The 72,089-nt window shown below is 37.0% G+C and overlaps 3 protein-coding genes and 1 long non-coding RNA gene across 13 annotated transcripts; 2 read left to right on the top strand and 2 right to left on the bottom strand.

Annotated features, from left to right (window-relative positions):
- Window positions 1–20,834: 20,834 nt before the first annotated feature.
- On the bottom strand, window positions 20,835–21,536 carry LOC114827447 (protein DOWNY MILDEW RESISTANCE 6-like). Its single transcript, XM_029109255.1, has 3 exons — window positions 21,330–21,536; window positions 20,970–21,220; window positions 20,835–20,859 (listed from the first exon to the last, which is right to left on the bottom strand). Exons 1-3 carry the CDS (start codon window positions 21,534–21,536, stop codon window positions 20,835–20,837), a joined length of 483 nt encoding a protein of 160 aa, XP_028965088.1.
- A 3,797-nt stretch (window positions 21,537–25,333) lies between these two features.
- LOC103445726 (F-box/kelch-repeat protein OR23) lies at window positions 25,334–37,905 on the bottom strand. The gene is given in 6 exon segments (XM_008384750.4): window positions 25,334–25,634; window positions 25,803–25,880; window positions 37,290–37,464; window positions 37,467–37,580; window positions 37,583–37,757; window positions 37,759–37,905. Coding segments are annotated over 6 exon segments (906 nt in total). The 3' UTR covers window positions 25,334–25,417.
- Window positions 37,906–41,057: 3,152 nt separating this feature from the next.
- On the top strand, window positions 41,058–46,188 carry LOC103445689 (uncharacterized). Of its 10 annotated transcripts, none has more exons than XR_011571892.1 (9): window positions 41,058–41,242; window positions 41,406–41,446; window positions 42,059–42,224; window positions 42,684–42,746; window positions 43,330–43,411; window positions 43,646–43,735; window positions 43,880–44,008; window positions 44,153–44,239; window positions 45,664–46,188. It is a non-coding gene; the product is annotated as an uncharacterized lncRNA (long non-coding RNA). The 10 variants fall into 10 exon arrangements; XR_001791039.3 differs by having other exon boundaries at window positions 45,674–45,866; XR_011571898.1 differs by having other exon boundaries at window positions 41,406–41,451; window positions 42,105–42,224; window positions 45,674–45,866.
- A 12,099-nt stretch (window positions 46,189–58,287) lies between these two features.
- Window positions 58,288–60,351, top strand: LOC139188992 (uncharacterized). Its single transcript, XM_070807181.1, has 5 exons — window positions 58,288–58,323; window positions 58,837–58,884; window positions 59,590–59,651; window positions 59,817–59,888; window positions 60,093–60,351. The coding sequence occupies exons 2-5, from the start codon at window positions 58,860–58,862 to the stop codon at window positions 60,279–60,281; spliced, it is 348 nt and encodes a 115-aa protein (XP_070663282.1). The 5' UTR covers window positions 58,288–58,323; window positions 58,837–58,859; the 3' UTR covers window positions 60,282–60,351.
- The last annotated feature ends 11,738 nt before the right edge of the window (window positions 60,352–72,089 follow it).

Here is a 72,089-nt window from a genome sequence, read left to right as displayed (position 1 = left end):
TTTAGCCTTATATGCTGCGAACTGCTCTATGTTTCCATTATTTTGTTGATGTTGTGCAGTTCTTCTTTTTGTCAAGTTATTCCAGTATTGTTCATCCTTGACTTCTAGCTTTGCTTCTTTTTCACTATATTCTTTTATTTTGTAGTATGCTTTTGCAATTTTTTCTTGGAAATTTTGGGGCTTGATGTATGATATTTATTTTTCTATAAGTATACATTTCTTTATCTTCTGCTACTAATAATATATCATGCTTGAAATCTTCAAATTCATATAAAACTAACATGTGGGCTCCTCAATATCTCAGAACATTTTGTTGTGTGGGAGAATCTTCGTCCATATAACTTTTGTGCGATTGTTGTAAAGCATTGCGCAATTGTTCAGACGCGCGACGAATTTTAAGTGTTCGTTGCGCAATGTCTTTTTTCATGACCTTTGCGTGACAAAATCCGCGCTATGATTTTTTGGTCGCCATAGTTTTTGTACGACCTAAGAATGCTTTGCGCGACAAAATATCCCTCGTCGCGCAAATTGTTTAATTTAGTAGTGATGCAGACAACTGAAAGAACTCCTTGAACAAAATTTTCTGATATTCCAGGGTTTGATTACCCTGCGTCATGTAATATTAGTTAACTTTTTTTAGAAAAAATTACAGGATAGTTCGAAACAACTACAATAATTTAAGGAATGAAAAAGTTTCTAAATCGATTGAGACTCGTGGATGAATAGTCAACACTCTGTCCACTAGGATATTAGATTACATGTATATAGTATTAGTTAACTAGAGATGACACAAAACATAGTAATTGAAAGTTGGAAGTCTATAATGTAACCTGAAAAAAACAAAAAACAAAAAAATTCCTCACAAACCTTGAGTATTTGCTCAATTATATAGGGTATATAACAGGGTCCAATAATACATGGTTTAGGGTTTATGGTTATAACATGCATGCAGAAGTTATGCAACTAAAGACCTTTTTTTTAAGACTGCGCTGCAGTATCACATTTCGGGTACAAAGATATCAAAATAAAACCTTGTGCCTGTCGATCATCCAAATATTAAAAACTTGATTGGTATCGGCTGTTAGTTAGTTGCAGTCCTTGGAGATTTTACGTTGTGACTGTCACACTGTTATGTCTTATTATTAATTCACTTGTGTTAACATGCGTGCATTTATTTATAAATATTATACCTTAGTGTATGATATGTCAACTATGATGTCCACTCTGTTATACACGTTTCACGTGTGACCGTTAATTATACTAAAAAATTGCTTACTACTGCATCCTGAGCTTAATATGTTTCTATGAGAAATCTCCTAAACCCTCATACATAAATGAAGATATAAAGTAGTAATTAAAGAATGGTGTTCATAAAAAGTGGGAGTATTTAACCTAATTAAGACAGAATCATTCTACACATCATGCATGATATATATATATATATTCCAGTCAAAATGGGACTTTCAGTCGTATACCATGAAATTCAATATTTTTTTTTCTTTTCAGAGTAATCCATGTCGTGTAAAAGGTTAGCACACATCCAAATTCCAATACTACAAACGTTCAGACTTTCAAGGTCGTAGTTAATGCTTCCCCGTCAAGCCTTACTTCTCAGTTCTCAGTTTGCGAAGCAAGCAAATGAATTGATCAATTCTCAACTTTATCACTCGGTTAATTTAATTAATATTACCTTATTCCATATAATATTGCGAGATATTCCATGTATATATTGTTAAATAAAATGTATAATAACGATCGAAATGACATGGAATTTTCTGAGGTGATTTTACATATATATATATATATAATTTTTTTTTTTTGAAACCCAGTTTCTTCTCGTAATTGTATGACTCATTCAATATCTTACCTTTTGACACAATAGTCAAAATAAAGAATAGCTTCATAAAATATTATTGGAAAATTCAACTCATAATACAAGTTGGTCCATATATATATAGAGAACTATAATTCATTCATTCGTTATCCATCTCCTTGTTTGCATTGCATACAGAGAAAGAAAGAAGAAAGAAAAAAGAAAAATTATTAATTGCCAAACGAGGAACAACATGAAGTTTTTGAATATGGTTTTGGTGGCCATGGTAGTGGTGTTTCTTGTAAAACATGCACTCACACGAGGCATGCAGAGTTTTGCAGGGGAAAGAGAAACTCATGATGATTCTTAAGAAAGAAGATCAGAACCACAGAAGAAAGAAGAAAGAAGAAATATAGAGAATGTAGAAGAAGACCTGGAAATAAAACTAGAAAGAATATGAAAAGTTTTGTATTGATAGAATGGTTATTTCTTACAAACATTAGACTGCAATCGGCCTTTTATATCCCTCTAGTAGTCTAACTACCTTGCTTACTGTGTAAGCTACACATAACCCTCCTAACTAACTTTTAACAGAAATATTGATGACATGGCAAATTATGTGGCATTCACTTGAGTCAATATCAGTCAACATCCCCCCTCAATCTCAACTAGGGAAACCAAGTTTGAGATTGAAACAATGACGAGTGAACGGCGGACTATGTAATCCTTTAGTAAGAATATCAGCGGTCTATTCATCAGTTGGTAGATATTCAACCAACAAATCACCATGATGCACCCTTTCACGGACAAAATGATAATCCGTATCAAGGTGTTTGATTCTCGAATGATACACTGGATTAGCACTGAGTGCTATTGCAGATTTATTATCACAAAATATAGTTGGTTGAAAAGGTAATGCAACGCCCAAATCTTTCAAAATGAGCCGAATCCAAGCCACATCTGCTGCAGTATGAGCAAGTGCCTTGTACTCCGCCTCGGTAGAACTTCGAGAGACGGAGGATTGCTTCTTTGACTGCCACGAGATCGGATTCCCACCAAGATAAACCACATAACCAGTCACAGATCGTCTTGTGTTCAAATCAACAGCCCAATCAGCATCAGAGAATGCTGTCAAATGTATGTCAGTATCAGCTGCATATGTAATGCCACACTCTGCAGTGCCTTGAAGATATCGAAGAATTCGTTTGACAGAAATGAGATGTAAATCTGTCGGAGCAGTCATAAATTGACACACTGAATTCATAGCATACGCTATATCAGGACGTGTAAATGTGAGATATTGCAGGGAACCAACCAAACTTCTGTACAATGTAGAGTCCTGCAATGGTATTCCCTCATGCAAGAACATTTGATTGTGAGGTTTGCATGGTGTATTGGCAGGTTTACAAGATTCCATTCCAGCTTTATGAATAAGATCTTTAACATACTTTGATTGATTGACAAATATGTCTCCATTCTCCTTGTAGTGAATCTGAAGTCCCAGGAAGTAAGTAAGTCTGCCCATATCCTTTAAGTCAAAAACACCTGCCAAATCATCAATAACTTGCTGAACTTTGCTAGGATTGGATCCTGTCAAAATGATGTCATCTACATATAGTAAAAGAATCACCACATCCTTGTCATCATTCTTCACAAATAAACTTGTATCCGATGAAGATGGTACAAATCCCAAAGCTGGTAAATAGGTCGTGAACTTTGAATTCCATGCCCGAGGGGCTTGCTTCAACCCATACAACGATTTAATCAACTTACAGACATAATGGGGTTTAGTTTGATCAACAAACCCTTGAGGCTGTTTCATATACACCTCTTCTTGCAAGTCACCATGCAGAAATGCATTTTTGATATCTAACTGCCTCAATTCCCATTTATTGATAGCTGCTAAGGACAAAATGAGTCTTACAGTAGTGTGTCGGACTACGGGACTAAAAGTTTCTGAGTAGTCAATGCCTGGTTCTTGGGAAAAACCTTGAGCCACGAGTCTGGCTTTATACCTCGATACACTGCCATCAGGATTCTTCTTAACCTTATATACCCACTTACTGCCAATAATGGTTCTATTTGGTGGAAAAGGAACCAATTGCCAAGTTCCTTGAGCTTTGAGGGCATTAAACTCTTCTTGCATTGCACTTTGCCAATGTGGACATGTAGAAGCTTTGCGGAATGTTGAGGGTTCCTCCAAATCCTGTATTACAGCAATAAATGAAAACCCCCCAGTAAAGTCACACTCATTATCCATCTGGAGAGTTTGTAATTCTGGAAATGAACCAATATAACCTGTGTAAGATCTTCGGGAAATGGCACCTGACTTCAACCTGGTGACCATATTGTGAGCTGATTCTTCATTAGTTTCAACCACAGAAGAAGAGATTGGTAGGATTACCTCTAACTGAGAAGGACTATGGACAGGCAACAATGATATTGTACTTGGAGGTGATGTTGAGAAAGTAGGAGAGCTATGAGTATGAGCATTGAGATCCTGAGAAACTTGACTTGATGAGCTTGGAACCTGTAAGCTATCCATTGGTTGATCTTCCATAATATCTGGATTGGCAGATGACCCGGCAAGGGTTGGGGAGGATATGGGATCAGGAGCAAAACATGGTATTTGAACCATGATTGGAAACATTGTTGTACTCTAGACCTTATTGAACTTCCCAGAAGACAACTGCAGTCTTGATTTAAATGGAAATGTAGTCTCATCATGCACCACATGTCTTGACAATACTAGTTTAGTACTACTCAAATCATAACAGACTACACCTTTATATCCAGCCACAAAACCAAGAAAAACACATTGCTTTGACCTAGGTTGCAATTTATGTTTAGTATACGGCCTTAAGAATGGATAAACTGTAGATCCAAATATCTTCAATGTATGCAACACATGGTCTTGTTTAAACAGAAGCTGATATGGAGACTTCATCCCCAAAACCTTACACGGCATTCTGTTGATCAGAAATGCAGCATGAGTACAAGCATAATTCCAGAACTGTAATGGAACTTCAGCCTCGGTTAAAAGTGTGATAGCAGTCTCTACGATGTGCCTATGTTTCCTCTCAGCAAGACCATTCTGCTGAGGTGTGTAAGGACATGATATGGAATGTGCAGTTCCTTTGAGTGCCAAAAAAGACTGAAATCTGTTACTCATATATTCAGAACCACCATCTGTCTGTAAGCACTTAATTATAGAATTGAACTGAGTTGTAACAAATGCAAAAAACTTAACAAAGACTTGGAAAACCTCAGATTTATTGATAATAGGGAAGATCCATACAAATCTTGAGAACTCATCCACAAAACTTACATAGTATCTAAACCCTTATAGAGACTTAACTGGAGCAGGCCCCCAAATATCAGAATGTACTTTTTCAAACATAGAACTAGCCCTAGTTTCTCTGACAGGAAAGGGTTGTCTACACATTTTTCCAGAAAGACATGAAGAACAAACAGAAGGTGATGAATCTACACTAACAGGTTGTCCAACATTTCGAAGCATAACATCAAGCACTTCGGCAGAAGGATGCCCAAGCCTCTTATGCCAAACAGAAGTCTTTACAGCTTTCCCAAGTAATGCAACAGCTTTATTTTGACCAGCAACCAATCTTCTTGAAAACACAGTCACAGGGATCTCATATAGCTATCCCCTACTCTTGCCGTGGTACACCATCATTCCTGTTGCCTTGTCCTGTATAAAAAAGACACTCTCATCACATATAAACCAGCAATGATTATCTTCACATAATTTCTTAACAGATAAGAGATTAACAGTAATGGTTGGAACATGTAAGACATTCTTGAGAAACAGTAAATGTTGTGGAGTTGAAAGGGTTGTAGAACCAATATGAGTAACAGCCAAACCTTCCCCATTACCAATAGTGATTTTCTCATCACCATTATACTGCACAGGTTGATTGAGATTCCCAAGATTAGATGTCATATGGTGTGAAGCACCAGTGTCCAACACCCATGTATCAGCTGCAGAGAAATGTTGAACATTCTGACCATATTCTGCAGCAGTCATGTGAGATGGAGCTTGAGCAGAAAATGCAGTAAGAGAAGGAGGTGGAGGTGCCCCCTGATAGGAATAGTTATTCCTATGTCTACAATCCAGAGCATGATGACCTTTCTTTCCACAAATTTGGCAGATTAGAACCTGATAACCATCACTCCTATTCGAACAAGTTGCAGCAGTATGACCTCTGCGAGAACAAATCTGACATTCAACTATCGGACCTGTTTTGAAGGTAGTATTACCACTCCAAGAAGACCTATTCCCAGTAGGAGAATTATTATAGTTGTTTCCCCATCTCTGTCTATTCCCATTGTAATAAGGCCTTGAATTATTGAAAGACCCATAACCACTTCTGTTATAGTTCTGATAAGTATTAGACCCCTGAGAATTATTAAACCCATTTCTGTTTTGAAACCTGTTGTTCCCTTGATAGCCTTGAGTATCACCAGTTTGTGAACCAGCATTTGAACTCTCTCCTTGTGAATACCCGGAATTCTGATGACCACCTGTAACTCTATCTCCTTGAACATACATTGCAGCCATGCCACTGGCCAGAGTAGTGACTCTTGCTTCCATAGCAGATTCAACACCAATCAACTGCGCCCTGAAATCTTTCAGTGGAATAGAAGTCTCCCTTGCTAAAACTACAGCCTTGACAATATCAAACTCCGATGGTAATCCAGATAAAGCAGTAATAACAACATCATTATCAGTAATCTTCTCCCCTGTAGACACAAGCTGATCACGAATGGCTTTCAACCGAAGCAAATACTTGTCAATAGAATCACTGCCTTTTTGAATTGTATGAAACTCAATTTTGAGTTGATTAATCCTAGCCCTTGACACGGACGCATATCGGTCTTGTAAGTTTACCCAAGCTTCATGAGACGTTTTACACCCTATGACATATTCCATAGCATCATCCGACAAAGTAGCAATTAACAGACTCAATAGTGCCATATCTTTCTGAACCCAAGATTTATAAGCTGCTGTGATTTCTGTAGTCACTCCACTCTCAGTGTTAATCACAAACTTTGGTGGACAAGGAGACTCACCAGTAAAAAATTCAAAGAAATCATACCCTCGTAAAACAGACTGAAACTGATAATTCCACTTAACAAAATTGTCATCTTGCAACTTCACAGTTAACATACCAAGCAAACTTTCAATGCGTACTGATTTATCAGACATCTTTATCACGTATTACTGACAAGCAAACAATCTCAATCACAAATTTGTTTAACTCCAAACTACAACAATGATCACCACTTCAAGATATTTGCACTACTTCTTGGCATCGGCCTTCTATATGTATATACTTCAAAAGCTAAAATTTCAGCAATGTCACAAATGAACAACTTCAACCATATCACACCACAAATATAAATCTGCTATTGTCTGGCATCAGCCTTAATCGAATCCAACAAAGAACCCATATATGAAAAACCACAAGAAACAACCCAAATCGCCATATATCTTCACTGAAGCAAAAACGCAAACACTTGATGTGCAAAGAATAAAGAAAGAAACCAACAACCTGATTGAAAGACCCTCGACCCAAAATTCATCAAGCCAGCACCAATCCTCCAAGAACTCCAACAACGCCTTCAACGATCAATCTCCAAGACTTACTCAGCGGAAGAAAATCCCAAAAAAAAATCAACCTTGGCTCGATACCATCTTAACAAAGAAGATCAGAACCACAGAAGAAAGAAGAAAGAAGAAATATAGAGAATGTAGAAGAAGACCTGGAAATAAAACTAGAAAGAATATGAAAAGTTTTGTATTGATAGAATGGTTATTTCTTACAAACATTAGACTGCAATCGGCCTTTTATATCCCTCTAGTAGTCTAACTACCTTGCTTACTGTGTAAGCTACACATAACCCTCCTAACTAACTTTTAACAGAAATATTGATGACATGGCAAATTATGTGGCATTCACTTGAGTCAATATCAGTCAACAATGATTAATGCACTCACACGAGGCCTGCAGAGTTTTGCAGGGGAAAGAGAAACTCATGATGATTAAGGGGGATGTTCTGCAAATTAGGGATAGGGGTCCTACAGAAGGGTTCTGCCCCACCCGGTGGTTCAAATCCGACCAACCCTTGAAGTTGTAACAAATTAGTAAGACTCCACAAAGGCAGGATTCTTGCCTGTCATGGCCAGATGACGAGTACAATACTCGCTTGAAAAATGATGTCGACGAGTTTATCCTGCAAAGAGGGCCACATCGATCCATATATCAAATTTTAACCATCAACCAAAGATTCTTTTTTTTTTTTTTTTTTTTGGCAAATGATATGCAAATAATCTTATATTCTTTCTAATGAATAATTAAGGAAAGACCTAACTGTTGGTTTTCGTTTTAGCTTAATAAGCTGTAAAAAAATTGTGTATTAACTTATCAATGTATATGAGTTTGACAGAATATAATATAAATGACTGAAGAAATTCTTTATTTGATAATGTATTTCATTTTTACACATTTTTTGTATGTGATACGATGCAATTTATACTATATATGTTTGTAAACATTGTATTAGCTTATCAGTGTTTTATTATTGGGTTTTGGTTTTGTTGTACCCCCCGCGTTATCCGACTTAACTTTGCCTTAAGGGAGGTTGGCTCCCTTTCTTTCTAGGATGAAGCTATATTTCTTTTATGGTTTGAAAAGCTTTAAATGTGCTTAGCCTATATTTAGGATTTCATTTGTTTTTGAGAAAGGAAACAAGCCTATGACAAACAGTATAAATCTAGGGCTTAGTATTCTCAACACATCAACGTATAATTTCCTTGAGTACTTGGCTTTAGGCTTCTTCCATTGGCCCTTGTGTTTGTACGTTGCAAAGTAGTGTACGCTTTAACTTATTTCAGTGATCAAGATGTCTGAAGAAAGTGCAACAACCCCAACAACTAAAGGAAGTAGATTAATTCGACCGGAAGATGTCCCATGCCCACTAGCACTGCAAAAGTACCAACCTTGTAATAATGGGAGTTGATCCTAAGAAAGCTCCAAAGCGTGATTTGAATAAAAGCTTCAATGAAGAAGCAAATTGAGTAAAGAAGGAATATTAGGCTACCAAGAGGAGGATGGAGTTCGAGTTAAGCGTAATTAGGAGTTGAGAGTTTAATTTTTTGTATTTTCTTTGTTTGGTTATCCTATTATTATGTTACTTTTTAAGACATAATTTATAATAGTTATGGTAGTTCCAAGGAGCTGACAGTTATGAATAAAAATTTACTTATGGCCTAAACCTGTAACTGCAATATGTATACACTGTGATAGTTTAGCTGCACAATATTGAGCTAAAAATAGTGTATACAATGGGAAGTCTAGACAAATTAGACGAAGGCATAATACAATAAAGCAATGGCTCTCTAGTAGTGTAATTTCTATTGACTATGTCAAGTCAAAAGATAATATTGTGGATCCGCTTACTAAGGGTTTATCTAGAGAGCAAGTTAAGCATACATCGAGGGGAATGGGTTTAAAGCCAATAGAGTAAAATGAAACTGCCAAATGGACACCTAACCTAGTTGATTGGAGATCCCATGGTCTAAGTTCAATAGGCAAACTGGTTTGGCTGGATTCAAAGAAGAAACACACTTACATACCCATTCCTATGATGGAAAAAGTGTGGTGACTGCTAATGAGTGTAGGATACATTAGTTTAATGATATTGATACTTGTAAATCAAGTAGAATAGTAGTAGCCTCAATATCACCTATTAGAGAGTAAATGTGGGGTCGCATTTATGAGAATTGCATGGCTACATTCTCTAAAGCTCTCATGAATCCATGATTTGTTTAGGACCAAAAAGAACACAAACGTATGAATTTTTGATGTGTTGGTGTGGCATGTTTTGCTTATTGTCTTGGTTTACTGCGGAGATGAACAATTCAAGATTTTATATTCACTGCATCATCTAGTAAATCCGATAACTATATACTAAGGTAGGTTCACGTCCAAAAGACACCTCTCCTGATGTATGTCACATCTATTGTTTACTCTCGTATCTTAGTTTCTCTAGGACCACATAGTCATCTCAAAATGTGGGGTATTGTTGGAGTTTTGAGACTCTTAGTGTCCCATATCGGGGAACTAAAAAGTTCACATTGCCATTTATATAGGTCTAGTCCTTTGTTCTAGTAATTAGAATTTGGACCATTTGGAAATGGATTGAAGGTTTGGGCCTTATGGTTGTGTCGATTAAGTTTGTATAATATAGCCTAATACAATTAATATTAATTAATCAAGATATTAATATTAATTTCGGTTTAATTTTATATAGGTCTAGTCCAAGTTCATTAATTTGAATTTCGAATTAAGTTTTTTAATTAACATATTAATCAAGAAACGTTTGATTAAGAGACACAACTCTTAGAAAGAGTTGTGTGTTTTCAAATACGCTCAACAAGTATTTGAAAGGGTGTGAAACAACCTATATATTTGCAATCATAGTTTCCAAATAGAATAATCATTTTCTTCCTCTTTCTCTTCCGTACAAAATTTCCAGAGAGTAAACACACAAAACAATTCGCTAGAATTCTATAATCTAGTGCGGGTTATAGAATTAGGTAGTTGTATCATGGTCGAGCAGACGTTGTAGAACCACAAGCACAAGAGTGGGACTGAAATACTATTCGAAGGACATAGCTTTTGCGTTAGCCTCTACCTGTGGTTAATCAAGTTAATACCAATTTAATTCCTGTATTTATTTCTGTTATTTCATTCTGTATGGCAAGTATTTTTCGTCAATAAAATATTTCAAGTTCTGTTATTTATGTTGTTCTTATTTATTTCTAAATTATTCTCCAATATAAAGTAATATTTCTTTTTGGTTGCTTATTATGGGTATGCACGTAAGAGGAATTGATAACTGTTTTGAATAAAGATTTACTTGTTGTTTTATATGATGGGTTTGACATATCTATACATGTAAGAGAAACTCTAGAGTTGATTAAAATTATTTTTGCATATTATATATGTTGGAATTCAATTATTTGTCGTGGTAATGTTTGGTACCATGTCATGGAATTGCCTGGCGCCTCTTACTTACCAATATCTAATTTGTAGAGACCTATTTGGTAATCGTGTTCTTCTGCATGCAAACAACTGAAAGAACTCCTTGAACAAAATTTTCTACTATTCCAAGGTTCGTTTACCTTGCTTCATGTAATACTAGTTAACTTTTTTTAGAAAAAAGTTAGAGGAGAGTTTTAAACTATTACATTAATTTAAGGGAGGAAAAAGTTTCTAAATCGATTGAGACGTGTTGGTGAATAGTCAACACTTTATCCACTAAGATATTAGATTACATGTAAATATTATTAGTTAACTAGAGATGACACAAAACATAGTAATTGAAAGTTGAAAGTCTATAAATGTAACTTGGAAAAAAAAATTCCTCACAAACCTTGAGTATTTGCTCAATTATATAGGGTATATAACAGGTTCCAATAATACATGGTTTAGGGTTTATGGTTATAACATGCATGCAGAAGTTTTGCACTACAGACTTTTTTTTTAAGACTGCGTTGCAGTATCACATTTCGGGTACAAAGATATCAAAACCAAACCTTGTGCCTGTGAATCATCCAAATACTAAAAACTTAATTGGTATCGGCCATTACTTGCAGTTCTCGGAGATTTTACATTGTGACTGTCACACTGTTATGTCTTGTTATTAATTCACTTGTGTTAACATGCGTGTATTTATTTATAAATATTATACCCTAGTGTATGATATATCAATTATGATGTCCACTCTGTTATACACGTGTCACGTGTGATCGTTAACTATACTAAAAAATTGCTTACAACTGCATCCTGAGCTTAATATGTTTCAATGAGAAATCTCCTAAACCCTCATACATAAATGAAGATATAAAGTAGTAATTAAAGAATGGTGTTCATAAAAAGTGGGAGTATTTAACCTAATTAGGACAGAATCATTCTACACATCATGCATTATATATATATATATTCCAGTCAAAATGGGACTTTCAGTCGTATACCATGAAATTCAATTTTTTTTTCTTTTCAGAGTAATCCATGTCGTGTAAAAGGTTAGCACACATCCAATAAACGTTCAAACTTTCAAGGTCGTAGTTAATGCTTCCCCGTCAAGCCTTACTTCTCAGTTCTCAGTTTGCGAAGCAAGCAAATGAATTGATCAATTCTCAACTTTATCACTCGGTTAATTTTATTAATATTACCTTATTACATATAATACAATGTATATATAGTTTGCGAGATATTCCATGTATATATAGTTAAATACAATGTATAATAACGATCGAAATGACATGGAATTTTCTGAGGTGATTTTACAGATATATATATATATATATATATATATATATCTATATATATATTGGTGAAACCCAGTTTCTTCTCGTAATATTTGTACGACTCATTCAATATCTTACCTTTTGACACAATAGTCAAAACAAAGAATAGCTTCATAAAATATTATTGGAAAATTCAACTCATAATATAAGTTGGTCCATATATATAGAGAGCTCTATAGTCCTCTATAATTCATTCATTCGTTCTCCATCTCTTGTTTGCATTGCATACAGAGAAAGAAGAAAGAAAAAAGAAAAATTATCAATTGCCAAACAAGGAACAACATGAAGTTTTTTAATATGCTTTTGGTGGCCATTGTAGTGGTGTTTCTTGTGAACATGCACTCACACGAGGCCTGTAGAGTTTTGCAGGGGAAAAAGAAACTCATGATGATGGAGGATGTTCTGCAAATTAGGGATAGGGGTACTACTGTCAAATACAACTTCCCTATGAATTTCATTATCAACCAAGTACTGCAGAAGGGTTCTGCCCCACCCGGTGGCTCAAATCCGACCAACCCTTGAAGTTGTAACAAATTAATAAGACTCGACAATGGTGGGATTCTTGCATGTCATGGCCAGATGACGAGTACAATACTCACATGAAAAATGATGTCGACGATTTTATCCTACAAAGAGGGCCACATCGATCCACATATCAAATTTTAACCATCAACCAAAGATTCTTTTTTTTTTTTTTTTTTTTTTTTTTTGCAAATAATATCAAATAATTCTATATTCTTTCTAATGAATAATTAAGGAAAGACCTAACTATTGGTTCTTTGTTTTATCTTAATAAGTTGTGTAAGCTGTAAAAAAACTGTGGCTATCAATGTATATGAGTTTGACAGAATATAATATAAATGACTGAAGAAATTCTTTATTTGATAATGTATTTCATTTTTACAAATTTTTTGTATGTGATACGATGCAATTTATACTATATATGTTTGTAAACATTGTATTAACTTATCAGTGTTTTATTATTGGGTTTTGGTTTTGTTGTACCCCCCGCGTTATCCGACTTAACTTTGCCTTAAGGGAGGTTGGCTCCCTTTCTTTCTAGGATGAAGCTATATTCCTTTTATGGTTTGAAAAGCTTTAAATGTGCTTAGCCTATTTAGGATTTCATTTGTTTTCAGGAAAGGAAACAAGCCTATGACAAACAGTATAAATCTAGGGCTTAGTATTTTCGACACATCAACGTATAATTTCCTTGAGTACTTGGCTTTAGGCTTCTTCCATTGGCCTTGTGTGTGTTTGTTGCAAAGTAGTGTACGCTTTAACTTATTTCAGTGATCAAGATGTTTGAAGTAAGTGCACCAACCCCAACAACTAAAGGATGTAGATTAATGCAACCGGAAGATGTCTCATGCCCACTAGCACCGAAAAAGTACCGACCTCGTAATAATGGAGTTGATCCTAAGAAAGCTCCAAAGCATGATTTGAATAAAAGCTTCAATGAAGAAGCAAATTGAGTAAAGAAGGAATATTAGGCTACCAAGAGAAGGATGGAGTTCGAGTTAAGCGTAATTAGGAGTTGAGAGTTTTATTTGTTGTATTTTCTTTGTTTGGTTATCCTATTATTATGTTACTTTTTAAGACATAATTTTTCTGTTATGGTAGTTATAAGGAGTTGATAGTTATGAATAAAAATTTACTTGTTATGTAATCGATTTCATGTATCCATACATGATATGCAGTTAATTAAGATTTTGACATAATGTTGGAATTCAACACATATACAACAGATGCTAGCCTTTTTCTCTGCCTGCAATCCCAGAAAACTCCCCAACTAGAATTATTGTGATCAAACTTTCCAATAAAAAGTACTGCACTTGGCAATTATTTTACAATATTTATGAACCAACACCGAAATAAATTTGAACCAGTTGTTCTAGTTTGACCACCCACATAGAGCAATGAGAAAGCAAGTTATTCAAATGAAAACAATACAAAACTAAAATCCTTGCATGATGATCAACTAAGCTTGGAGCTTTAACGTTCTAGTAAACTTCGGTTTTACCCTGCTTCATAACATAGTTGATAAAGAACTCTTTATATTGAAAGGGTTTATAGTGTTGTGGATTGCTTGCACTAATAAGAGCTTCCGCAGGTTCTACAATGCAATCGTCTGAAGGCGCGATGAAAAATGCAGTAGATGTCCTGGAATGGCTTGAACTCGTCACCGCCCGATGTTCAGCACTTTTCAGCTTCCCATTACTGATAATCTACATCTCATGTCAATCAAAGAGAAAAGGGTTTTCATATGGTAATTAAGAAGGGTGACTACATATGTGGGGAAATATACTCAGGCCCTCATATCGACATGATATTGACAGCTATGTATTAACGTACCATTACTACCAACTATATCAACAAAAACATGATGATATTGACAGCTTTGAAAACTATATATAATCTTCCCCGTAAAGAAGGGTACATATGAATCTACTGATGTACCTGTAGCTGATGGCCAATGTTAACCACCAATGCTTGTGAAATAGGCTCCACACTGATCCTTTCCCCGTCTTTGAAAACTTGAAGTCCATTTACATGACCTTCTTGAAGTAAAATGGTTATGAGGTTTGGATCACAATGTTTAGGCATACCTAATGTCAAACTTGGGTCCAAGCAAGGCAAGTAATGATTAACTGTGAGTGTCACATTATGGCAAAGTTCATCCCTAAAATATGCAGTTCCAAGCCCAAGTCCTTCACTTATTAGCTCCAAAACTTTCATAGCTACTTTTCTTACTTGTGCAGAACATGTCCCAACTATTAACCATATAGATTTGGATTAGAATGAGTTTGTTACATTTGGATTAGATTGAGTTTGTTGAAAAACAGTTAAAGTTAGAATTTGTTGAAAGGGTAAAAGTGTAAATCTGCTCAGTATAGTTTCTATATAAGCCTTGTGTAGAGACTTAGAGTAGTATCATGTAATCATAAAGCTTTCTACTATTCATTGAAAACAGAAACGTCTATCTCTCTCTTTCTTTCTACTTGTTCTTCGTTTTCTTTAGTCTCAAGATTTCATTGATTCCTTAAGAGTTAATATGGTATCATCGCCGGCATTGGCTCACTGCCGTTGTCGATCCTAGGTTTTCCGCTGCTGCAATTCACAATCGAAGCGTTGCTGAGGATTTTGCCGTGAAGTGAAGTTCTGAAGATTTGGGGTGTTCTTCATCACAAGCGTCGATTCAGGTGATATTGTGTCTGTTTTTCTACTGGGTGATTGGGTTTCAGTCCTGATTAGCTGTTCAAAGATTTCCGAATGTTGTGTGTTTGTTTCTGCATTCTTGTGTTTGCCTACTACGGGAGTTTCATTCTCTCTTGATTCATAAGAAAGTTTCAGTCTTTCTTGATTACTACGGGAGTTTCATTCTCTCTTGATTCCTAAGAAAGTTTCAGTCTTTCTTGATTACTGCGGGAGTTTCAGTCTCTCATTTTCTTTCTTTCCGGAGCAAAGTTGGGTGTGTTTGTAGTTTGTTGAACGGTTCTGTTTTCTTGCATTGAGAAGTCATGACTAATCCTAGTGTGAAAGTTGAAAATCTGTTGGGCATGATAACTATCAAATTGAAGGAAGATAATTTTGCAAAGTGGGCATTTCAGTTTAAGTCTGTTTTGAAAGGGTATAAATTGTTTGGGCATTTTGATGGGACTCTTGTATGTCCACCCAAATTTGTCATTCATCCTGAGAGAGGTGTTACTTCTGCCCTTACTGATGCGTATGTTGACTGGGAATCCACAGATATGGCATTGTTGAGTCTTTTATTAGCTACTTTGTCTGATGAGGCTATTGAATATGTTCTTGGGTGTGTCACTGCATGTGAAGCTTGGTCAAATCTTGTGGATCGATTTGCTTCAGTGTCTAAATCTAGAGTCAATCATCTAAAGACTGAACTGCATACAATTCAGAAAGGGGGTGATTCGATTGATAGATATCTGTTAAGGTTGAAAAATATAAGGGAACAATTAACTGCTGCTGGAGAACTCATTTCTGATAATGATGTGATAATTGCTGGGTTAGCTGGATTACCAAAAGAATTTGCCATCATCCGAACAGTCATATTAGCTAGAGAGTCTTCTATTTCTTTGAAAGAATTTAGGGCTTTGTTGCTTGGGGCAGAAAAAGAGATTGAAGGTGAATCTAGTGGTGTGTCTAACAATCTTTCTGCATTATATGTTCAAGGGTCTCAGTCTACTCCAGGTGCTTCATCAGCTTCGGGTTCTAATCCTGCAGGGCATAGTCATTTACCAGAAACAACAGGAGGTGTTCTTACCTCTTGTCCATACCCTTATTCTGCTGATCCCTATATGCACCAATATTCATCCCCATTTGTCCTCCCACAGCAATATCCACAACCATTAATTCCTCAACAGTTTCATCCTCCAGTTCATTCTTCTATTCCTTATGGTTTTGGTTATATGGGTAATGCTCCAAATTCTGGTCCCAAACCTCCATTTATGCAGAAGCCAAATTATAAGGGTAATTCTGGTTATAAGTCTAACACTGGTTTTAAAGGTAAGGGTTACAATACCAGTTCTTCTTCTGGATATTCTTCTGGTGTTTCCAGACAATATGGTTCGAGTGGGTGGCATGGGAATACTGAGAACAGGTCTACTACAGTGATTGAATGTCAGATTTGTAACAAAAGAGGACATACTGCGGTTAATTGTTTTCACAGAAATGGTCAGGGTCCAAGTACTGGTTTTCACATGGAGTGTCAAATTTGTGGGAGACGTGGTCACTCTGCACTTGACTGTTATCACAGGGGCAATTATGTTTTCCAAGGACAACAACCTTCTTCCAATTTAACAGCAATGGCAGCACAGCAAACTGAACAACATATATCTCAAGATGCTTGGATTGTTGATACTGGTGCATCTCACCATATCACTGCTGATGTCAACACACTGAGTCAAGTCACACCATTTCAAGGTTCTGATACAATTACAATTGGCAATGGGACAGGTTTATCTATTGCAAATACTGGTGCAACTACAATTAAAACCAATTCTCATAATCTTGTTCTTAACAATGTTTTACATGTGCCAAAGATAGCCCGAAGTTTACTCTCTGTTCAACAATTATGTGTTGACAATCATAGTTGGTTTATCTGTGATGAGAATCAATTTTTTGTGCAGGACAAGAAGACAAGGGCCATCCTGCACCGAGGAAAGAGTAGAGCCGGCCAATTGTTTCAAATCCCTGTTGTCAAGCATTCAAGAGGAGCACAATCTGTGGTTCAGGAACCTTCTGTTTTTCTTGGGCAGTTAGTCAAATCCAACTTGTGGCATCAACGGTTTGGTCATCCGACTAATGAAATAATGTCAATCATGTTAAGACAGTCAAACATATTAGTTGATTTAGATGCAAGTCATAGTATATGTACTCATTGTATTCAAGGAAAGATGTGTAGACTACCTTTTTCTCCTAGCAGTGATCGGTATTGTTTTCCATTTGAAAAGGTGCATTCAGATGTATGGGGTCCTGCTCCAGTCAAAACAGTAGAAGGGTATAGATACTATGTAACTTTTGTTGATCAATATACCAAATATACTTGGATTTTTCCAATGTATAACAAATCAGATGTGTATAGCATTTTTCTGAAATTCTATAATCTTGTTCTTACACAGTTTGGTATTGTCATTAAGTGTCTACAAACTGATGGGGGGGGAGAGTACACAGGTCATTCTTTTAAAGCCTTTCTTGATGCAAAAGGTGTTGAACACTTGATTTCCTGCCCATACACTCCTCAACAGAATGGAGTTGTTGAAAGAAAACATAGACATATAGTAGAAACTGCCATAACTCTTCTTGTTCAGGCTGCATTGCCAATTGAGTTTTGGTACTATGCTTGTGCACATGCTGTATTCTTGATCAATAGAATGCCATGTAAAGGATTGTCTATGGAGTCACCTTATAAGAAATTGTTTGCCAAGATCCCAGAGTTAAAAAGTTTGAAGGTGTTTGGGTCAGCAGTATATCCTTGGTTAAGACCCTACTCTGTTCATAAGTTACAACCTCGATCTGCCCAATGTGTGTTCTTAGGATATTCTATTGGCTATAAAGGTGTGATTTGTTATCATGTTTAGACTAAGAAATGTTTCATCTCCAGACATGTTGTTTCTGATGAAAGTGTCTTTCCTTATGCATTGTTAAAATCCTCGGTTCAAGATAATGTTCCAGTTCATTCTCAGTTTAGCAGAGTAGTGGTCCCAATTCCAGTAGTTCCGAGATCTTCAAATCATGGGACTTCAAGTTCTCAACATGGTCAGGAAGCATCTTCTTCATCATCTCCTGCAGTTCATCATGATATACCGACTTCTTCAACCACAAGTAGTCCTACCACACGGGGATTTGAAACACAGGCAGTTTCACAAACTCTTTCCTCATCTCCATATGCAGGTCCCTTGCTTCCTGTCCTTGATCCTGCTCAGCTTCAGGTAATTCTTTCTTTGCCTCCACCACATACACATTCTCAATCACCGTCCTAGGACAATGTTATTCAAACTCGACTTAAGACTGGTGCTATTGTGCGGAGAGATTACACATCATTTCTGGCTTCATTACCTCAACTAGAATCTCTTCAGTTTCTGGATAGTAATCCTGGGGAGTCCAATTGCTCTTTATCATGTGGTTTTTCATTCTTGGCTGACATACATGAAGTAGAGGAACCTCAGAACTTTAAAGCTGCATCCACAGTCCCTCAATGGCAAAAGGCTATGCAGGAGGAGTATGATGCGCTCAAATCTCAGGGTACGTGGAACCTTGTTCTTCCTCCAAGTGATAGAACAGTGATAGGGTGTAAGTGGGTATATAAGGTAAAAAGGAATCCTGATGGGACAGTGTCAAGATACAAAGCTCGATTGGTGGCTCAAGGTTTTAGTCAAGAGCATGGGGTAGATTATTCAGAAACATTTAGCCCTGTGGTTCAACATTCAACTGTACGACTTATCTTGGCATTGGCAGCACAATTTCACTGGAGTTTAAGGCAGTTAGATATTAAAAATGCCTTTTTACATGGCGAACTTGAAGAAGAAGTGTATATGAAACAACCTCAAGGGTTTGTGGATCCAAACTGTCCAAATCATGTGTGCAGATTAGTCAAGTCTTTATATGGCTTGAAACAAGCTCCAAGAGCTTGGAAGTCCAAGTTTACTAGTTTTTTACCTGCTCTCGGATTCAAAACTTCGATGTCTGATACAAGTTTGTTTGTGAAAGCTGATGGGAGTGATGTTATTTTGCTCCTGTTATATGTTGATGACATAATTCTGACCGGATCCAATCCTGTGAAGATTCAAGCTGTGATTCACAATCTTGCAGATGTGTTTGATTTAAAAGATATGGGTCAGTTGACATATTTTCTGGGCCTTCAGATTCACTATAATGCAGATGGTTCTTTGTTTGTGAATCAGTCAAAGTATACGAAGGAATTAGTGAAAAGGGCTGGAATGGAGCATTGTAAGCCAACCTCAACACCTTCAAAACCACACTCTCAATTACTTACAATAGAAGGGATTCCATTGTCTGATCCTACACACTATAGAAGCTTGGTTGGAGCCCTACAATATCTGACTTTCACTAGGCCTGATATAGCACACTCTGTCAATGTCGTATGCCAATATATGACTAATCCTACTGAGTTACATCTGCATCTGGTCAAACGAATCATACGGTATCTGCAGGGTACAGCAACCTGTGGTATCCGATACACTCACTCTTCTGATTTTCAGATACATGCATACTCTGATTCTGACTGGGCAGCAGATATTAATACAAGACGATCCATTACAGGCTATGTGGTTTACTTAGGTTCTAATCCGGTTTCATGGCAGTCAAAGAAACAGGCAACGGTCTCTCGAAGTTCCACAGAGGCAGAGTACAAAGCCTTGGCACATTGTGCTGCTGATGTATTCTGGATTCGCTCTATTCTGAAGGATGTCTATCAAGTTCTTACACTACCTCCTACTCTACATTGTGATAATCTTTCTGCTCTAGCTTTATGTTCTAATCCAGTGTTTCATTCGAAGATTAAACATCTTGATACGGACTATCACTTTGTCCGAGAGAAAGTACAAAAAGGAGATCTTGCTGTTCAGTACATATCAACAAATGAGCAGGTCGCCGATGTGTTTACTAAAGGTTTGCATAGTCCAGTGTTTCTTCACCACTGTGCCAATCTTCATATTGGCGTGCCTGAAACTAATCCACAATGTTCTCAACTATTGCAAGTGCCGACAGTAGCAGATCAAGATCCTATCCATGTCAACTCCTCCTCATTGTCATGATCATCTATTTCTTCAATGCTACAAACACAATTCGGGAGATCCCAATTCTGTTTGAGGGGGGAGTATTAACCATATAGATTTGGATTAGAATGAGTTTGTTACATTTGGATTAGATTGAGTTTGTTGAAAAACAGTTAAAGTTAGAATTTGTTGAAAGGGTAAAAGTGTAAATCTGCTCAGTATAGTTTCTATATAAGCCTTGTGTAGAGACTTAGAGCAGTATCATGTAATCATAAAGCTTTCTACTATTCATTGAAAACAGAAACGTCTATCTCTCTCTTTCTTTCTACTTGTTCTTCGTTTTCTTTAGTCTCAAGATTTCATTGATTCCTTAAGAGTTAATACCAACAAGATATCTGGAATCCATATCATCAAGAATTAGTCTTTGTAGATATAAAAATTTATATGTCACATATAAGCATAAAAAAAAAGGTTTTCAGAACATGAATCTATATATCTTTGGTACCTGTATCTACTTGGCTGTTGGGGCCCCTGCTGCAAACATTCCTTTAGAGGATGGCAAGGGAGTCGTAGGTAATCACGCCAAAAACGAACATCTTCCAAATCAAAATATCCACTGCTGGTTGAGAACCTGCAGTTTTTTTTCGGGTCGTCAAAGTAGAAGTTTGCCTTCTCTTCTTCAGGCAAGTCAAATAACTCCCTAAACACACCCATCGTGTCGTTCAACAAACTTTCTAATATGCCATGGTTGACAACCTGCTTTCTAAGTAACATTAATTGGATGACGCATAACATAGTAATAGAAAATCTGAAGCAGTGGTTACTCGTTGATCAAGGAAGAGTATTTGAAGTCTCAAAAAGTTACCTGCAAAAACCCAAATTCCTGGCTAGGCTTGAGTATTTTCTGAATTTTATAGGTTTGATCACCGCCTTCTGCTCCACCTAGGTCAATCATTGGAATGTTGTCTCGCGAATGAGCGGTAGTAAGATTCCCATGTCTTGCATCCGGTGGGAATATGTAAGTCTCAAGCAAGGTTTGACCGTTGTACCAGCTTGAAATAAGCTTCTTCATTCCCTCAATGTGTATCTAGCCTTGAAGGGAAGAACTAGTGCGCATATAAAGCTGAGAAATTGCTTTCAAACTTACCTATGATATACAGTCAACCATCCATATACTCCAAATTTTTTATATCAATTTGGAATAAAGATAATGTTTTATCTGTATCAATTGACTTAATAAAGGCTCACATAATGCAGACAATCTTGTAATTAAATAGAAGACATAAACAATACGTTGATTGTGATCCAAGGCTGGCAAAGCGATGCTCGACATTGTTGAGAAAAGATCAATTGATGGGAGAAGAGAACCTTCCATGGGCTTATAAGAGGTTAGGCTACTATTCATATTACCAATTGGTTTTATGAACCCCAACTATTTTCATGGTATCAAAGCAGATTGTCTTACGTGTGAAGCTCAACAGCCACAATGTTGTCACTGCATTCTATATTTGCACAAACATTTTCCTTTTCACAACAAACTTTAAATGAGTATTGAGAATCTTGTTATTTGCCTATGGAGGATGCCGGGAGGTTAAATGGTTGTGATGGACTCCCTCGGATTTCAGTGGGATGCAGATGGGAGGGCGGCAAAGCATTACGTGTTTTATGATGCGATGGTTATTTGGCACACTGCGTTACATGTTTTTTTTTTTTTTTTTTGGTATATTTCTTTGTTCTGCCCCATGATAGTGTTCGGGCAGCGCATCTTTTGATGACGTTTTTGTTATTATAATGCTTATGTGTGACTTTCAAATGAAGCATTTTAAACTGTTCTTTGTATCATCTTATGTTGCTTGAATAAAACGTCTTATTACATTCTATTCGTCTCAACTCTCGTACTGCATAAAGAAGAAAATAAGATCTTTATAAGAGAATTCATCTATTTTCTTTTTCACGTAGAGTGTGCTGCAAGCAATACAAAGACAACTAGGGTTTTTCCCCTCTACTTATTCTGCACAGTAAACACTATATTATATCACATTATATAGGTTTTTTTCCCTTTACTTATTCTGCACAATTAACACTATATTATATCACATAATTTGATGTATCTTATTAGGTTGGAATTTCTGTTGTTATTGTTAATCATTCAAATAAATGATTAACGATCTGTAGCCACGCCGAGTAGTGATCTAGCCACGACATTATTAGGGTATGCATCGTGTGGAGGAGGTGGAGTAGTAGTAGTGTGGCCTGCAAAGTTCCTTTGGTTGATGGTTGTATCGGCAAGATCAGCAGACCTTGGGATCTTCCCATGAGGTCCACCGGGGGGAGGATCACCCTTCTGCTTCGAATCCATCAACACGATGTTTTTCTTCACCGTCGTTATCGTCTTCAAGTTTTCTTTCTCGTCATGCAACATCCTGCCTACACTAGCCACATGCAGGTCCATACTCATGAGAAATACAACTGTTACAACTGCGAATAAACAATTAAGAAACCTCATGGTGATCTATTAATCTTGTACTTATAGATATTAAACAAAGGTAGCTAGCTTAATTATGAAGGATGTGTTATGTGGAGGTTAGATACGTGTGTATTTATATGCACCAATCTGCATGACTTTCAACTTTTTAGTAAAACTTTCAAATTTCTTAAGTTGGCATCTCTTCCTACGTGTATTAGCACGAGTCTTGTAAAGAAAGTTCTGTATTTAGTTGGCATGCATTTTGGGTCACAAAGAAATCAAAACCAAACCCACAATATATGTTTCTTTGCACTTACTATGGACTTCACAATACCTTCACTTCGAGACCTACAACCGAGATTAGACCAGGCAATTTCTTACACGACACATAAATGATACGAAAATAACGGGTTTCGGGTCAACACGATAATTAATCGGGTCACACGATAATAACCCGTTAATAACGGGTCCTTAACAAGTTTACATGAGAGTGACACGTGGGTAACCTATTTCCACACGATAAGAAAAAAGTTATTTTGATGATTCTAATTTTTTAAACTACTAAAAAAAACTTACTATAAAATACAATAGATATAATGAATATGTATATATTGTTTATTAATTATCATTCTATATAAATTTTAAAATTTAAGTTTTATTTATTAATTTATTTTTATAGGATATTATAGGCAAAGATTGAGATTAAAAATCATAAAACACATTAAAAATAAAAATATCAAGTAATTTAAAATTACCAAACACATTAAAAACATTATAATAATTAATTTACATGTGCAAAAAATATGAAAAAAAATATGCAAAAGCTCGTATTCGCATCCTCTACGCTTTGAGGATGGGTATATGATCATTTGAATTTTTAAAACCTTACAAACTCTCATGAATAGTAATTTTAAGGGAGTTCAAAATAAACAAAATTCATAATCATTAATGTATAAGTCTGAAATATGTGAAAGCATAATAAAAGTTCATAATTGCATCCTCAACGCTTATACGATAGTTACATGGTCATTTAGATTTTTAAAACCCTCCATATCTCATGAATAGTGTTTTTTATTTTAGTGCAAAATGAATAAAATGAATAATAATTATTGTAGAAGTGTAAAAAATGTAATCACTTGTAATGAAAAACTTTACAACTTTCATGAAGGGGTCAATTCCGAAATTTAGTATGTATATAATAATTTAGTATTATGTTTTACATTTTTTTGGGTCAAATTATGTTTCTCATTTTAATTTTTATTGATTGAAAATATATTTTTCTTAACGGGTAACGGGTCGAGTCATATTACCTGATAATATTAACGGGTTGATTTCAGATCGGGTCATATTACCTGTTTACTTTAACGGGTATTACACGACGCGACTCGTTAAGCTATCGGGTATGACACGAACACGAGAAACACGACACGAATGCCAGGTCTAACCGAGATAGTGTCGCAGAAATATATATCTTCTTATATTTACAGGTTACTTGATGAGTGTTGTAGATACATTGATATTTATCTCCAATGACAAAGCAGATTCCCTCATTTTCCGTCCGAATGTTTGACCAAAATGTTAATGAAAACTTTTGGGTTGACTTGCTAATTGTATATATATTAGGACTTGAATTTCGTTTGACCAAAATGTTAATGAAAACTTTTGGGTTGACTTGCTGATTGTATATTAGGACTTGAATTTCGTATATCCCAAGTTTGAAGTCGTTGATGTATGAAAGCGAAACTTGTGGTTTGAGTTTTGACTTGTACCCCATTCTTCACGGCCAGCCAGTTTCTGCTTTAGCCGTACTAATTGCTTTGTCATGTATAGAAAATGTTGGAACTCACCAAACCGGGTGGAAAACTGAATCTTTACTTGGGAATGTCTGCATTTTGGTCTCAATTTTTGCCCATGCTACGAATTTACACTACATTCTTTTCGTTGGTTGGAAGTTTTGAAAAGACTTCACTTGTTGGGATAACGACTCGTGTTTCTAACACGAGCCGTTTTATTGTTCTCAACATGGCACGAGATGGGAGCAAAGGAGAGAGTCCGACTCTGTCCTTAGATGCAAAGTATCATTATCATACGTATAGAGGAATAAATACTCAGTGACGCTACAAACCCGGGAACCGGACTTGAAAATCATAATAAACAAATCAACTTAAAACGTAAAATTACACGGGTAAAGATTGATTAGTGCACAAGCAACAAAGCTATATAACACATCTTTACATGTATATTTGTATATAATACAAATCTATGCATGTTCTCTGGAAAAACAAATGATACAAATATATGTAACTCATGAGTTCAACCTCAACTACTTACCACTTTACTCACAGGTAAGGTATTTATCTCGGCATGCTTTACAATAGGACTAAACAAATATGCTAGCAGCAATGACCCCGAAGAACCAATATAGACAGCGCTGCACGTCAATCGGTACAATTATCAACACAGGTACAAGCAATAAGAATCGAGATTCACAAGCAAATGGTGCTCATAACTGCAGTATTGAAATCCAAGCTGTAATGGAAAGGTGACTTTGTTATGATAGATCTCCATGTCTTCTTCTTAGGATGGTATATTTGGACGTACAGTGTGCCAGCTCTCGTATGCGATCGCGGCCTGCGGATTTCTGCTGGCTCGACTGCCTTCAAAAGGGTTATTACATGCAACTCTCCATCCAAAACAACAAATCTAACTCCTGAGTTGCATGGGAGAAATTTTTAGTTGTGACGAGAACACGGATGGTACACCACATGTTTTTATACAAGTGGTGGAAAATTTTAATTTTTAAGTTATTAACCTTTTAGCACACATAATCCACCAGTTATATAAGGACACATGGTGTACCACCTCATTCACACTAAAAATCTCTCGTTGCATGGGGCCTGTCTTGGTATACGTGACTCCTTACACCAACGGTTTGAAGCCATGTCATATCTGCAGTACATATCATGTGGAGGCAACATAAGCAAAAACTTCCATAAAATTGTCACTCAAAGATCAAATTAATAACGACGAGGAAGAAATTGAAAGGACATAAATTAGATGCAGATGCATACGTCCAAAGAGACATCAATAAGAATACACAAAAGTGAATTTAAAAGTATGTGATCCCATATAATAGTATTATTTGTACTAAACTACCGACAGTCCCATAAAACCATGCATCTCAACATTTTTGATTTTGCATAAGAAAGATAAACAAGAATTTCCATCGTGTAAACCGCAATAAATCTAATAGAAAAGTAATCTAAAACATTGAAGCGTTATGTGTCAGTAGAACCTGTGTCATTTACATCATAAATTTAAATTAGTATAACCATCCAAATTAAGTCATCGCATATCCCTCAAAGGATGAAACTTTGGAACTTTTCTGTAAACTGAACATTAAGTTTTTCTTAGGGTTGTTTGTCTGTAATGGGAATGAAAAGAAAGGGAATGGGTTCCCTTCATGACTTCCCCACGTCTACTTGCATGTAATCAGTAATGGATTATCTAAAATACGTAATGAAACAACCCAATTTCAGCAATTTGAGTGTTAATCCAATTCCTTTTCCTTATTTGAGTGTTAATCCATGAACACCGGAAGATTTCAAGCTCAGCCTTCAGCATTCTCCTTATGGTGCAAAGTATAAGTACTAACAAAATCATGCTAAATCAGAGTTAGTTCAAGACATTCCCCTCTCTTAGTTGTTTCATTCCAAGCACAATATTCATATATCATATACGATATACGACCAAAGCCACCTAACAACTTCCACCAATCCAAAAAGCTCAGATATTCTTACAAAAATCATCAAGAGCTGCTATTAGCACATTAGGATTCAAAATCAAAGCAATTTTGGATACTTTCAGCCAGATCACTCTTTCTCACACTAGCGCGCGCGCACACACACAACACATGTTTTGCCCATGGTGCAAGGAAACAATGGCCACCTCAATCCAATTTCTTATACCCTAATTATTGTGTGGAAGCCCACAACAACGGGTTGCCAACAGGTCCCACACACACAAGTCAGTATTGCCGATACTCCCCTCACTTTAGCCACTTGGAAGCAACGGGTATGAGATTTTACCAAAAGGCCTAGACAATATGTGTGTGTGGTACCATTGTTTATAAAGCACTATACGACTCTTCCTCTAGCCAATGTGGGACACAAATGTGGCTCTAATCTAAGCCACCAAACTCCAACAATCTCCACCTTGACGTGATTCGAGCCATCTCCAAATTGATGTCTCACAATCCAAACGCAAAGAGAGCTCCACCTTGACCACATGCACCAAATTCCAAATGAGCTATTCAACTTCAAATATTGTGAACGCCACCAATCCCCTGGGTCTGATACCAATTGTTGTGCGGAAGCCCACAACAATGGGTTGCCAATGGACTAGTCACCAATGGGTCCCATGTTAGAATATGAGTATAAAAACATGATTGTGGAGTAGCTGTTATATTGGATGAATTTTGAATGGAAAAGTCTTGATAAAGTATTTGTGTAAATCCTATTTCTTGTAGGATTATGATTGTTTTTAGTGTTCCTTTGGGAAAAGGTTTTGGATCCTTCTCGGATTGATCTTGTACACTCATTGTGTAAAATGGTTTTTGTTTTAGAGTCCAACACTAATTCTAATAGGAGAATATGTTGGATTAATGCTGTATATAACCACAATCACTGCTCTTGCAAAGATACGGCTCATCTTGTATTGAATACCTATTGTTCAAAGAGCTCTCTAGTTTTGCTAAAGAGGAGAAGATTGTCTGGTGGTGAAGCTGTTATGGCTTCTTCGTGTTCAAGTTCTGCAGGTATGTTTTGACTAGTTTTATGCTGAGGTTTATGGTTATGTTGTTCACATTGTTTGTTGGTAGTATTGGTGATTTATTGGCATATCTATGATCCGTGACAAGGTTCCAACATGTGGTATCAGAGCCTAGGAAAGATTATTGCCATTAAGTTCGAAATTTTTGTACAACAATCTGGACAAGAAACTATAATGGTCAAACCCAGAAAACGCATAACCTGTTTTTGAACAGAACAGTTAAAAACGACACTGTTTAAAAAAAAAAGGGTTTTTTTAATTTATACCGTTATGTTCGCCGAGTTTACGTCTTTTGCTTTGCCTTGCATCTTTTCTTTTCATGGTCTCTGGGTATATGGCGATTCAATGAATAATTCATCTTCATGATTTTCTCTGATTCTTCTCGTGTCAATTTCATTCATTGATTTCTCCAAAAGGTATGTCTGCAATTTGAAACTTGAATTTAGGTTAAAAAGATTATTTGAACTAGAGAACACCGTGTATATGCAAATTTGTTAGTATCTCGCCAATTTGAATCAAAATCATCTAAATGGATAAACTGAACAATTATTTTAAAGTTTCCGTTGCTAATTTGATTGGGTTTATTGATTTTTATTTTCAATGCATGTGGTGTGATATATGAATATCATCCCTTTCGAGCATGATTCTTGAATGCAATCTTCTGTGAGTTGTTTACTCTATATATGGTTGTCTTTATCAAAGTTTGAGACCATGTGTATGACAAAATTGACTCATTATGAGGATTACATAGTGAAATTGATGGAAATCATGAATCCCAAAAGATTCAAAGTGATGATTTCATTGTTATCTTCTGCAGTTTCACTAAAAACAATGAATTTGGCCGCTGTACCTATACTCACTAGTGGGAGCAATTACAAAAAATGGAGAAGGGAAATATAATTGCTATTGACATTAAATGAGTATGATATAGCACTTGATACACCACAACCTGCGCCTCTCACTGATAAGAGTTCAAAGGCTGAGAAGGTTGAGTTCCAAAGATGGACAAGAGCTAATAAAGTGGCATTATCCATTTTGGAGAGCGGGATGACTGACACTGTTCGCGGAGGTATCAAAAGGTGTGATCTAGCAAATGACTATTTCAAAGCTATTGAGAGCAAATTCAAGGAATCACAAAAGGCTGAGATTGCTCAGTATATGACCCTTCTCACAACTTACAAATTTGAAGGTGGTGGTTCAGTCAGAGATCACATCATAAGGATGACCGATGCGGCTAAGAAGCTTAATTCATTAGACATGAATATTTGTGCAAAGCAGCTAGGGTTCATGATTCTGCAAGCGCTTCCTTTGAAGTTCAGTCAACTAAAAGTCTCTTACAACACTCAAGATAAGTCATGGACAGTGGATGAACTAATATCTCAATGTGTTTAAGGGGAAAATCGACAGAAGCAAGACAAAGGAAGGGAAGCTGAGACCATCAATTTTGTGCAGACTTCTAAGAAGAAGGATTTCAATACAAATTCTGGTAAATCTCCTCAATTCAAACATCCTGATAACTTTTGTGTCTGCTAAGAATTCCTATTCCTCTAAATCTAACAATCTTAAAGTTAAAACTAAAAACATTGAAAAGGTTAGGTGTCATCATTGCAAAACTGAAGGTCATTATAGAAAAGATTGTGAAATATTCAAAGAATGGCTTAGGGCTAAAGGTAGAACTAATGTATATGTCTGTGAGGAATCAAATCTCATTGAAATTTTGGCAAATTCCTGGTGGTTTGATACTGGTGCATCTGTGCATATAACCAATTCACCGCATGGTTTTGAAAAACAAAACAAACAAATGAGTATAACGTTTTTGTTGGTGAAAGAACCAGAGTTGTAGTTGAATCGATAGGGAAAGTGAAACTTAAATTGTCTTCTGATTTTGTGTTGGAATTGTCCAATGTTCTATATGTACCTGCAATGAGAAGAAGTCTAATCTTTGCATCTAAGTTAGTAACTGAAGGTATTATTTTCATAGGTGATAAAGAATGCATAAATTTTTTTAATAAGGGAGCCTTGATAAGAAAAGCAGTTTTGCATGATCATTTATGGAAAATGCAGTGCACATTATTGGACAATGGGTTGAGTGTTTTAAATGCAACTGCCAAAAGAATGCAAAATTTTGACAACTCTTATATGTTGTGGCATAAAAGACTAGGACATATTTCGAAGGATAGGATCATGCAGTTATCAAAATTAAATTTTATACCGACTTTAGATTTTCATAATGCATCTGAATGCATGGACTGCATGAAGGGTAAAACGACCAACTTTAGGAAAATGGATGCCAATAGAAGTAAAAATTTGCTTGAGATTATACACACAGATGTTTGTGGACCTTTTCCTATCAAAACTATTTGTGGAAATTCATACTTTGTGAGTTTTATAGATGATTTCTCCAAACATGGTTACATATTTCTAATAAAAGAAAAGTCAGCAGTCCTTGAGTGTTTCAAAATTTTAAAATGTGAAGTAGAAAAACAACTAAACCTAGTGATTAAGATTGTTAGATCAGATAGAAGAGGGGAATATTTTGGCAGGCACACAGAAGCAGGACAATAGAAGGGTCCTTTTGCACAGTTTCTTGAGTAGCAAGGTATTGTGGCCCAGTATACTACTCTAGGCACACCCCAACAGAATGGAGTGGCTGAGAGAAGAAATCGAATCCTGATTGGAATAGTCAAAAGTCTAATTTCGAGATCAAAGTTGCCTGGTTTTCTGTGGGGAGAAGCATTGAGGACATCTAACTATATGTTGAACCGAGTGCCTACAAAGTCAGTGCCTAAAACACCTTTTGAGTTATCGATTGGCAGAATACCGAGTTTTAATCATTTCCATGTGTGGGGTTGCAAAGCAGAAGCAAGGTTTTATAATCCAAATGAGAGGAAGCTCGATTCTAGAACCAGTTCATGCTATTTTGTGGGATATTTAGAGAAATCTAAGGGTTTCAAATTTTATTGTCCTCAAGCACAGACAAGAATCCAACAGACTCATAATGCAATTTTCTTAGAAGATCAAGATGTATCAGACATGGTTCGTGATACTTTTGAGTTTGAAGAATCAGAACATCTCGATGGCTCAATTCCAATGGACTACAATCATATCTCGGTGTTGCCTAGAACTCATATAGAGAAAGATGACCTTGATGAGGAGATGGCACAAGAAATAAGTGTTGAAATACAAAATGAACATAAGAATGCTCCTTATACACGAGATATATCCTCAAATGCTCCAAATTCTCATGTTGAGGGAGATACATGTCATGAGAGTGAACAATTGAATCTGAGGAAGTCGAGTCAAGAAACCAGCTATTTTAGCTGACTATGTCTATCTCCAAGAGGCAGAATTTGATATAGGTGACATAGATGATCTAGTTACCTATCAACAAGCAATTCAATGTCTTCATGTTGAATTATGGAAGAAAGCAATGAATGAAGAGTTGGATTCCATGTCCAAGAATAAAGTCTGGACCCTTGTGAACTCTACTTCAAATGTCCAACCAATAGGTTGCAAATGGGTTTACAAAACTAAAAGGGATGATGCCGGGAGAATAGAGAGATACAAGGCTCGATTAGTAGCCAAAGGCTTCACTCAGAGAGAGGGGATTGATTACAATGACACGTTTTCACCAGTTTCTTCTAAAGATTCTATGAGGACCATCATGGCTTTAACATCTCATTTTGATCTGGAATTACACCAGATGGATGTTAAAATTGCCTTTTTGAATGGCGATCTGCAGGAAGACATATATATGGTGCAACCTCCCGGATTTGTTAAAAGGGGGAAAAAGCATATGGTTTGCAAACTGAATAAGTCTATTTATGGACTTAAACAAGCATCTAGACAGTGGTTTCTCAAGTTCGATCAGGTAGTGACTGCTCATGGCTTTATTGAGAACAAGATGGATGATTGCATCTATTTAAAACACAAAGGATCAAAGTTCATTTTTCTAGTAGTTTTGTATGTTGATGACATTCTGCTTGCGAGTTCTGACATACAACTGCTTAAAGAAACCAAGGCTATTTTGAGCACGAATTTTGAAATGAAAGATTTAGGGGAAGCACATTATGTTTTGGGGATTGAAATAACAAGAGACAGAAAAAGAAAGCTTCTGGAACTGTTTCAAAAGGGATACATTGAAAGGGTGCTGAACCGATTTAACATGGAGAAATGCAATAAGGCAGATGTTCCAGTTAACAAAGGTGACAAGTTTTCTAAAGATCAATGACCTAAGAATGAAAATGAGATTGAGTTGATGAAGATGAAGCCTTATGCATCATTAGTTAGAAGCATCATGTATGCTAACATTTGTACAAGGCCTGACTTAGCGTTCATTGTTGGAGTATTAGGTAGGTTTCAATCAAATCCAGGAGAATCTCATTAGGTGGCTGTGAAGAAAGTATTGAGATATATGTAGAAAACAAAAGCTTATCAGTTAGTTTATGGCAGAGATGATAATTTGGAGTTGACTGGGTTTACAGATTCAGATCTTGCTGGGGATATAGATGAGAGAAAATCGACTGGAGGTTATATCTTTATGTTAAATGGTAGTGCTATCTCCTGGAAGAGTGCTAAGCAAACAATAGTGTTTACTTCAACGATGGAGGCTGAATTTGTTGCATGTTTTAAAGGGATGAAACAAGCAGTATGGTTAAGAAATTTTGTTGCTGAGATGAAAATTGTTGACTCGGTTAAAAGGCCTTTAAAGATGTTCTGTGACAATAATGCTGCTGTGTTTTTCTCCAAGAACAATAAGAGAACTTCGGCTTTAAGACTAATGGATGTGAAGTTTCTTAAAGTTAGAGAAATGGTGAAGAAAGGAGAGATAGAAATTCTACATTTATCTACAGAGAAGATGATTGCAGATCCTCTTACTAATGCTTTGCCAAACAATGTGTTTAAAGCACATGTTACTAGAATGGGAATTTTAGAAGCTTTTGACAAGTGGGAGTAATTGTGACCAGATTTGAGATGGCTTTGGAACTGCAGTGTTGCTTATGTTACTGCGGTAGGAGATTTCCTGAATTAAGTTAGTATTTCAGTTTGTTTTGGTTTTGATTTATCTGAATTCAATTTTTCCGTATTGTGATTGATTGATTCAGATAGTTAGCATTGCAATAAAATAGTTTGAGTTTGCTAGTAAATCAGTTTGTGATTTTACTGAAGTATACTTTGGAACTATTTAGTAAATTGTTATGTTATGGATGGTTCTTGTCATTTAAGCTGAAATTTTAACTATGATTGAGTTGAAATTGGTTTGAATGAGTGGGAGTAATGAATATTGACATTACTGAGATTGTTTTCGTATAACTACAAAATGTAAAATTGGATATGTTGTGATTCTTGGATAAAGTCTGAGTTTGTACAGATAGAGTCCTGGAGTTCCATATTTTGATATGCATAGGTAATGTTGTATGCGAGGTTAGGTGCTTTATTCTGGACTTAGTGATCACTTCCATGATTCATTTAGTTAATCATTTTGTCTTTATACTCAAGTGGGAGAATGTTAGAATATGAGTATAAAAACATGATTGTGGATTAGCTATTATATTGGATGAATTTTGAATGGAAAAGTCTTGATAAAGTATTTGTGTAAATCCTATTTATTGTAGGATTATGAGTGTTTTTAGTGTTCCTTTGGGAAAAGGTTTTGGATCCTTCTCGGATTGATCTTGTACACTCATTGTGTAAAATGGTTTTTGTTTTAGAGTCCAACAATAATTCTAATAGGAGAATGTGTTGGATTAATGCTGTATATAACCACAATCACTGCTTTTGCAAAGATACGGCTCATCTTGTATTGAATACCTATTGTTCAAAGAGCTCTCTAGTTTTGCTAAAGAGGAGAAGATTGTCTGGTGATGAAGCTGCTATGGCTTCTTCAAGTTCAAGTTCTGCAAGTATGTTTTGATTGGTTTTATGCTAAGGTTTATGGTTATGTTGTTCACATTGTTTGTTGGTAATATTGGTGATTTATTGGCATATCTATGATCCATGACAAGGTTCCAACATCCCACACACACAAGTTGGTATTGCTGATATTCCACCCACTTTAGCCACCTGGAAGCAACGGGTATGGGTTTTACCACAAGACCTCGACAATATGTGTGTGTGGTGGCATTGCTTACAAAGCACTACACGACTCTTCCCCTAGCCAATGTCGGACTCAAATGTGGCTCTAATCTAAGCCACCAAACTCCAACACTAATTTCATCGCTCCATTCACAACAAACTTCTTCAGGAATGTCCCTGAGTGGGTACTTGCTCTGGTCTAGACCATTTTAGCAACTCTGCATGCTGATTTTTCTCCTTCCCCAAGTTACAGAAAAGCGTACAGTCCCCGCATGATCTAATCACACTAGCATTTCGAACCCTATGTCCCAAATTATAGAAAAGACAAGTTTTGGGCAAACCTCTCATTCAAAATTCCGTTAATCAATAAAGATAAATTCCACACCTGGTGAGTAGGAATGGGCAACGGTTATGGCGGACGGATAATCGTGATTATTTACCCATAACCGTTTATGCTCATACCCGCATAATCGTTTACCCATTGGGTAATTGCCTAAATGGTTATACCCATACCCATAACCGTTTATAAATGGTTAACTATACCCATAACCGCATATCCATTTAACCGTAACCGTTTAATACCCGTTTACCCATTTATCCTTTTTAACCCCGTTTATCTTTTTTTTTTTTACCATTACCCATTTTTCACCCGTCTACATGTTTTTTAACAACTTGAAAATAAAAAAAAAAATTGTCATAATTTTTTTTTGACAATTAAACACCGTTATAGGTGCATTCATCATACATTTCCATATTTTAATTTTTTAAGTCCTTTTACCATTCCAATAATTGAAATAATAGTTTACGGATGATATTTTTAACTATTACCAATGAAGGTAAATATAATATTTGCTAAGTATTATTGGGTTACAAAGATTGTTTATAAGACATTTATGTCAAAGCATTTCTGTCAATTTCACAGTTATCCGCAAGAAATTTAAATTAATTTGGCCAATTCCTTGATAATGAGAATCATCATTCCTGTAGCAGTATTATTGAGAGAATGACCGATGAATTCCTTACTAATTTATTGGGTGCTAAGTATTATTGGATCGAGAACATGGTTTGTGTTAGTTTTACATATATAAAATAAATAAATGGGCAAACGGTTACCCGTTTATAACCTCGGTTAATACTCATAACCACCCATTTAAATTTTGCAGGTAAACGGTTATACCCATAACCGTTTATTTATCTAAACGGTTACTCATAACCGTAACTGTTTAATTTAAATGGACCGGTAACCGCGGTTACCCATAACCAATGGGTATGTGCCCATTGAAGGAATTATTTTGAAAAACATGTTCATTTGAGCAACATCATATAGCATGCAATTAACAATTAAAGGCGGAATCATGCTTGTATGCACTCAAAAACAAAACATTACCATGAAATTCAAAGCCTAGTAGATTGGTGAACCAATTAATCAACTCAAAACAAAGTGAGTTGAAATTAATACCTTTGTAGATTCCTCTTTGCATAAGCAAAGGCTAATCACCCAAAGAGATAGGGTCTTCATTCCTTGCTTCTTAGATCCATGGATTTGGATGGAAGAATAGGTTCTCCAAGTTCCCAAAATTGAGAACCTCTAAGTCTCTTCACCAAGGTTAGATTGTAGAAGAAATGAGTGACCTTGGAGTAGTAGGATTGCTAGATGTACCCTCCAAGGTGTTGGCCTCTTTAGAGAGAAAATGGAGAGACAATTCTCACCAATTTTCCCCAAAAATAAACCCTTTTAATCCTTAATGAATATTTGGCTATAAAGTCATTTATATAGTCACTTCTTTAAGTGACCTAAATAACCAAAACCCTAATTCATCACCATATGGCCGGCCACCTAAGGAATTTTGGGCTTTTGGGCTTTAATGAATCTTTATTCATTAAATTGTCATACAACTTAAGTTAATGGGCTTGACGTTCGAAACCCATTGGACCTTAAGGTCCAAAACTATCCCCGAGGTCTTTAACGAACTTATTCGTTTGATTAATTAACATATTAATTAATCTTTGCCATAAATAAATGATTAAACCATTTAATCATTCTTACTCATTTCCGTTTAATCTCCAATCTCTACCTTTTATGGTGTGCGATCCATTAGGTTCCTTTTAGCGAGGTAGTGGGCGATTAAAACCATTTTACATCGATTGTGAATTGAAACTATTTTCAATTCTCCCTTTAGTGATTACACACGTTTAGAGCTTCCACAAACCATGGTTGACGCCTAGCAGCATGTCATGGTTACCCAAGCTAATCAGAAGAGGTTAGAGAACCTATTCAGTTCGGGATTACAAATGCAATACGGTCTTTCTCTAATCTAATACTCTTGACCACATTGTTTGGTTTGATAGTTTATTTGTTCATGTCTACTATCCAATGTGAATCTTGTGCTTATATGATTTACTTGAATGTGATTTGGAACGCATTCCCTAATCTCATTCATACTCTGGCCAGAGATTCTAAATCATATCATAGAGTATTCTCCCTCAACTGTTTGAAGGTTAGAGATCCCTTGTTGCGCATTCACTTGTCTCCATAGCTAAGTCACTTGACCCCAACGATGCCGTGGACACCCCGAGGGGGTGACTTTGACATAATCAAAGATCAAAGACTTAACCACAAAACAACTGTGATGCCTCAGGTCAAAGGACTACTTTGCATTATCCCAACCATGAGTTCTTATGTGACATGGAATATGAGAACTCTTCGTTGATCACGTTCAGTGTACTCATTCTCTATTGAGCACCTACGTACTTGTCTTGATGTCACACACACCAATGACTCGAGACTAATCACTCTCCCTGAGAGAAGACATAGTACGTACCGATCTTAACGGACTGTCAATGCCCAATTGACAATCCTATGATCAGGAACATTTAGGATGTGTCTACGAAAGAATGGTCTCATGAATCTAACTTCATTAGATTACATTCTCCCAATCACATATTCCTTGGACTTTATCGTTTAAGCATATAACATTTATATGAGACGGCTCAAACAATAATCTTTGCCCTTTATATGTAAAACTAGATTAGTTTAACATGTGAAATGTCCGTAAAGTATCATCACATGATTGGCTTTAGGGCACATTTCCAACACCCATCCCTACTGGTAAGGTATAAGAAAATGTAATATGCATCTATACACCAGAACATGAGGCAGCACCAAGTATCCCTATCTCGATCACACTTTTAGTTCATTCGAAAACAACTGTTACCCACTAAACCGAACTCAATTAACATCCAATCAAACAGATCCAATAATGATGCTCACAATGCAGAACAAAAAAGCTTCAACTTGGAGCATCGTAGAGATATTTAATGCTAACACTAACCTTAGATTAGCATGAATAATCTCAATCTAATTGGAACCAATTGTCACTAGCTGAACATAACTAACAATGTTACTTCAAGCCCAAGCTCAAACACAAAAACTAAAGAAAATGGAAAAACTACTTGACTATAACATTCCGATCAAGCATGAAAACAGCAAGTCCACCGCAATCATCGTCATCTTCGATGACAACAATTTTTCCCAGTCTCACCCTCTCCCCTGCTTCCCACATATCCCCAACCTCTCTCCACCTACAACTACCATTCTCATTCTTCAATTCCATCACCACAGCGTCTCCTCATCCACAGGAAAAACCCCTGATATTGTTCTGGACTCGCCGTACCCACCCATAACCCAGAACTCCTTCTTTTCACCGTCGCCAACAAAAAACCCCGCGCACCCGGTTGAGAACTTGGCAACCCATCCATTGCACCCCATTCATTTCTCCCAATATCATACCACTCCACTGAGCTCGTTCGGCTTCCAGCCGCGCTGAATAGAGTGTACGAGGATCCGCCACCGGCGACGAGAATCTCTCCCGATTTTGGAACCGTAGTGCAGGCGAAACTTCCGCGCAGTGTGAGCATCGGGGCAAAGGAAGTCCCACGAGGAAAAGCTGAAGTTGATCGGAAACGAACGAGTGTCGAAGAGGGAGCCATATATGACGTAGAGGTAGGGGCCAATGGAGAGGGAGCCATATTTCCAAATAAGAAGTCTTTCACTGATTAACACGAACATGTTCAATGCCAATTTCCTCCCTTGTGTGGAAAAGCGTCCATGGAATATTATTGATTAATAACTTTTGAGTATTTCTTCATGTTCACTCTTTAGCCCAGAATGGAGAAGGGAAGAAAAAGAGAATAAAAAGTAGTGGCATAGAAAGGGAATGCAACATCGAAAGAGTAAGCATAAAACAGCCTCCAAATCTTATACATACTCATATTACATATCTTACTGTTTGTTTACTCCCTTTCTCTCTGAAGCTATATTCCTTTTATGGTTTGAAAAGCTTTTTTGTCCTTTTTCTTTCGTTCTTTGTCCTTTTTCTTTCGTTCTTTGTAGTTTGTAGGATTAGCCTATTTGGGTCTTCCTTTGTTTTCGGGAAAGAAAATAAGCCTACACCAAAACTAGTATAAATATAGGCTTATACTATTCTCAAGTTCTCAACATACCTCTCTTTAATTTTCCTTGAGTACATAGCCATCTTCAATTGGCCTTGTGTTTGTTTGTTGTGAACTAGTGTACACTTTTAATGATCAAAATGTCTGAAGTAGGTTTAACAACCCCAACAACTAAAGAAAGCATATTAATGCAACCGGAAGATGTGCCATGCCCGCCAGCACCAAAAAAGTACCGACCTTCCAATAATGGAGTTGATCCTGAGAAAGCCCCAAAACGTGATTTGAATAAAATTTTCAATGAAGTGCGCAAATTGAGTTGAAATAATATTAGGGCTATCAAGAGAAGGATGGTGTTTCAAGTCGAGGTTATTTATAACTTAGGAGTTTCATTCGTTATGTTACTTTTATGAAATAATATTTCTTTTTGGTTGCTTATTATGGGTATGCATGTAAGAGGAACTGATAACAGTTTTGAATAAAGATTTACTTGCTCTTTTATATGATGGGTTTGACATATCTATACATGTAAGAGAAATTCTAGAGTTGATTAAAATTATTTTTGCATATTATATATGTTGGAATTCAATTATTTGTCGTGCTAATGTTTGGTACCATGTCATGGAACTGCCTGGCGCCTCTTACTTACCGATATCTAATTTATAGAGACCAATTTGGTAATTGTGTTCTTTTGCATGCAAACAACTGAAAGAACTCCTTGAACAAAATTTTCTGATATTCCAAGGTTTGTTTACCCTGCGTCATGTAATATTAGTTAACCTTTTTTAGAAAAAAAAATTAGAGGACAGTTTGAAACTACTACAATAATTTAAGGAAGGAAAAAGTTTCAAAATCGATTAAGATGTGTGGGTGAATAGTCAACACTCTATCCACTAAGATATTATATTACATGTATATAGTATTAGTTAACTAGACATGACACAAAACATAGTAATTGAAAGTTGAAAGTCTACAATGTAACTTGAAGAAAAAAAAAAAATTCCGCACAAACTTTGAGTATTTGCTCAATTATATTACTATCTACTAAAACTCAGTTCCGTTCCACTGTTCATCATGTGAGAGGAGTTATTGTTCACCAGCAGTGAACACTCCAAGATGCCTTTCCATTTCTTCCTTATAGGGCCTTTTTTCCTAATTTGTTGCAGAAAAATGACCTTCTTCCCCTTGGAAGTCTTGCGTATTGGGTTTCGGCTGTTGGGTGCTTTCCCTTTTTTTAGGGGTAGGCATAAAAACCGTCAAACAGGAAAATCAAATTGAACCGTGAGAAAAAAAATCGTAAAAAACTGTGTTGGCAAAAAAAAAGTCAAAACTGGAACAAAAACTGAACCGAACCATTTCAAACGATTTTAGTTTCGGTTTGGAAATATTAAGAACCAGAGGAACCGGACCAAATCGATTTTAATATAAATTATTGTCTCATTATTATTTTTAAATAAATAAGACATTTTTCTAAGAAAACCATGTGCATGAGCCCAATATTTTTCATCACTTCTCTCACCATCCCTTGTTGTTTTATCATTTTTCTCCCCCTACATTATTTTTCTCCACCATTTTCTAGTATATATTATGCAATAAGTACATTTTAGTTTTAGTTTAAGATCTACACTTTGGTCTTGATATTAGTCTTTCTATCTTTTGATTTATATTTATAACTACACTTTCTATCTTTCGGTCACAAATCTTGTAAATCTAGTAGTGGAAACTCAAATTTACTTGAATTTGTGGTTGAAATATGAATTTGGTATTAGAAGTAGAAAATTAGAAAAAACATATACATAATTTTGGTTAGAACCGTAAGTTGGCATGAACTGAACCGTACGGTTTTAGTAATAAATTTAAGCAGAACTGCACCGAATCAAACCGTTAAATTTTTTTGATTCCGATTCCATTTTGAAGATAGAACCGGATCGAACCGGACCGTGCCCACCCCAACCTTTTTCCAGCCAAATGTTGTACACGTGTCGATCATCGCTTCAGCTTTTCTTTGGGTTGGTGGTCCTCCTCTTTTGTTGCTTTTTCGTTTTTGTCTTTTCCATTTCTCTTTTGCGGTCGTTTTCTGCCGCCCCTTCTTTTGTTTTAGAGCTGGTTTGATATTGCTGTTCTTTGAAAAAAAAGCTAATGTGAGAATAAACGGCTGTGCTGTGAGAATAAGCAGCTGTAAAATAAATCAACAGAGTGTTTGGTAAACTTTTTTGTAAAAGTGCTTTTAGAAAAAAAATCAGTCTGATAGTGGATCTTTTCATTAAAGGAGCACTATAACTCCGTGTGCTTTGAAAAAAAGCCAGTTTTCCAAAGGTGCAAATAGCAGTTTCAGCTTTTTCCTTTGATTGCAGCTTATTCTCACAGCAGCTTCCAAAATAAGCCATTTTTTTTTCAATTTACTAAACATTTAAAACCCTCACAACTTTTTTTCATAGGTGCTTTTTTTTAAGCGCCTCACTCCCAAACAACAGCTTAAGACTTATTCCTTACTTTGGTTTTAGACTATGTTTTCTTTCCATTTTCCGCCCTTTGGTCTCTCTGCAGTTGATGATTAAAGGGTTGTTTGTTGCTGAGAAACCATGGTTCGGTCGTGGTGGATCTTTGTATTTTTCGATTGTGGTTTTAGATGCGTGTATAGATTTTGTGTTTGAAGATTTTTTTTTCTCATTTTGAACAGGTTTTTTTGAAAGGTTTGTGGGTTTGGGTTTTGCTTTTAATTTCGAGGGATTTTGGTTTTTATTTTTTTTTTCCAAATTCTGTTTGCAGGGTTGGAAGACATCGGTGTTGAGGCTGAAAAATCTCACCGGAGGCCCAGAAACCTCTCGGTCAATTTTCTCGAACTCTCTCACCCAGCTCCTCCACTTCTTCCCATCAAACTTCAATTCGTCGGTCATACACCGAAACCGCGCAAGGTTTCGTCTATCTCAGTCAACTCTGACCAACCCCAACGTCAGGTAAGGTTTCTACGGTTTTAATCTGATACTCACTACAAAGAAGATTAATGGGTCGTGGAAAAAGATAATGGTGGATTTCACATCACAACAGATTTGCCCTGAATCTTTCTATATTTTTTTTTTTTTACATTGCTTATAAGTTAAATTGTTCCCTGGATTGCAGTTACTTTCCAGCATCCTGACAATACTGATATAGCATCGGATGTAAGGTTTTCCTCTTTCTTCTTTCTTTTTCCAAATTTATTGAATTTGTATTTCATTGTTTGGCCTATTACCCTCATATTACAATCAACTCTTCAATTGTTGGTGTTAGTTGTAGAAACATTAATAAAAATCATGCCAAGAACATGATCCATGGTAAAAAAAAAAAAAAAAAAAGGGGTCTACCAATTTTTGTTTGAAAATCATAAATTTTCTCTCAGAAATTCAAGAAATGAAGATTCTCTGTCTGTTTTTGTCTTTTGTGGAGACCCAATCTGAATTGTGTTTTCTTCAAGGTCGATCTCGGCCGAGGGTTTTAGACCTCTTTATTTTTCCAGATTTTCGGATTATTCCCTCAGAATTAGGGAATTAAATTGTTCCTATTATTCAGTAAAATCTAAAATGACATGCAGCTTTGATTTGGCCTCTGCATGTTTGTGGTATTTGAAATTATGGTTTGTTTTGGGGATTGGATATTGGGATTTAAGTTGAATTCGTATGGGTATTCTTTCAGAAATTTTTGTTGTTTCTGTGTTGGAATTAAAATAACTATGCATTCTGGGTTTTTACATTAGTGTCTCTGCTGTTGTTTTGGGTTTTTTTTTTAATTTTTAGTGATTTTTATGTGGTGTTTATATGTGCAATTGACAATCGCCTTGAGGATGGTCTCAAACGGTTTTTCATCAACTCATCTACTGAATCCACAAAACCGACTGCAGCTTCATTGACTGAATGAACTGGTGCCTATACTGCCTGCTTGGACTTTTTCTTCATGGATCTGGTGAGTGATGTCTTCAGCAAATCCTAAATTTTTCTTGGATGATCTGGGTGTACATGCGTGCGTGGAAATAAGAAATGTTAAATTTGAATGTATATTTGGTTGAAAGATTGATTTGTATTGAATTGGAATGATATATTGATTTGTTGTTAAGAATACAAGATAAAGCCTCTCTTATAGAGAAGCCGAGAAGGAGGCAAAGACGCAACAAGCAATCAGTCTTGCCTTCAATCACTCAAAATTTAAGGAGAGTAGCCGAAAGTAAAAGGAAAAATAAGGAAAAGAAAAGCGGGGTATGGTGGAGATGATGGTGTCCACGGAAAGCAAATAGTGATGAATATAATTCTTAATAATAAATGTATTTGGCTTCTTCTATATTTTGTCATTCTGATTTTGGGGATTTTGTTTATAGCTTCAAATTCTCCATTGTTGTGTTTAATTTTGTTTTGTTTTTGGCTTTAGGAAATTGTGGTTCTTCGGATTTGGGGGTTTTGTTTGCAGCCTTCAGAGCCCTGTGTATTTAAGGTGAGGGATAGCCTGTGAAACTCTAATACTAAATTTACTAACTTGGTTGCCATCGATATTTCCATTGCAGAATTGATCCATTTGAATTGTGCAAGTCGTTCCCAATTGCAGACATGCACTAAATTGATATGTCTGTAGTATGCATATATATATAAACCATACATAGAAAGTGTCAAAAAATTGAAATGGGTAGTCCACAATATCAGTCTTATTCTGATGTTCTGATCTTTCCATTTTTTTTTACCCATTTCTTGGGTAAATTCTCCCAGTTATATATGAAAATGAATACAAAGTGGCCCTTTTTCTGTGTGTCATGTTATGTAAAGTTTCTCTATATTTAGCTTTTTATATTTCAATACATACACTTCTCAAGGAACTGCAAAATTGGGAACAAATACCTTGACTAGGCATGTTCTTGACCTGGGTGAAGAAATAATTGCGACTTAGTACACCTATGTTCTTTAATATTGATACTTCTAAATCTATTGTATGCCTATGTTTACTCTTCATTTTAGTTATTCGCTTCAACATCATCAATATGGTTAAAAGTTACAATGCTATACGACGTTGATTTCATATGCAGGTTTCATTTGATGCCAGAGGGAATAGTAGAGTTCGGTTTGATGGAATTGGAGTTTAACAACTTAATGGTAGACGATTAATAGGTAAACATTTTAAATTCTACCAGGTGCATAGACTTGAATTGCAAGTTTATACTTCTGCTGTAATTTTATAATTGCACCACAAGGTACCGCTGTTATTTATAATTGCATCACAAGGTACCAACTTACAAGATAATTTATAATATCTTCGGTTTCAATTCATCTACTCCAATTTATACAACATTGTTGTGATTTCGGATTTGTACATGAATTGAAATTTAATTTTTCTGATTTCAGCTCTCATTGGGATCTTAACACTCCATCATTAAAATCCTTTTTGTGTGATATTCTCCTCCAGGCACTGTTGCAAATAAACAAGCCGTCAAGGTATCTCATTCAATTATATATATTGTACCCTTGTGTTTTGCACCAAAATTTTCTATTAGTTGAACCTGAAACTCAAGTTAACTGCTCAAATTTGTATCTAAATTGTTTAAACTATTGTTCTCGTGTTTTGGATCTTTACAAAAGGCTTTTACATAAGACTTGATCAAAGAGGCAGTGGCAAGTATATTTCAAAAGGCTATTAGTATTCATTCAATGATCAAGGCATATGACAATCATTGTATACTAAGTCACATGTTTCAGCTCCCTGGTTTGGTAAGGGAAAAATTTATATTCTCTTTACATTTAACTCGGTTTAAATTTAGGTGATTGTGTTTTCAAATGTTGCCTGCTCTTACTTACATATATGTCAAAATAACAATGAATTTTTTTTTTTTTGTGTCTTTTGTAAATTTGTAGTTATTAAAGAAGAAATTGCAATAGTGAAGAGGAACAAACCTAAAACAAGTGCTATTCTATCAAAAGACCTTATTTTCACAACATCGGGTACGATTGTTTAAATTTTCAATTCATTGAAGCTGGATTGAAACAATATTTCCTAATATTTTTTACATGTAAATAGTCCAATTTTTTTTTAAATGATATTAATCTTCTATGACACAATCTTTTATATATTTGAAACATAATTTTTCATACAACTTGTAATCTCGCAGCAAACCGTGGGTACTATTTTCTAGTAGGGTCTATAACAGGGTCCAATAATACATGGTTTAGGGTTTATGGTTATAACATGCATGCAGAAGTTTTGCAACTAAAGACCTTTTTTTTAAGACTGCGCTGCAGTATCACATTTCGGGTACAAAGATATCAAAACAAAACCTTGTGACTGTCGATCATCCAAATATTAAAAACTTAATTGGTATCAGCTGTTAGTTGTTGTCCTTGGAGATTATACGTTGTGATTGTCACATTGTTATGTCTTGTTATTAATTCACTTGTGTTAACGTGAGTGTATTTATTTATAAATATGATACCCTAGTGTATGATATATCAACTATGATGTCCACTCTATTATACACGTGTCACGTGTGACCATTAATGACATTAAAAAATTGCTTACTACTGCATCCTGAGCTTAATATGTTTCTATGAGAAATCTCCTAAACCCTGATACATAAATGAAGATATAAAGTAGTAATTAAAGAATAGTGTTCATAAAAAGAGGGAGTATTTAACCTAATTAAGGCGATCATTCTACACATCAAGCACGATATATTCCAGTCAAATGGGACTTTCAGTCGTATACCATGAAATTCAATTATTATTATTATTTTTTTCTCAGAGTAATCCATGTCCTGTGAAAAGTTAGCACACATCCAATACTACAAACGTTCAAACTTTCAAGGTCGTAGTTAATGCTTCCCCGTCAAGCCTTACCTCTAATTAAGTTCTCGGTTTGCGAAGCAAGCAAATGAATTGATCAATTCTCAACTTTATCACTCGGTTAATTTAATTAATATTACCTTATTCCATATAATATTGCGAGATATTCCATGTATATATAGTTAAATACAATGTATAGTAACGATCCAAATGATATGGAATTTTCTGAGGTGATTTTACATATATATATATATATTTTGTGAAACCCAGTTTCTTCTTGTAATTGTATGACTCATTCAATATCTGACCTTTTGACACAATAGTCAAAACAAAGAATAGCTTCATAAAATATTATTGGAAAATTCAACTCATAATATAAGTTGGTCCATATATATAGAGAGCTCTATAGTCCTCTATAATTCATTCATTCGTTCTCCATCTCCTTGTTTGCATTGCATACAGAGAAAGAAAGAAAAAAGAAAAATTATTAATTGCCAAACAAGGAACAACATGAAGTTTTTGAATATGCTTTTGGTGGCCATGGCAGTGGTGTTTCTTGTGAACATGCACTCACTCGAGGCCTGTAGAGTTTTGCAGGGGAAAGATAAACTCATGATGATGAAGGAGGATGTTCTGCAGATTAGGGATACGGGTACTACTGTCAAATACAACTTCCCTATGAATTTGATTATCAAGCAAGTACTGCAGAAGGGCTCTGCCCCACCCGGTGGTTCAGATCCGACCAACCCTTGAAGTTGTAACAAATTAATAAGACTCAACAAAGGCGGGATTCTTGCATGTCATGGCCAGATGACGAGTACAATACTCACATGAAAAATGATGTCGATGAGTTTATCCTGCAAAGAGGGCCACATCGATCCACATATCAAATTTTAGCCATCAACCAAAGATTCTTTTTTTTTTTTTTGCATATAATATGCAATTAATTTTATATTCTTTCTAATGAATAATTAAGGAAAGAACAAACTGTTGGTTTCTCGTTTTAGCTTAATAAGTTGTGTAAGCTGTAAAAAAATTGTGTATTAGCTTATCAATGTATATGAGTTTGACAGAATATAATACAAATGACAGAAAAAATCTTTATTTGAAAATGTATTTTATTTTCACACATTTTTTGTATGTGATATGATGCAACTTATACTATATATGTTTGTAAACATTGTATTTTTTTAAGGGACAGAAAAAAAAATGATAAAAAAAATTTATTTTGGGAATTGTTATTAGCACTTCAAAAATCTCATTCTCAGGGCCTGCCCTGAGAAATTGGGGCCCTAGGCGAGCCTTCGAGTGGAGGCCCTAAAGTTCTTTGACACCCAACTCAATATACATTTATATGTATAAGAAAAAGTTTCGCTAGATACATGAAAAAGTTCATTTTCTACGTAAAAAATCATTGCAAAAATAAAAAAAAATCATTTATATGCAAACATTACTTAAATATTACATGTCTCACTTTTTTAGATGCAAATGTATTAATTAAGTTTACATAATCTAACTTTTCAACCAATTCTTTTTTCAATTGACAAAATAGCTAACACATTCAATCTTTCGTGTGACATAATTGATCGAAGATACGATTTGATCAACTTTGATTTTGAGAAACTTCTTTCTGTAGAGGCAACTGTAACTGGTATGGTTAACAAAATTCAACATCGAAACTTTGAATTATCTTGAACCAAAACTAGTTAGGAAGGAAAAGTAACCAACCTTGTTAAGTGCACCCATAATCCATTTATCTTCTTGAAGGAATTTAACCACTTTATTAAGTGCATCCAAAAGTTTGAATTTTATAACTGCAATATAAACACTTGACAAGTGAATACTCTGATTTCGCATAAACAATACGCATTAAAATAAACAAATCATAAACCCTAGAATTGAAAATCCTAATTATATTTACAAGCACATCACTCACAAATCACAAATTAAATTATAGAAAAAGAAGCAGAAGAGGAGAGAAGCATTGATCGGTACCTGACCTTTGGAAGTGGAGTGGGAAAGAACCAATTCGTAGGCGTGCTACCAGTATGTTGTGTGTTAAATTCCCCCAAAAAAGGTTGAATTGTTGCTGAAGTTTCACCCCACCCAAGACACTTTGTACGCCAAGTTTCAAGAAAATTATATGATTTTATATTTAAATATTTTATTAAATTCAAACTCTAAAAATATATTTATATATATTATATATGTACACACATATTTAAAAAGTAATTTTTTGGGGCCCTCCACCCAAAACGCTGCACGGCAAGTTCCAAAAAAATATTTATAATTTCATATTTAGATATTTTACTCAAACTGCAAAATTAAATATATAAATATATATAGAAAATTAAGATTGACACTTCAAAATTCTTATTCTACATTCCAGACTTTCTATATTTGGAAAGAAAAATGCACTTGTAAAGAGTGTTGGATGAGATTTTTGAAGTGTCAATAACATTTCCTTATATATATAATAATAATAATAATAAATTTGGGGGCCCTCACGAAGTGGGGGCCCTAGGCGGGCACCTACTCGGGCTACCCTCAGGATCAGCCCTGCTCATTCTACAATCCAAACTTTCTACATTTGGAAAGAAAAAAAATACACTTATGAGGAGTGTAGAATGAGATTTTTGGAGTGCTAATAACACTTCCCTTTATTTTCCTTTTCTATTTTCCTTTAATAGTGTGGTTTTATATATTATTGGGTTTTTCTTTTGTTGTACCCTCCGCGTTATCCGAGTTAACTTTCCCTCCCTTTCTTTCTAGGATGAAGCTATATTCCTTTTATGGTTTGAAAAGCTTTAAATGTGCTTAACCTAGTTTGGATTTCATTTGTTTTCAGGAAAGGAAACAAGCCTATGACAAACAGTATAAATCTAGGGCTTAGTATTCTCAACACATCAACGTATAATTTCCTTGAGTATACTTGGCTTTAGGCTTCTTCCATTGGCCTTGTGTTTGTTCATTGCAAAGTAGTGTACGCTTTAACTTATTTCAGTGATCAAGATGTCTGAAGTAAGTGCAACAACCCCAACAACTAAAAGAAGTAGATTAATGCGACCTGAAGATGTCCCATGCTTACCAGCACCGAAAAAGTACCAACCTCGTAATAATGGAGCTGATCCTAAGAAAGCTCCAAACAATGATTTGAATAAAAGGTTCAATGAAGAAGCAAATTGAGTAAAGAAGGAATATTAGGCTACCAAGAGAAGGATGGAGTTTGAGTTAATCGTAATGAGGAGTTGAGAGTTTAATTTGTTGTATTTTCTTTGTTTGGTTATCCTATTATTATGTCACTTTTTAAGACATAATTTTTCTGTTAAGGTAGTCACAAGGAGCTGACATTTATGAATAAAAATTTACTTGTTATTTTATGTTCTATTTCATATATCTATACATGATATAGAGTTAATTAAGATTTTTACATAATGTTGGAATTCAACACATACACAGCAGATGCTAGCCTTTTTCTCTGCTACAATCCCAGAAAATTCCCCAACTAGAATTATTGTGATCAAACTTTCCAATAAAAAGTACTGCACTTGGCAATTATTTTACAATATTTATGAACCAACACCGAAATAAATTTGAACTAGTTGTTCTAGTTTTGCCACGCACATAGAGCAAAGAAAAGCAAGTTATTCAAATGAAAGCAATACAAAACTAAAATTCTTGCATGATGATTAACTAAGCTTGGAGCTTAAACGTTTCTTGTAAAACTTCGGTTTTACCCTGCTTCAAAACATAGTTGAAAAAGAACTCTATGTATTGAAAGGGTTTATAGAGTTGTGGATTGCTTGTACTAATAAGAGCTCCAGCATGTTCTACAATGCAATCGTCTGAAGGCGCGATGAAAAATGCAGCAGATGTCCTGGAATGGCTTGAACTCGTCACTGCCCGATGTTAAGCACTTTTCAGCCTCCCATTATTGATAATCTACATCTCATGTCAATAAAAAAGAAAAGGGTTTTCATATGGCAATTAAGAAGGGTGACTACATTGCGACTCACTTAGATAGATAACTTTCACTTTGCATTTAATTTTTTTCAATAAATTGTAAGAGAATTGTTGAATATTTAAATGAGCACACACGATATGCTTGTTCCCCATGTTTTCATTATGTTCCAGTACTTCATAATACATATATCATTCTATTTTATAGTTTATGATGAAATTATATATATTTTAAGTATAAACAGACACTTATTTACACAAAATATAATGAATTTATTTAAATCCGCCTAGTCCGCCTAGACTCCGTATAGCCGCCTATGCGCTAGGCTTCAGCTCGCCTCTTGACTAGCGCCTAGTGTCTTTTAGAACCTTGAGCCTCACAACGATTGAAGGGGAAAACTGTAAAACCCCTCAGCAAATTTAGTTTGTAATTTTACATTTCCCCTAAAAGTATTTGAAGTTTTCAATTTAGTCCCCCACTTATTTACCCTATCTGGATCCTTTATCCAGATTTTCCTCCTCTCATTGGCTGCCACGTAGCAGCCCACTAACCCACTTACTTTTCTCTCTCTTTTTCCTCGATCTCTCTCTCGAATCTCTCACTCTCTCAGCTCTTTATCCCTCTCACTCACCCTCTTTCTCTCTCTCTCTCTCTTTCTTGCACTCCCATTTCCTGATCGACACCTATCGTCACACTTGAGTCATCCCGACGACGGCGCAGTACCACATTGCCCTCCTAGACTCCCCCTGGTCTCTGCAAGCTCCGGGACACCCAAAGGCACCCAAATCTCTCTGGGAAGCCTCATGCCTTTCGAACGAGATTCTGGCCACCCCGTCCATTCTTTGTTAGATCTTAAGTACAAAACCTCTTCCCTTCTATTATACCTTCATGTTCGTAAGTAGGTCGGAGGGTAGATTGACGTTTTGTTGTCGACCGAAACCGGGGAAGCTCCGACGTCCTCTGTGTCGAAATCAGGCCTTCGGGCCGTTGCATTTGAGCCCAAGCCTTAGGTAGCCCAAACCCAAACCCCTGCCTCTTAGGCTTACAGGCCATTTGAAACTCGGGCTTAGGCTCGTTTAAACCCAACCCAAACCCTTTTATTTTTATATATTTTACTTTATTTTATTAACCCAAAAACAATTGGGCCAGGCTTCAATGCCCAGCCCAATTGGAAACCCTAAACCCTTTCGGACCTAGGCCTTAGGGCCGTGTAGGCTTAGGCCTTCAGGCCTTTGCATCCAGCCCGTTGGAACCCAACCCACTAGACCCTTGGGCCGGGCTTTCCAACCCAAGCCCTTTGACCCAAAACCCTATGGACCCAGGCCCTTAGGCCTTAGAACCTAAGCCTAAGCCAGAGGCCCAAGCCCAAGAACCAGAACCAAGCCTAGACCTGGTTTGACTTGGGTTAACCAACCCGAACCCTTTGATTCTGACCCGGTCAACGGTCAGCGTTGACTTTGACTTTGACTGGTCAATGTTCAACATTGACTTTTTAACTTTTTTTTGGGTTTTCGTTCGGGACCTCCTAGGCTAATTGTGATGTCATGGACCCATTTTTACATCCGTTTTCCAAATTTAATCATTTGAATAGAGTTTGATTAATTGGACACTTTATGTGTTTAGGTGCGAATATTAGCGGCGATTCCGTCATTCCTATTTGTTACGGCTCTTCGATGGCAGAGTATCTGTGAGTGGACCCATTCTAAAATGCATGTTTTAATAATAGAAATGCATACATGAAAAGCATGATTTAATGACTACATTTTATGAGATATTATGCTTACTTAGAATATTTTGAATTACCATATTTTATCAAACTCATGTTCTTTGTAGTATAGATGATGGATGACTTTATACTGCTTATGAACATGCTTTTACACACTTCTTTATAGTATAGATGATGGATGACTTTATAATATGACGTTGATTTTGAGATATATATGTACCTATGTTTGGAAATATTATTTTAAGTGGTTTTGTGCTTATCTAGTGGTCACTTATATTGACCTTCAGGTTGGGTGCTGTAGGAACCTACGAGCGATTGATACTTATATTGACCTTCGGGTTGGGTGTTGTAGGAGCCTACGGGCGATTGATACTTATGAAGGAAGTTTCTGAAGGAAGAGTTCTATCTGCCTTTGGGTGATTCTGACACCACTAGTTAGCACACTATATACGAGTTATGTTTTAGGAAAGGTTTTATGGCATGCTAGGGTTTTCAGAAAACCTACCACTTATTATGCTATTCGTTTTCATGAAACTTTGAGGGTTAGTATGTTGATAACTGTTTTATTATTATATATATCAACTTGGTCCACTCATGTTTGTTTTGCGCCCCCTCAGGACTTAGAATCGAGGCGTATATTCCCGGTGTCAAGGTACTTCCACATCGGCATCTTTGAGTTCTCTCGATGTAGGACCCTCGAGTGTCAACCAGCATGTGACCATCCCAATGTATGTGGGACATCGGGATCAGGGCATGTCAAAACTAGTGCACATATAAAGCTGAGAAATTGCTTTCGAACTTGCCTATGATTTAAAGTCAACCATCCATATATTCCAAATTTTTTATATCAATCTGGAATAAAGATAATTCTTTATGTGTATCAATTGGCTTAATAAAGGCTCACATAATGCATACAATCTTGTAATTAAATAGAAGAAATAAACAATACCTTGATTGTGATCCAAGGCCGGCAAGGCGATGCTCGACATTGTTGAGAAAGAATTTCTTATTGATGGGGGAAAGACACTTGAATAGGCAAATAAGAGGTTGGAGTACTTCTCATATTGCCAATTGGTTTTATGGTGGAACTCCAACTTTCTTCACGGTATAAGAGCAGGTTGTCTCACATGTGAAGTCTAACGGCCATACATGCTCCACGTAACCCCGTTTGTGGTGTCCACATGTTTGGCTTGAAAGTCACCGCACGTAAGGGGGCATGTTGAGAAAGAATTTCACATTGATAGGAGGAGAGACCTTGCATGAGCTTATAAGAGGTGGGTTACTCTCTATATTACCAATTGATTTATTGAGGAACCTCAACTTTCTTGAGACATTAAAAAAAAATGAAGGAAAGAATTTGAAGTCTCGATAGTCGATAAGTTACCTGAAAAAGAAAAAAAAATATACCGAATTCTTGACTAGCTTTGAGTATCTGCTCAGTTATACAGGTATGACCACCGCATTCGGCTCCACCTAGATCAATCACCGGAATGTTGTTACTGCATTCTACATTTGCACAAAGTTTCCTTATCACAACAAACTTTTAAAAGAGTATTGAGAATCTTGTTATTTGCCTATGGCGGACGCGGGGAGGTTAAATGATTGTGATGGACTCCATCGGATTTCAGTGTAGGATGCAGATGAGAGGTGGGCAAAGTGTTACATGTTTTTTGATGCGATGGTTATTTAACGAGGCACACTGCATTAGTGTACCAGTATAACTTGACATTTCCACGACTGATTAGAAGATTTCAATATTAGGAGATATGGTTGTAAACGCTTGTATGTGTTTTTTTGTGTGGGTATATTTCTTTGTTTTGCCCCATGATTAGACCTATAAACGGGTTGGGTTTATCGGGTTTGAGTTAGGTTTAATCCTACCCGTTAAGCTATCAGGTCACTTGAACTCGACCCGTTAATCTAGTAGGTCACCCGTTAACAATTTTTTTTTTTTTGCATTCCAATACAATTACACATATTAACTGCAAGGATGTACAAAAGGGTGTTGACAGTAAAAAAGGTATTAACTTGGATATATAGTAAACAGACAAGGAGCTGCGACTTGGATTTCTCCTCCATTTGGTTCTGGAACTCTTCCTTAAGGTGGAGAGGTTGATGGTGAGCTCGTCGAAGCTGTTCGCAAGAGACTCAATCTGGAGGAAAAGCCACATCCGGTTGCCGTTGGAGGAGTCTTCAAGAAGGGTCTGAATCCTCTGGAGCAGGATGTAGAGCTCCTGAAAGCAGAGGACGGCGGAGTGGGAGAAGGCGGCGGTGGAGCTGCGGATGATGTCTTCGAAGAGGATGGAGAGTAGGGTTGACCTGCGAATCACGGAGCGGGAGGTGCGGCGCAGGAGGAACGGGAGCGGCTCGAGGGAGGAGATTTCTTGGGAGAGATGGTGGAGGGAACAGAGGAGGGTTGGGTCGGAGAGCTTGGGCGATATGCTTGCAGAGATATTGCCATGAACTAATCAAATGAATGAATCAATGAAGCAATAGATTCTTTATCGATGATAAAAAAAAAGATAGGAAAATAGGAAAAAGATAAGGTGTGGTTATAATTTATAAAGGGTGCTAACGGATCGAACGAGTTGACCTAAAGTCATCCGTTATTTAACGGGTTGTTAACTGGTTCACCCATTAGTGACCCGACCCTTTAAGCATCCATCCAAATACTAATATTAATGGATTGGGTCGGTTGGGTTAACGGGTTGGGTCCAAAATGCTAGGTCTACCCATAATAGTGTTCAGGCAGCGCATCTTTTGATGACGTTTTTGTTACTATAATGCTTATGTTTGACTTTCAAAGATAACATTTTAAATTGTTCTTTGAATCATCTCATGGTGGTTGAATAAAACGTCTTATTACATTCTATTCGTCTCAACTCTCATACTGCATAAAGAAGAAAATAAGATATTTGTAAGAGAATTCGTCTATTTTTTATTCAAGTAGAGTGTGCTGCAAGCAATACAAAGGCAACTAGGGTTTTTCCCCTCTACTTATTCTGCACAGTAAAAACTATATTATATCACATTATATAGGTTTTTTCCCGTTTACTTATTCTGCACAATAAACACTATATTATATCACATAATTTGATGTATCTTATTAGGTTGGAATTTCTGTAGTTATTGTTAATCATTCAAATAAATGATTAACGATCTGTAGCCACGCCGAGTAGTGATCTAGCCACGGCATTATTAGGGTATGCATGGTGTGGAGGAGGCGGAGTAGGAGTAGTGTGGCCTGCAATGTTCCTTTGGTTGATGGTTGTATCGGCAAGATCAGCAGACCTAGGGGTCGTCGGATTAGATCCAGGGGGAGGAGGATCGCCCCTCTGCTTCGAATCCATCAACACGATGTTTTTGTTCACCGTTGTTATCGTCTTCAAGTTTTCTTTCTCATCATGCAACATCCTGCCTGCACTAACCACATGCAGGTCCATACTCATGAGAAATACAACTGTTATAACTGCGAATAAACAATTAAGAAACCTCATGGTGATCTATTAATCTTGTACTTAAGGATATTAAACAAAGATAGCTAGCTTAATTATGAAGGATGTATTATGCGGAGGTTAGACACGTGTGTATTTATATGCACCAATCTGCATGACTTTCAACCTTTTTCTTTTGTGGAAAACATTAAAAATTGAATGGTGAGAACAGAAGAAACGAGTTTTTTCGTCTATGATAGTAGAATTCAAAGTAAAACTTTCAAATTTCTTAGGTTGGCATCTCTTCTTACATGTATTAGCACGAGTCTTGCAAAGAAAGTTCTCTATTTAATTGGCATGCATTTTGGGTCACAAAGAAATCAAAACCAAACCCACAATATATGTTTCTTTGCACTTACTATGGACTTCGCAATACCTTCACTTCGAGACCTACAACCAAGATAGTGTTGCACACTACAAGAAAAATGAGCTTTGGGTGCAAAACAAAGCGCACAATTGAGAATTTTGTGTCAATTTGACCACCAAAAAGCTTAAACAGTTCCAATTCCATAGAAGGCACCATCTATTGTGCCCAATGTTAAAAAAAAGCAGACACAAAACAGTAATGGGCACGGAAATCGTGCTGAGTGGGGTCAAATGACAACTTTTTTACTGAAAATGGGCACAAAAAACATTTTGTGTCTATAAAAATTATTGTTAGAGGCACTCTATGTTCTCTCTCGTTTGTCTTTACCTCCTCTAGCACACCAATAATTAGAATTTATAAAAGTGTGGTAAATAATGGTATGGAGCTGTTTATTATTGTGCAATATTTTAGCCTCAAAATAAGTTAGCAATAATGTTGTTTAAATTCGTTTTTTTGCGAAAGCCGAACCTCAGATCTCTCACTTATAAGTAAAGAAGAATACCACTACACCGTAGTACTAAGTGGCATGTTTTACATTTTCAAAGGATCATTTCCAGGTGCAATGAATGTTTGTTAGATTCGTATCTTTTTGAACTGCTTTTTAGATTGTTATCTTCATGCAGGTTTGTTTTTTATACTTGGTGATATGGTTTTTGGTTTTATAGTAAGTGTTTATTTTTTTACTGTATTAAAAGTCCTACCTGCAGTGACACATAACCAACAATTGTGCCCTTAGGGTCAGTCTATGTGCAAAAGTGAGTTGGTCTTCAGATAGACAAATGAGTTAATAATTGTAGATTCCTTTTTATGACACTAATGATAGAAATTCTGTCCACTAAATATTAATAAATAATAAATCACTCTACTTCTCATTGGGTCTTCAAATAGAGAATATATCTTAATAATTATAAATTCCTTTTTCTTACACAAATGTTAGAAATTGTGTCTAGTAAATATTAATAAATAATAAATCACTCTATAGCAAAAGAATATGTTGGCACAATTATGGATTTGTGCCTTTATTCTAGTATAAAACGTCTACACTCCCTTACTAATTTGTATATGGAAATTTAGAAGGTTGCTTTATACACTTGTGTTTCTTTTGAATTTGATCAAGTTCTACATCATTGAGAATGGCGGACATGGAGTTAGAATTGGAACCGAATCTTTAGCATCACATTCTTCTATTGCTTCCAACATTACAACAGCAAATTCCATAACAAACCTCCAGCTCAACGTCCACGACAACCTGGTAATGTCGGGCGCATACCTCGTGCTATTGATAATCAATACATTCTTACTACTGTTGCTGATGGTCACCTTGGCTACCCATTACCCTCCAATAACAGATGCGTATGCGCACCTCAAGGACGTGTATTGCCAACATGGGCAAACCCAGGTAGGACAGAACAATACCCTGTCAATTTGGTTTCTGTTGAAACAACAACTGAAGAGTCTATTAGTTATGTCGTTATTATTGAAGAACCATGCACTTATCAAGCACAAATTCATCCTAGAGGCCTGTCTCTCCCACAGATGAGCTCACGAAATATGCAGAATGTTACCGTTAAGATTTTAAGTAGGGATGACGAGGACAATTAATATATTTTGTATTACGTTATATTTCACTGGTGTGTGAAAATATAATTATCTTATGCTATGCTGGACACCTCTTGGGTCCTTTTGTTAACTTATGTAGTATTACAATATAATAATGTTTTCTTTCTAATTGGCCCATGATATAGATACTCCCAACATTGTATGTTTTTTGGTTTATAATTATGTTTCCCATATGGTTCATACAGAAAAGAAAAAAGAAAAGAAAAAAGAAAAAAAAAAAGAAAAGAACAACGCAAGCCTAACACACAAGCCTTTTATCATGCTAAACACAATTAACCTTCGATAGAACTTCAAAATTAAAACAAAATTGGACTATAACTAATAATGGCTTTGTGAAATCCTGTCCCCGAAATTTCACTATTAATTACATATCTCATTATTTAAATTTGTATTTCATGTTTACGTTATTTTCATTAGTTAATTTTAATTCCGTTGATTTTTGGAATTCAATCGAATAACTATCGGTTTGAATTTTCGTAATCAATCTTTAAAATTCGTTGACCTTTCGAGTTCACAATTGATGTTTTCAAATAGATCTCAAGACCACAAACGCGAGTCTGGATTATAACGGTATAGTTACGGACATTTGAAGTCGTTTCACTAAACTATAAATTTAAAGGAATATACCTTGTGGGAAGAGGCCATTCAGGCCAAAGGGAAGGAACCAATAAGTTAAATGGTGGAGGACCAATCATAAATTGGGGGGGGGGGGGTGGGGTTAAGCAACCAATTAGAAATCGGGAAGAAAAAAAAAACTATGCGAATCGATGCTCGAGTTGTGCTTTGCCATATCCCGGAGACGGGGTATGATAGACGTACGAATATTTGATGACGTCACGTGTCGATTTGAGACATATGTTGGGATCGAGGAGTGACAAGCTTATAAAATTGGATTTATATTAAGTTTCCCCTTCTCCAAATTAGACTTCTCCCTCTATTTTATGGTGCAAGTTTGGATTTCCCACCCCCAAATTCAAAAACTTGAGTTTCCACCACCGCATTACACAATTGTGCCCACTAACTCTTATAATAATAATAATTAAAATTCTACCCTAATTCTGTCTCGGGTCCCGTCTATCTCTTTCCTTTTTCTTTCCTCTCCCGCTCTGCCTCATTTAGATTCTTTCTCTCACCTTTGTCTGTTTCTCTCTCTCTCTTTCCAACCCCTCTTTCTCTCTCTACCTTCTCTAGACAAATCGTGGAGGCTCTTGAGCTCCATCATCGCTAGAATCCCTTAGCAGAAACCCCTGCAATGGAGGAAGGTTTGGGAAGATTAGGGTTTGGTAGGGAGAGATCAAGGGACGGGGTGGGTCGGGTTTGGGAAGATTAATGGATGTAGAGCTTGAATCGGGAATCACGTTGGGATCCAAGTTCGATAGAGAGGGATCATGGAAGGGAGGTTCGTTGGGTTAAGAGGTGTTGGTGAGGGAAGGGCAGGTGCGAGTCGGAGAGGGAGTGAGGAGTCGTGGTCCTCATCAATATTTCGTCGCCGTCGTGGAAGCCTTCGAATTCAGAGTCAACCGCACCTTCATTACCACCTCAACAAGCTTCCGCTTTTGGGTTCGACCTCGATTCGCACCAAGCTCGTAAAATTTCGGTTCTGTCAGCCTAATATCGCTCTAAAGCATGCAATAAATGTGTCCATTGTTCCGGTCGTACGAGCGCAGAGTTCTTCTGGTTTGTCTTCTTCCCATTGTCTGGAAAAATAGTTCATGGGTTTTCAATGTTATTGCATATTCCATTCAAATTATGATTTGAGTGTCTTGGTTTTTAAATTTTAAATTTTGGCATGGCTTCTAACTCCACATTGTTGGTTGCTCGTAGGTTATGTCCCAGACTCCAAATTTTACAAAGTCAAAGCGATTCTGAGGTGCGGAAACAATTCACTCATCTTTTTGGTTCTTAATTTTGTTTAGGTTGATTGTTTATAGCTCTGCATGTCTGCTGTGTTTTTTTCTTCTATTACTTTTGTGTGTGGAATACATAAGGTTATGGGTTTTAATTTCATCTAATTATTTCTTAATCTTTGCTTTGATTATGGGAAGAGCTAGGCCCTGGCGAGTTTCGCATTTTTCTTCGGTAAAGAACTATTGAACCTTAAACACAGCTTACTGCATATTAATTGGCATTGCATTTTGCATTGGCATAATAAAATTAGGAAAGCAACAAATTGATGTTTCAAATTTTGTTGACTTGATAGTAGGAAGAATAACTCTCTGTTTCTAAGCATGTGTAGTTGTCTAAGCACCATCCCATCTTCTTCTGCAGTTGCCTTTAATCCCTTTTAGATACTCAAATCCATTTGCATATATCGAACACATAGTCACAATTGATTTGGATTGGAGTTCAAACACGATAAACATTGAAGGTTAATGAAATTCTAATCTAGAGTGCCATTGATGTCACTGGACCTAAATTTTGATTGCAATGTGGCCTGTTGTGACATGTCAAAAGATAGTAGTTGTTAGTTGTACCACTATACAATTCATTTCTAGAATTTAATGAAAATTATTTGTGATTATTGCTTGGAATTATAGATAAGATTTCGAAAAGTTAATTCCTTTTATTGCTTCTTCTTGTTTGTCATTGCAGATGCTCATAAAAGATACAAGGTGATGGGTACAATGTTAGTAATAAAAGGTTAGTTTGTTGACAAACTGCTTGAACTATTGAATAATGTTGCAACTCTCCCCGTTTCTTGATTTGACATGCACACACAATCTGAAGATAGTTATGAGCTGTATATGTGTACGGGAATCTTTAGGCTTTAGTTGACTTTCAGGTGACTATAATAATCTACACCATCACCATTAGGATTCTATTTGAGCTATAAAGTGACTAAAGTAAAACTCCTACCCGTTTCTTGATTTAGCGTTCTTATGAAAGATTTTGACTATGTATGTTGAACACGAGGTTGTGAAGGTATAAAACCGGCTCCCTGCACTGAATAATTAAAAAAAACCTCAGTCTATTTCAATTTTGTGACTCACGTGATTCCTCCCAAACTTGATTATCTGTATGCCCTGAATTTTCGTGTGCCTTACTAATTGATTGTGATTTAGGAGTACAAATTTGTAGTAGATTTAGAAGTGGTAAATCGCAGTTTAGTAGAGGCATTTTTAGATTCAAATATCAATGTTTGTTCCCCTAAACATCACACTTTTTTCTTCTTGTTTTCTAGTTTGCTCGACTTTGTCCGTTGGATCAGAAAGACATGGCCCTTGCCTTCATCCATTTGATGAAAATTTTGCTTCTATTATTATAGAAGTTTTTTCAATTTATTACTTTTTTATGACTTGTTATTTGTATATAATGTTTTATTTTGGATTATACATATTTTTACAGGATTGATGGGAATATATTGTGTTGTAAAGGTGTACTTTACCTTCGTGCTATTTCTCATCTTTGTAAGTGGTTAATGTACCATACATTAATAAGTTTGGTTTTTATTTGCTTGAAATATATACAACTTTATTAGAGGTCCTATTAAAGTTTTGCTCTTATTATATATAAAATAACTATTTTTTTATTTTTTATGAAACTTATATTTACTAAATTTCTTTCTTTTCCAGGAAGAGGATGAACTTCCTTCTACAATTATGGTTCACAGTGTTGATATGGATTTGCTTCCTTGTCTTGTTAAGGTACATTGGACATTTAGTTTTACCAATCGTAAAATGTTCTCTTTTTTGTCGGAGAAAATGAAACTCTTATTGTTATCAAATATGTGTAAAGCTAATGAATTCTCAATGTTGATTGGATGTTTGGGTAGTTAAAAATCACTGGAAATATCATTGGAAATATGTGATCCTTTCCCTTTTTCATTTTTCCTTTGGTTTGGATTTCAGGAAGGTGATTGCATAATCCACCGAGCTGGGAAAAAGGGTAAAATCAGTTATGGGTGGCTATATGTAGGAATGCATGGATACATTGATAGGAGAGTCTCATTATTTTGTTGGTCTTTTATCTTGAACACTTGTAAACATGTTCTTTATGAGGAAAATTTCTGTAGTTTCATTATAGACATTCCATTTTAACTATTGGATTGCTTTTTACAACCGAGACTGTCATCTTGGATTTTATGAAAATTTTAAATTTTTGGTTTTATTTCAAAATTTTACATTTCTATTTTTTTTTAAATAGAACCTACTGGGCACAATAACAAAAATAGTGCAAACATGGATGGAGAAGGTCATCTGACAAGTTTGTCATAACATAGACACAAAAAGGCCTTTATTTGTGCCTGCCTCTTTGAGCACCAAACAGTCTATTGTGCCCTTTTAGCGACGGTGACGCCCATAGAGGGCACATATATAAACTTAGTTGATGCACTGTTGCTATTGGTTTATGAGCACAAATGTTGAGGCTTTTTGGCCTCAAAGGGCACATATAATTTATTGTGTGCAGTGCTCATTTTTTTCGTAGTGGCAGAAATATATATCTTCTTATGCTTACAGATTATTTGATGAGTGTTGTAGATACATAGGGATTTATCTCCGATGACAAAGCAGATTCCCTTATTTTCCTCCCGAATGTTTGACCAAAATGTTAATGAAAACTTTTGGGTTGACTTGCTGATTGTATGTTAGGACTTAGAATTTCGTTTGACCAAAATGTTAATGAAAACTTTTGGGTTGACTTGCTGATTGTATATTAGGACTTGAATTTCGTATATCTCAAGTTTGAAGTCTTGGATGTATATCTCAAGTTTGAATTTCGTATATCTCAAGTTTGAAGTTGTGGATATATCTCAAGTTTGAATTTCGTATATCTCAAATTTGAGGTCCTTTTAAAAGTTATAATAATTGCAGCTGTTGGATCAAGTTTGAATAGCTCGGATAAGCTGCTCATAAGGATCGCCATCCTGAGCTCAGGAGAGGATCCAGTTCCTCTGCTTTAGCCGCACTAATTGCTTCGTCATGTATAGAAAATGTTGGAACTCACCAAACCAGGTGGAAAGCTGAATCTTTACTTGGGAATGTCTGCATTTTGGTCTCAATTTTTGCCCCGTGCTACTAATTTACACTACATTCTTTTCGTTGGTTGGAAATTCCGAAAAGACTTCACTTGTTGGGATAACGACTTGTGTTTCTAACACGAGCCGTTTTATTGTTCTCAACACGACACGAGATGGGAGCAAAGGAGAGAGTCCTTCTCTGTCCTTAAATGTAAAGTATCATTATCATACGTATGGAGGAGTAAATACTTGGTGATGCTACAAACACGGGAACCGGACTTGAAAATCATACTATAATTTTTAGGAAAACTAATGAAAAGTTCTAAAAAAACTTTATGTTTAATGAAAATGATAAAATAAAGGTGTAAGCGAATAGTACTAGGAGTGACTTTTCAAGATAAAAATGTCCTTAACGTTAAAAGTGAACAGTATCAGAAGTGTTTCGGTAAGATTCCCATATTTTTTCCCATTACGTACTACATCCATGTTAACACAAAAAATGATCATGTTTGTACCATACTTGACCAATCCCGAAACTACTGAGCACCGGTCAACGTTATACCGTCAAGGACCTAGAAGAGTTTCCATCCAACTAAGAGGCCAATTACAGCGCGACACGTGTCGACATCAGAAGCCAATCATAGCGCAACACGTGTCAACATCAGAAGCCAATCACAACATGACACGTGTTAATGTCAGAATGAAACTAGAAACTCTCTTCTATAAATAGAGATCATTCTCTCACAATATTGCCTAATGTCATTTGTACTAAATCATTCACTTGTACTCACTAAATGAGTGCTTGAACCTATGTACTTGTATAAACCCTTCACAATTAATGAGAACTCCTCTACTCCATGGGCGTAGCCAATCTGGGTGAACCACGTACATCTTGTGTTTACTTCCCTGTCTCTATCCATTTACATACTTATCCACACTAATGACCGGAGCAATCTAGCGAAGGTAACAAACTTAACACTTTCTGTTGTACCAAAGTCCTTACTGATTTTGTGCATCAACATTTGGCGCCGTCTGTGGGAACGACACTTATTCCCACTCTCTTCAGCTTTGTCAAGTTGATTTCCACCATTCGTACACTCTCTTTTGACTAGGCATCCCTCTCCAACATGGGGAGCAGAGGAAACCACAGTACACAGAATGACACCCCTCTTGCACCTCCACAGTACACAGAATGACACCCCTCTTGCACCTAGTGCGAAGCAACGAAAGAAGGAAAAAAAGAGGGTTGCTCTTCAAGCTAAAGTCGATGAGCTAGAAGCTCAGAACAACAAGATAGCAATGAAGAACGAGGTCCTCCAGGAGCAGTATGAGAAGCTCTGTGAGACGCTCCATGAAACTAGGCGTACTCAAACACACGAGCTCGTTGCTCATGTGGACATCAACCATCATCTGGGTGCCCTCCAACACAGAGGGTCACATTCCTTCGACATGGGTATCCCTGATGAAGAGCGAGCTAATCATCAAAACATTGATCAACATGAGACATCTCTCAACCCAGCTACTTCGACCAGAAGCAGGAGAAGTGGAGGAAGACACCTCCTTGCAAAAGGGTTGGAATGATCAAAAGTTGTTTATCATGACTGCCGAGACTTCCTAAAGCAACGTCGAGAGAATCCCCTCCACATATGCTCGAAGATCATTGACCCAAGGGTTCCTAAAAGACTCGGTCCCCTCCCACGACCCAGTTTAGCTGCCAATCTAGGGAAGGAACGACAGGTCCCAGAGGAATATGAAGGTACAAGGGACTCTGAGGTATTCCAACAGACCCGCCCTAGAAGTCACTACGGTGAGTCCAAGGAAAAATCACACGTCTTTGCTCAAACTTTCCTACTTCCAAGAGGTGATGGAGACTTACAAAAGAAAATACCAGTGGTACATGACTCCACTTAGGACCCTCTTGTCCTACAGCTCATTGAGGAAGTAAACAAGTTGAAGGCCAAACGTCAGGCCGAGATACCTGACTGGAACCAACCCAGGCCTGGCCCTCTCATAAGGAGGATCCTCGACACCCCCTTCAAGCAAAGACAAAACAAAAGCTTGGTTTACAACTCTATACTGGAAGGGAAGACCCAATTGAACACCTTAACCTCTTTGAGTCCACCATGGCATATCGGATGCACACCGACGAATAACGATGTCTTCTCTTCCCCTCCACCCTCTCTGGCAGAGCTCTAAACTGGTATTGCTATCTTCCACCTGAGACAGTAGACTCATTTGAGGAACTGAGGAAACTGTTTGTCTCTCAACACATCTTCTAGACCGATCGCTTGCATTCTGCAGATAACTTTGCCAGAAGTCGGACGAGTCACTACGAGAGTATGCTGATTGTTTCAGCCATGAGTATTCTCGCTGCGCTGAGGCAGATGACAAGACAGCCATCAAGGCCTTCACGACAGGCCTACGTGATTGTTTCTTTAAGTACATGATCAATGCCAACACTTGGAAGACTTACTCTGATGTGATCGCACAAGCTTATAACTATGCCTCTGCCGAGGCAAGGACATATCAAGGGAAACCCCCCACAACCACCCCTTATCAGCAAGTAGGGAGTGGAAGCCAAATCCAACCAATTGAAAAGACCTCGACCTTCCAAACGGCAATGGTGCCTCCCCCTATCTTACTTAATACTTTGCCAAGTCAACAGACATATCAATCTCAGGGCAAAAGGAAAGATTTCCATTCTCACCAGTCTCATTTTAGTAAAAGGAGTAAGGGAAATTACTGCGATAACCAAGGGTATAGCCATGATAATCCCCGACCCCAGGCAGTCAACATAGTGGGTCAAGCATGTGTCAGGACAGCCCCTACCCCAAGGTATGAGGCATACACACCTTTGAACGCCACATGCGTGGCCATTTACCCCAGCATAGCATACCTGGTACCGAAGCCAAAGCCGAGGCACCCAGATTACAAGCCCACGAAGAACACGGGCACGTTTTGCTGCTACCACGAGCATAATGGCCATGAGGGCAAGAAGTGTATCACCCTTCGTGATCATATTGAAGCTTTGGCACGTGAAAGAAAAATTGATCAATTCCTCCTTCACCCTCCAAGGGGTAACCGTAATCAACGCCAGGTGAATGTGATATATTCCATAAGTGGTGGCACACCCATATCTAAATCTTCCAATAGGGCCATGAAAAATAGTGAAAGAGCTTTAAGGTCTGGCCACCAAGTGTTTCACGTGGAAGACATCAGGGGAGGTAAGTATCAAAAGCCTAACTGGGATCCAATATGTTTCTACCCTGAGGAAGAAAGAAGGATCATCTACCCTCACAACGACCCACTGATTGTGGAAGCTCACATAGCCAACTTTGAAGTACGACGAATCCTGGTACACACGAGGGCTTCGATCAATATTATGTTTGCTGAAGCTTTCAGGGCACTTAATGTAGCTGAACACTTGCTTGATCGCTCGATTTCCCCTCTAATAAGCTTCTCCGGTGATATCGTGCAACCTTTGGGGAGCATACACTTACCTTTCACCATTGGTACAGACCCTTACACAGCTACCATTACCACTAACTTTCTGGTGGTTGATTGCCCAACAGCATACAATGTCATCTTCGGACGCACATGCATCAATGATCTCAAGGCCATGGTATCCACACATATGTTGTTGATGAAATTTCTAACCCCCTATGACAATGGTTACATCAAAGGAGATCAACTTAGTGCACGATCATGTTACAACACTTCAGTTAAGCAACAGCACCTGTCTGTGCCTAAGGAAACCCTTTGTATACATGACCAAGTCATAAATACCAGCCCAGACGAAGCCAACTTGGATCTTCACGGTGGCAATAGTCAACCCGACGATCCTCGAGATGACTCTTTCACCTAGCAAGCACAACCCGCTGAAGAGTTAGAGAAGGTCTCTATCTCAAAAGATTATCCGGATCGTATGGTGAAAATTGGCACCACCTTGTCACCACCTATTCGGTTGGTATTGATCTCATTTTTGCAAGAGAACACTGAAGTCTTTGCCTGGTCATACGAGGACATGCCAGGCATCTCTCCCGATATAATCTGTCATCGCTTAAGTATTCACCCCAAGACCAAGCCAGTGAGACAAAAGCTAAGATCTTATGATGTTGAACGGTATGAGGCGATGAAGGCAGAAGTTGAAAAACTCAAAGGCATAGGCTTCGTTCGCGAAGTCAATTATCCAACGTGGGTAGCAAATGTTGTTCTTGTTAAGAAGAATCCGACCAAGGAAAGTCTCCTGCTCTAAAATGTCTTGTGGAGAATGTGTGTCGATTACACCGACCTAAACAAAGGATACCCGAAGGATAGCTTTCCTCTTCCTCTTATAGATAGACTTATAGACTCTACGGCAGGGTGTGAACTCCTGAGCTTCATGGATGCTTACTCAGGATACAACCAAATCCTCATGAACCCTCCGGACCAAGAACACACAGCCTTCACTACTAACAGGGGACTATATTGCTATAAAGTTATGCCTTTCAGCCTAAAGAATGCAGGAGCGACTTATCAGAGACTGGTCAATTCAATGTTCGCCGAACAGATTGGGAAGAACATGGAAGTTTATGTTGATGATATGTTAGTTAAGAGCAAACATGCTGACCAACACATCACCAACCTATCTAAACCTTTCACCATTCTGAAGAGGTATCGAATGAGGTTGAACCCCAACAAATGTGCCTTCGGCGTGGGCTCTGGCAAATTCTTAGGCTTCATGATAAGCCAACGAGGCATTGAGGCTAATCCTGAGAAGATCAAAGCAATCCCCGACATGAAGGAACCGGTAACTTCAAAAGACATCCATAGCCTTACTGGCAAGGTGGCAGCCTTAATTAGGTTCATCTCTAAAGCCACAGACAGATGTGCTCATTTCTTCAAAGCACTTAAGGGAAGTAAGAAGTACATTACATGGACTGATGAATGTGCTGAGGCATTCAAGAACCTCAAAGACTACATGAGTAAAGCCCCTCTGCTCTCTAAACCTGAGGTTGGTGACACTCTCATTATCTATCTGTCGGTATCAGCTTCAGCAGTAAGTTCCGTTCTCATTAGAAATGATGGTAATGTCGAACGGCCTGTCTACTACGCTAGCAAGGCCTTACAAGATGCGGAGACACGATGTTCCAACATTGAGAAATTGGCTCTAACATTGATCATGTCTGCTCGAAAACTTCACCCTTACTTCCAAGCACACTCCATCATCGTGCTTACCAATCATCCTCTTCGACAAATACTCCAAAGTCCTGACACTTCCGGGCGAATGATTAAATGGGTGATAGCATTGGGTGAGTTTGACATCTCATACCAACCAAAGCCAGCTGAGAAGGGCCAAGCAAAGGCAGACTTCACATATCCTGTTGACATTGTTTCTACGCCTAAAGAAGTGGTTTCATTACCTCGGAAGCTCAGAAAATAGAACCAACAGCCCCAGCATGGAGTCTATATGTTGATGGCTCGTCCAACCAACAGGGTTGTGGAGCAGGACTAGTCCTTACGACCTTTGACAAAGTGGTGATGGAGTATGCTCTTCGTTTCAAATTCAAGGCGTTGAACAATGAGGCCGAATATGAAGCCCTCGTAGCAGGCTTACGTTTGGCCAAACTCCTTGGGGTTAAACGAATTGATATCTTCAGTGACTCCCAATTGGTGGTTAACCAGGTCACCAACAACTTTGATGCTAAGGATAGCTCTATGGCAGCCTATCTGGCACAAACACAATTGTTGCTCAAGCACTTCCACTACTAGATCACCCAAATTCCTCGAGCGGTAAACAGTCATGCAGATGCTTTGGCTCACCTCGCCTCAGCGGTGGAAGACAAGATTGGGAGAAAAATTTAGGTCGAATTGTTAGCAGCACCAAGCACCATGGCTGCAGAAGTGTGTAACTTACAACAGGGGGATAGTTGGATTACCCCAATTTATAGATTCTTTGCTCATGGAACCCTTCCAAATGACAAAGTCCAAGCTAAGCAGATTCGATACAAGGCTACCCGTTACTTGATCATTAATGACCAACTCTACAAGCGGGGTTTTAACCTACCATAACTAAGATGCCTTATGCCCGCAGAGGCGGAAACTGTCATTCGAGAAATACATAAAGGAGTCTGCGGAGATCATCAGAATATCCCTAGCACACAAGGCTTTTCACCAAGGATATTACTGGCCAACACTCCACCAAGATGCCATCAGAATATCCCGCTCATGTGATAAGTGTCAACGCTACGCAACTATTCCTCACTCCTCTCCCGAGCCGCTCACTCCTATGATCAGCCATTGGCCCTTCGCCCAATGGGGACTTGATTTGATCGGCCCAATGCCTGCAAGGAAGGGCAAGGTTCGCTATGTAATCGTTGCAGTTGACTACTTCACAAAGTGGGCCGAAGTAGAACCCTTGGCAACCATTACTGAGGTAAAAATAGAAGACTTCGTATGGAAGAACATCCTTTGCAGATTCGGCATTCCTAATGCGATAGTTACTGATAACGGACGACAGTTCGACAACAATAAGTTCAGGATGTTCTGCTCTAAGTTCAACATCAACTTATGTTTTGCCTCCCCAACTCATCCCCAGTCTAATGGACAAGTTGAAGCCATCAACAAAATAATCAAGCGAACTTTGAAAACCAGCTTGGACAAGGCTAAAGGTTGTTGGCCAGAATTTGTACCCCAAGTTCTTTGGTTATAGCGCACTTCGTATCAGACATCAACAGGAGAAACCCTATTCTCACTTGCCTTTGGTATAGAGGCAGTTGTCCCAGTTGAGCTTGAGCAAGCAACGTTTCGAGTTCAAAACTACGTGCAAAGCAAAAATGACAAACAACTTCCCATTAACTTAGATTTAGTCGAGGAACACAGAAACCAGGCTCACTTGAGGAATGTCGCCTATAAGCAATGCATCTTCAACTACTATGACTCAATGGTCAAACCTCATTCTTTCAAAGTGGGGGACTGGGTATTGAAGAAAAGATTACTCTACGACAAAGTCCTGAGTGAAGGAACACTTAGTCCAAACTAGGATGGACCATTTGAAGTTGTTGGCATCAGTCGCCCTGGCTCCTACAAGCTTAGAAGCTCCGATGGCAAGACCCTTGGCCATCCATGGAACGCTGATCACTTGAAGTACTATTACAAGTAAACTTACATTGTACAAGTGTTAAGCTTCAACCGTTTGGCATCCTATGTAACGAAGACTATTTGGCATGAATTCAATAAAGAGGTGATTTAGACAACTCGATCCTAATCCTCTTACATTCCTAGCAATGAAACACTCGGGTTCAAAGCTTCACCATGAAACAAAGTCTAAGTACATGTCAATAAGACTATACAGATAAATGAACAGCTTCACAGTATATTCGTTCAATCATACATTCCAACACATTTATACATAAGCCAATTGTGCTTTGAAAGGATTAAACATATTTTGTGTCATTCAACACTTGCTACAATGTGCCTAGACACCTTGCCCTTATTCTCACCAACCAGGTGATGATATGTGAAGAAGGAACTCATATTCATGCCACCAACCAAGTGATGAAATGTACAACCCGTACTCTCCTTCATGCCACCAACCAGGTGATGACATGTACAACCCGTACTCTAATATCATTTGGCAACTTGCCACTCATGCCACCAACCAGGTGAAGAAAGAACTCATCTTCATGCCACCATCCAAGTGATGAAATGTAAAACCCGTACTCTATTATCATTTAGCAACTTGCCACTCATGCCACCAACCAGGTGAAGAAGGAACTCATCTTCATGCCACCAACCAGGTGATGAAATGTACAACCCGTACTCTAATATCATTTGGCAACTTGCCATTCATGCCACCAACTAGGTGATGAAATATACAACCCGTACTCTCCTTCATGCCACCAACCAGGTGATGACATGTATAACTCGTACTCTAATATCATTTGGCAACTTGCCACTCATGCAACCAACCAGGTGAAGAAAGAACTCATCTTCATGCCACCAACCAGGTGATGAAATGTACAACCCGTACTCTCCTTCATGCCACCAACCAGGTGATGAAATGTACAACCAGTACTTTAATATCATTTGGCAACTTGCCATTCATGCCACCAACCAGATGATGAAATGTACAACCCGTACTCTCCTTCATTCCACCAACCAGGTGATGAAATGTACAACCTGTACTTTAATATCATTTGGCAACTTGCCACTCATGCCACCAACGAGGTGAAGAAGGAACTCATCTTCATGCCACCAACCAGGTGATGAAATGTACAACCTGTACTCTTCTTCATGCCGCCAACCAGGTGATGAAATGTACAACCCGTACTCTAATATCATTTGGCAACTTGCCATTCATGCCACCAACCAGGGAAAGAAAGAACTTACCTTCGTACCACCAACCAAGTGATGAAAGCAACTCACAATTCATTCCACCTACCAGAAGATGAGTGGTACAACTTGTATATGTGAACTCCTAGTATTCACAAATAATCAGAAACCCTCAAGCTTGACAACTCAACTTGAGGAGCACTTATGCCCAACAAGAGTTATAGTCACCAACAAAGTCTTATTGCAAGCCAACAACAACTTCAGTGCATGGCATACGAAGATCAAGCTATTCAGCCCTCTTTCATCTACTTCAAACATTTCCCCTCTGTAACAATGCAAACACTACAACTCGTAGAAAGCTTCACACACTCTTGATCAAGACAGTGTGAAGCAAAACCAATTTATGGTGCCAACAAAAGCTTCATCAAAGGAGTTCAACCACAATTCTGAAAAGCTTCAAACACTCTTGATCAAGACAGTGTGAAGCAAAACCAATTTATGGTGCCAACAAGAGCTTCATCAAAGGAGTTCAACCCCCACAATTCTCAAAAGTTTCACACACTCTTGATCAAGACAGTGTAAAGCAAAACCAATTTATGGTGCCAACAAGAGCTTCATCAATAGAGGGCAAACACAATTCTCAAAAGCTTCACACATTCTTGATCAAGACAGTGTGAAGAAAAAACCAATTTATGGTGCCAACAACAAGAGCTTATCAATGGAGGGCAACCACAATTCTCAAAAGCTTCACACACTCTTGATCAAGACAGTGTGAAGCAAAACCAATTTATGGTGCCAACAAGAGCTTCATCAAATGAGTTCAACCACAATTCTCAAAAGTTTCATACACTCTTGATCAAGACAGTGTGAAGCAAAACCAATTTATGGTGCCAACAAAAGCTTCATCAATGGAGGACAACTACAAATTCTTAAAAGCTTCACACTATCTTGATCAAGATAGTGTAAAGCAAAATCAATTCATGGTACCCAACGAAAGCTTCATCCACAAAAGCTTCAACACAAAAGCTTCACCAATAAAAGCTTCACCAATAAAAGCTTCATCAATGAAGGATAACTAGAAATTCCCAAAAGCTTCACACTATCTTAATCAGGATAGTGTGAAGCAAAATCAATTCATGGTACCCAAAAAAAGCTTCAACTCCAAAGCTTGACCTACAAAGCTTCAACACAAAAGCTTCACCAACAAAAGCTTCATCAATGGAGGACAACTACAAATTCTCAAAAGCTTCACACTATCTTGATCAAGATAGTGTGAAGCAAAATCAATTCATGGTACCCAACAAAAGCTTCACCCATAAAAGCTTCAACACAAAAGCTTCACTAATAAAAGCTTTATCAATGGAGGACAACTACAAATTCTCAAAAGCTTCACACTATCTTGATTAAGATGTGTGAAGCAAAATCAATTCATGGTATCCAACGAAAGCTTCAACTCCAAAGCTTCACCTACAAAGCTTCAACTCCAAAGTTTCACCTACAAAAGCTTCAACACAAAAGCTTGACCCACTAAAGCTTCACCTACAAAAGCTTGACCCACAAAACTTCACCCACAAAAGCTTCACCTACAAAACTTCAACACAAAAGCTTCACACTATCTTGATCAAGATAGTGTGAAGCAAAATCAATTCATGGTGTCCAACAAAGCTTCACCCACAAAAGTTTGACCCATAAAAGTTTGACCCACAAAAGCTTCACCTACAAAAGCATGACCCACAAAAGCTTCACCTACAAAAGCTTGACTCACAAAAGCTTCACCTACAAAAGCTTCACCCACAAAAGCTTCACCTACAAAACTTCAACACAAAAGTTTCACACTATCTTGATCAAGATAGTGTGAAGCAAAATCAATTCATGATGCCCAACAAAGCTGCAACCTCAAAGCTTCACCTACAAAGCTTTAATATATATATATATATATATAATTTTTTTTTCGGAAATTCAAAAATTCAAAAATTCAAAAATTCGAAAATTCGAAAATTTAAAAATTCGAAAATTTAAAAATTCGAAAATTTAAAAATTCGAAAATTTAAAAATTCGAAAATTCAAAAAAAAAAAATCGAAAAAAAAATTTGCCTATGCCTCCTCTTCTTTGGGCCTAACAACTTTCATAACAAATATATATGAAGAAGGAGTTTTGGGCTACCACTTAGAAAGGAAATGCCTCATTCGTCAACTCCCTCAACCGGAGACTTGGGGGACTCCTACCATATGCTATTGCACCTTGATACTCGGAAGTCTCACAACCACTCAATGACTTGGATTTTTCAAGTCTCCAAACGAGAAGTTTTCCTCACTCGGGATATTAAGGGAGCACTACCTCAACCTACATGCTTCACTCACATAGCTTCAACATACAAGCTTCAAAAAAAGGAAAAATTCAAAGAACTTAGTTAAGAAGGCCTTGGTGTATTTAACACAATACGTTAAAATGAAGCAAAGTTTGTTTATTGATACGTCCGATAAGTTACAAATATGTACATATACATGAATCAAAATAAACAAACAAAAGGGAGCCTTCACAAAGGTTGCTCAGGAGAAGTCTCAGCAGTCGACA

The sequence above is a fragment of the Malus domestica genome, chromosome 10 (assembly GCF_042453785.1).
Source record: "Malus domestica chromosome 10, GDT2T_hap1".
In the NCBI taxonomy this organism is placed as follows: Eukaryota; Viridiplantae; Streptophyta; class Magnoliopsida; order Rosales; family Rosaceae; genus Malus; species Malus domestica.
This window is presented reverse-complemented; position numbering and strand designations above follow the sequence as displayed.

What these genes read in the sequence shown, in the direction of transcription:
- LOC114827447 (XM_029109255.1), bottom strand. Translation starts at nt 21,536, where the DNA reads ATGAAGAAGCTTATTTCAAGCTGGTACAACGGTCAAACCTTGCTTGAG. An exon ending in AGGAATTTGGGTTTTTGCAG is followed by an intron (nt 21,221 to 21,329) that starts GTAACTTTTTGA and finishes CTTAGAAAGCAG; the next exon opens with GTTGTCAACCATGGCATATT. An exon ending in CAACAGCCAAGTAGATACAG is followed by an intron (nt 20,860 to 20,969) that starts GTACCAAAGATA and finishes TATGGATTCCAG; the next exon opens with ATATCTTGTTGGTATTAACT.
- LOC139188992 (XM_070807181.1), top strand. Translation starts at nt 58,860, where the DNA reads ATGGGTACAATGTTAGTAATAAAAG. An exon ending in TACAATGTTAGTAATAAAAG is followed by an intron (nt 58,885 to 59,589) that starts GTTAGTTTGTTG and finishes ATATTTTTACAG; the next exon opens with GATTGATGGGAATATATTGT. An exon ending in TGCTTCCTTGTCTTGTTAAG is followed by an intron (nt 59,889 to 60,092) that starts GTACATTGGACA and finishes TTTGGATTTCAG; the next exon opens with GAAGGTGATTGCATAATCCA.